A 57767-nucleotide genomic window follows, 5' to 3' on the forward strand; every position below is an offset into this window, starting at 1 on the left:
TCAAGTATAATTACTTAGAACAGACACTAATGCATTTCAATTTGCACTTTGCAAACAGGTTAGTTTGTCTTCAGAAATGTAATAGTGGAAATTTATACAGCACCCATGGTTAGAGACAAATAACATTAATGACAGTTGGGGTTGCATTGGGCCAGTGAGTGTAAAAGAACTCTAAGTAGCACCCCAATTTTCATACCATGCTATTCATTTGAATTGCTAAAGCTCAGTGAGCTCCTTATGAAATAGTTAACATGAAATAAGCTGACATGTAAAGATTTGCAATATGTAAAGAACTGCAAAGAGAAGAAACACTATGCACAAAAAACAAGTGATGAAAATTTAAAAAAACCTGAGTAACACAACAAAAAGGTATAAAAATTTGTATTTATAGTATGACGAGATAATGATACAACACAATACTCCGTGTGCTACAGAACGTAGCAAGCGCCATGTACGTGCGTACAAATGAATCTGTATAATACAGTAAAATGCATCCCACAGACTATGGACCATTCCTTTGGCTCTGGGATCCAGAGGCTCTGGCACAGAACCCACTTGCTAACACCTTTAGGTAACGATTTCACCAGTAAGCAGCAGAAGGCTCTCAGTCAGTGCTTCACCTGCACCAAAATTTCATCACTTAAACGTCCATACTGCACAGACCCTTCCAATGCCATAAATCCTGCGTAACCACAGTTTATGCCTCTCATGCAAAATGAAAGAAAGGAATTCTGAACTTGGGGCGCCTTCACTCTGCTTTGCCAACAGGCAAGCCTCTGGCTGGCCATGCCTCCCCAGGAATCCTTTCCTGGGCTCATTTACAATACTTCAGGCAGAGAGAACAGCCAAGGTGACCAAATAGTCTTTTCTATTTCATATATCCCCTGCATTTTAATTCTGGGTAGCTATGGAACACACTTGGATGTTTTCTTTACAGCTACCAATTAACAACAGTGCATTTAGACAGTCACTTAAGCAAATTGGCTCATTTTATTGCTGGTAAAATTAATTTCTGATGTGTTTGCCCCATTAGTATTTGTAGGGAGTACAGCTCTTCCTTAAAGGGTTCCTAAAGGGTTTCAATTATTCTTCCATCAATTTTGGAAAGTGTAACTTAATGGATTAAATACCAGCACTGTTACTGGCTCATACCACATACAATCAATGGCCTCTACCATTTAAAAACAAATTTAATAGATTTATGAAAGAGTAATTTGTTTTGCAGCGATTCCTTTATCAGCAGCATCATAAAATGAAATGTATAAAATTAATATTATTTAATTAAAAGCTGTGATGATGTGGTTCTTTTCAAAAATGTGTTTCTTTCCACACGGCTGATCTGCAAGGATGAAAAATTTCACCACTAATTACCAGTCTGCCAAAAAGTTGGTAAAATGGTGAAATAATCACTTGTCCAGGAGCAGAGACTGCTGTAAGTACCTCCAGGAAAAGCAGAAGTACCCGCTCAGAGCAGGTCTGCAGGCAGAGCCCACGCTCACGCAACTTCACGTCTTTCTGTTTCCCAGTTCTTTTGGCATTTAAATTCATCCACTGAAATGGGTTACGCAAAGTGTACAGTTAGATGCTCAGAATACTGGTATTTATCACTGTAATTTATTTGTAGGTCAATAGAAGTAATTTTTTTTCTATTTGCATTATTATATGTTGTTAGGCTGCATGTGGTACTGCTGAACCCATACTCATCCATGTCAAAAATGTAACACCACTTGAGGTCAGTCTTAATTCTGTAAGTTAGATCAAGTTAGATGTGTTAGATTTTAAGTCCTTTTTTCCAACTCCAAACCTTACACTAATAAATTAGGATTGAAACTCATCTATAAACACCACATATAAAACTGTCCTTCTCATGGCTTTTGGGGAAGCTTTTAATTTCTGTTTTAACTTGCTAAAACTCACTCTGAACCAAGTTTGTTCTTTGCAGAAGACAATACAGGATCCAGTCTCTGGTTAATAATGTGTTGCAGAGCTTCTACTGCCAAACCTGCTCTTTTCAGAAGATAAATAAATCAGCTGCAATGGGCCTGGCAGGGTACAAGCTGGGCAGAGAGAGGATGGGTGTGAAGGAGGATTCATCCTCTGAATTGCAGCAGAGAATGTGCAGAAAAAACTAACAATTTTAGGCTGGCTTTTTTGTGCCTCCCTCCAGTGATGGCAGAGTGCAGTCACGGAGCTGGAGGAAGCACTAATCCAGGAGCAATGAAGAGGCGTGTATCCTCCAACACCTGCGTACTGCAGGGGAAAGCCCTTCCTTTCTTCTCCCCCAGGAAACAGGCCAAACCTCTATGTCTCCATAAAAAGAACTTTGCGATCACTTCATCCCTTCAGAGCCTCTTCCACAGAGAAAAAGACCTAGCAGCCCTGTAATCTTGTCCTTACTGCTTCTTTTCCGATGTGGTAACTGCAGAGGAAATGGATCAGCTGAGCAGTAGCACCTCCTCACCTGCTAAAAAGCACGGTCATGACAACACGGCAGAGCTGCCAAGGTGGTGGCAGGATTAAATCTTGCAGCAAACAGTTTGCCTTTTGCAGTCCCACTGTGGGCACAGGTACACTTCTGCACATGCATGGAGCACACACACAAGTGTCCAGCTGAGAAAAATTAATAAAAATAACACTGTTTGCATCCCAAGGTACTGTGGCCACAGGCAGTGTTGCACTGGCTGTTCAGCAGCAGAACCACGGCCCTGAAGAAATGTCAGAGCCCTGACTGTCCCCACGGGACTGCAGCTCTGATGAGGGGGACAGACCAGTCCCCAAACCTGACCCTAGGAACTGCTGCGCCATTGCCTCTAACAGGGCTGCTGCTGTCCGGGGGCTGTGCCTGAAAATTCCACCTTAAGTTGGACTGTGCTTGAGGGAGAATGACACAGGCAGTATGGTGTCATTTTTCTTTACCAGCATAATAGCTCCCAGCTGTAATAACTGAAAAAGTAAAAACAAATAAACCCTTTTCATTTCCACTCAAGATTATTCGAGTAATTTTTATTGAAAATATAAGATCTACAAAGCCATGGATACCCAGCGTGGAAGAACTCATTAAGTTAGCACATTCATCTTTAAAAGGAAAATTTCAGGTTGACCTAAGGTACAATAATGTTCAATTTAAAGTCTCGTTTTTCCTTCTGTAAGTTTCAAATCTCTTTTCATTAGGAGGTTCTGTGCAAGAGCTGCTTGTCATGAAAGGAAACACTTTACAATCCATGAATGTGTTCATTATATAATAAATGAACAGCAACAATATACTAGCCTCTTTTTTTTTTTCCTGTTAACAGTCGTGTGTTAAAGTAAACTCTTATATTTTTTTTTTCCATGATTTGGAAATTAGTTACATATGCACCAAAGGAGCTAGTAATTTCTGCTGCTTGTCAGCTACACACAATGAGTATATTGCTGTGTGCTTTCCCCAACAATGAGGATTTTAGTAATATGCAAGGTGTATAGAACGTAATACCAAAACCTGCATCACAGAAAAGGTTAATTGTTTACTTATTCAGCTGCCAGAGTTGATAACCTTAGGCCCCTCCCCAGAGCCAAAGTAGGGGTGGCCATCCATTAGGTTATGTAAATTAAATGTATACGTTTCCTTGTTGGCAAGTTCCAAGCAGTAAGCGAGAGTGCAAACAAGGATCTGTAAGCTGCCACAAAATGTATTCATATTTCTACTCCGTGTTGTAAGAGCCAAAGGGAGGACACGTATGTCAGATGTTGAAAGAACAACTGAACCTTTGATCATTATGGTCAGTCTGTCATGAGGTCTTGTATCCAAATGCTAAAAATGGCACCACACTTGGACATCCCATAGCCTTACACAGTACATTTGTGTTTCCCAAGCCACTGAGCGCTGGTCTCACAGAGACCCTGACTTTAAAAGCTAACAAAAAATAGATTCGGGTGCTGAAGAATCCAAGGGAGGGCTCATACAAAGACAATTAACCCTCGCACCAAAACCTAATTTCATGATTTTACTTAAAGCCACACTGAATCAGTTGTGAGAGGGTGAAGATATAAATACACCTCTCTGCTTCATCCGTAAGAAGGTGGACAACTGACCATTTGAACAGAGGGTCTTGAAACAAAGCTTAGTTGTCCTTTAAACAATGAAAAGGAGAGGCATACATAAATGGTCACCAAGGCACAATATGACAAAGGTGAAGAGTCCCTGAGACTCTGGTCTGGGTCTGTACCATTCCCCTCCCTATACAAGTAAATGAGAACATTTAGGAAAATATAATACAAAATCTCTTACAGGAAATATAGACTACACTTGCTAAAATCACTTCCCTAAAAGTGTTTATAGCTTTTTTCTTTTTTTTTTTTTTTAGCTTTTTTCTTTTTTTTTTTCCTTCTTTTTTAAATTTTTTTAAAAGACCTTCTTTAAACAGATAATGCAAAGACTGGTCCATTTTTTTCTTACCCGGCAAGCCAAGCTCTAATGACTTCACTAAGCAGAAGTTGTATTAAAATACATCTTCATAGTATTGCTACAATTTGGGTAAATATGTTCTGAACAGCTTGATGAGTACTAAATAAACTTTGCTGTTTTACAGCATACATTTTAATTTTTTTGCACTTTTTTAAGAATAGAAAATGCAATTATAGTGTGCAAAAGAAAAAAAATTAATTATCTTCTAGCTGAATACTGTAATTTTAAGCCATGCCTTCCATAAAAATGTATTGACATGTGTAAATAGAAGAAAAGAAAAAAAAATACAAGCAAACAGAGATTTCATTTCCTTGCAAGGAAAGATTAACTATCACAAACTGGATCACTTGAGTTCTGTATTCTTTAGAGAAAGAAATGAAAACAACAACCCATAAAACCACTGAAATGCTTCAAATGTCATCCATTCCACGGTAACAGGTTAAAACTGCCATGTTGCTTTCTACTGCTCCCGTTAACATGGATAGAATGATTTGCTGCTGGTTGGATATTGAATACAAAAAGCAAAAGAAAGTTGAGATCATCCCACATGAAGTCATTATTAGAGCTGGCTTTTCCCCCGTTTTGAAGTACAGTAGTGACTTGTAAATATGACCTTTTCTAAAGATCATCTGAGATTTGAAGATTTATCTGCCTGCTTCACCCAAAAAACAACTGCTGAAAGAATTTACTCTATGGAGCCCACTATACAGCATTCAAAATGTTTTGGGTTTGGTTTTTTTTCATGAAAAAATACCACAAAAAGTAGTTTTAGGTTTTTGTACCTCTGAATCACTAACACATTGTAGATTCCATTTATTCTTCCATGTTTGAAAATGGTTTCTGCAAAATCAAAATAAACTGTCAAACTCCCTTATGCCATGCTTCCAACAGTTTGAATTTAATACTTCTTGAATGGAATGACATAATTTATTTCCTTTAATTTGCAGGATGGCTACATCAAGCTAGCTTTAAGTCACAACTGTACCTAACCACAGTTCTCTGCAGCAAACCCATGATTTACAATATCTAATATTGTGGTTACGGTGCAGGGAACCGTGGGTAAGAAACCTCCATGTCAGAGTATTGTGGTTGGGGTTTCCCGGAAGAGTGGCAGTTGACACCTCTGGAATATTCATATATAAGTGCTTCAGTCAGATGGTCCTGAGTTGAGCGGGTAACTCAGGCACTATGAGAGCCTGGCATTCAGTCTGCGGGAATGTGTGTAACCTCCGTCACTCGAACCGCTCTGCAAACTGTAGTGGTCTTCAGCATCACTGGCACTTCCAATACTGTCCATTTCACCTGGAGTAAACTCCATTCCTTCAATGTCTACTTCTAAAGAAAACATAAGAAGGCACATTTTCAGGAAGCTGTAGCAACTAGTCATGGGCCAGTGTCAATCAACATCCAGGTGAAAACCTGAATCACACTTCAGTTTCAGTAATAATAATAATAATAATAATAGTAATAGTAATAATAATAACAGTACTTAAAAAAAGAACTGGCACAGTTAATTCCTGAGGAAAGGATCATTTTGTCCATCTGAGAATTAAAATCCCTTCTGTCCTCAGCCACATAAATATACTGCATGACATCAATACCAAATCCTTTCCCAGAACTGTTCCAACCTGCACACAGACACTAATTTAGAAAAAAGCTGACCCTCAAAGGCTGTCATACTGCAGCACTGTCCGTGGTAATTCCAACCATGCAGGTGCTGGCTGGCCATGGTGTGACCACCAGGTAACTGCCCCAAGACCCACCACTCCACCACCCTGGGCCCTGAAACAGCCAGCCTGGGCGAGTGTTCTGCACAGAAAGACTTCCAAATGGGAAAGTAAGAAATGGCAACAGACAGCTTGATGAGCTCTGTCTCAAATGAAAACCAAGTGCAGAGAATCCTTGGTCATCATTGCACAGAAAATGTTTTAAAATTTCACAATAAATGATGTGGAATTAATTTATTCACACAAAAGAATTAAGCCAAATAAGATTTTTTTTTTCCATGTTATGCCAGCCTTACCAATAATTACACTAAAAATTCAAAACATGAAATGGTAATTGTTTAAAAAACTGGCAAAAAACACATGCAAGATAAATAGCTTTAAAAATTCACACAATATTAATAGCTTAAAAACTGATTAAGAAAGAGACTGTTTTTCAAAGAATGTGAAAAAGATGCGGCAATGTTTTACTCTTCCAATCACATTATGGAACAATTTTGTCTGGGTTTTGTTGAAAGCTTGATTTTAGTTCTAAATGACATTTTCCTGTTTCCCTACTTCCCTTTTCCTTCCTGCTCCTGCAGGCCCCTCTGGGAAGGCCTGGCTCAATTACCTTGTTCAGAGTCAGTGGATATTGTTGATCCCATGCTGTCAGTGCGGATTCGCTCCATGCCCTGCACGGATAGCTGCTCCAATCTGCGCTTGAGGTAGCGGTGCTCCCGCTGTAATTGTTCTTTAATATTCAGAGCTTTCCGGTCCTGTTCTTCCAATTTCTTAAAGGGAGAGAAACACAGTAAGCTGTCAGTTTGTACCCACGTCAAAGCATAAGTAACTTAAGGTCTTCTCATAAACAGTAATTTAAAAGCAATTTAAATATTTTAATTAATTAATATAAAGTTAAAATTAAATTTTAAAGTTCAATTTTTTAGTTAGCATTCTGTAGAGGTCAGTACAATTTTAGCAGGCTGAATTTGTTTCACAATAAATTATATGGTTACAGGGGAAAAAATAATAATATTAAAAAAAAAACCCTCAGAGACTCTCTTGCCACTAGCAGACATTCCTTGGCTAAGACTGAATTATTGTTGCCTTGGTTGTGGGGAATATTTAAATCATTTTATCAGGCAAAACCGGCATCATCTTTGATAACTCGAGCACAGCTCAGGTTTCAGTGAGAACATAACGCCTCTTTAGCTGAGTCTCTGATTTCACCTATCACCATAAAGGAACCATCGTGAGCCTCTGAATGTTCTCCCTCCTACCACAGGCCATGGAAAATTTTAGCATTTAAAAAGCTTCATTAACAATAAGCAGCATTAATTATATATAGGAGTTTACTAACAACTCTCTTTATTCTTGCATTTTTTTCTCCTTGAACTTCTGCAGAGCAAGTGTGATAATTCTGTGATACCACCTGAAAAGTCAGTGGTATTAATCCAAAATTTCTCAGCAAACAGCCTGTGAAAGGATCCTTCCACATATCTGCCTAAAATCTCCCCTCTGACAAAATAAAAGCAGGTATTAATTTTGCAAATAAAAAGAATACTTCCCACCCGGTAAAATGTGCTGCACTGTTGGTCCAAATGCAGTAACAGGAATATTATCTTTTAGTATTTGAACTGAGCCCTCTTCCAAATCACTGGTAGCCATTTAAAAGTAGTGACTATATAATTTGGGAAGAAAGTGTTAAGATTAAAAGCACGAGGGATACACAAAACAAGACATCTTTTATTATTAAAAAAAATTATCTATCTGATGCAGTAAATTACAGGTTGTAGCAGTAAAAGCACTTATAAGAGTGAGCAGATTTCTCTGTGAGCTGTGTTTACACAATCACTGAGATTTAGGAGATGTGCAGGGAGTGAGTACAGCTGCTGAAGATTTCTCCCTGCCGTCTGAATGAAACTAGGCTTGGTTTTCTGAGGAGAGCGGGCTGGGACAGTGCACAGCAAACCACAAGCAAAACCCTTTCAGAGATTTTGCTGTTCCAGTGCAAGCCTGAAATAAAAGTATTTGAAAAAATAATTGACACTCTTGAACGGGGCAGTTTCCTGGCTCAGTGAAATCCACCTTCTTCTGCCTCATTTTGAGCCCCCTCCCAGGCAATGCACTCTGTAGATACTCATCATAGGTGGATACACAATGTTATAATAAGAAAAGGGGTTGGTACATCCATGTACACAACAAACCAAATGTGCCCAATTGATCAGACTTCCTTTTCCTGTATTTTCCTGGCTGCAATCCCGAACTCAAACGACTATTTTAGGAAAGAACTCAGTGATTCATATCCAGGAGACTCAAAACTGTCCAATCTTTCAGAGCAAATTTCAATATATGGGGGGGGGGGGGGGGGGGGCGGGATGTGTGTGTGAAAAGTTCAGAACTAATGACTGTGTTTGAAATGCCAGCCGGGCACGGGCAAGCTCTGGCAGTGCAGGGGGGGGAGCTGACCTGACAAAGGGAAGCAATTAAGAGCTAACCCAGTTAGGGCAGGTTCAGTTAAAACCTTAAAAAGAAAGTTAAACTTCAGTCTCAGTTTTCAGAAAATGAGCACTTGGTGCTGTGCAAGACGGATCTGGAAAGAATCTGTTCCCAGCTTTTTTTATCAGCAGCTGAAATGGTAACTACAGGGCTAATCTCACACACTCGCCACTTGTAAAAACAGTTTTTCAATTTGTATGCATAAGCCCATGATAGGGGGGCAGCCCAAGACAAAAACCACATGCAGTGCCTTTCATGCATGTTAGCCTGAATTATAAACAAGAGGCCAAAATCTCAAATGGTAAAAACAGGGGTTGCCCAGCTGGAGCAAATGTGCTTAGAAGTGCTGAAAAAGTAGCTCCATAAACTTGTTCACAAGAATGGTTTTGCTTAAATTAATCTTTAATTCTTCATATGAATCACATCCATTTCTGTAACTGCAGTGAATCTTAAAGCTGTGCATCAGCAGGCTGTTCTCCAAAATATTCCAAGATTACTGGCAGTGTTCAATTTTGCCTGACACTTTTCTTGACCTGTTTCTCTGTAACACTGAAAAAATGCCAGATGAGTAATTATAGTCCTGGACACAGCAGCAGAAACCTGTTCTTTAACTTCTACATTTGAATACCTCTTTGTCTTATTTCTGCATATAACCCTGTTCCCTGAAAATGACGACAGTGAAAATGGGAGAGAAGGTGTGTTTGGAGAGAGGAGGCCTGAGGAATAATTTCTTTTGAATTACCTGTGCAAATGTAGAACCTGCACTGCTGCTGGATCATAGGTGAGATTTGAGGCTGTTTTTTGTTTTAAACTTGTAACAAGGGGAGCAGCAACTAACAGGGATTGCATTTAATTGTTTCATTTAAATGAGAATCTGGTCAACAAAATGTTGATGGGGATAAAGCTTGCTAATAGGTATGATCTTTTTGATTCCATTTTTTTTCATCATTAATGGATCTGGCTTTTTACATTTAAAACAATGCAGTACAGTGCTACTTTGCTCAGTCCTTAAAAAAAATATATATTAATCAAAGAACAGCTCTGACAGGTATTTTTTAAAATTATAGTGTAAATCATTAAATACACTAGTTATCAGAAAGCAGAAATCACAAAATCACTGTTTTATATATTTGAGATGCTAAGTTGCAAAGCACTAAACCTTGACACTGTGACTGAAATCCCTGCAAGTAATAAAGGCCAATAAATCCAGAAGATTGGACATATGGATACGGATTTTGTGTGAAAATTTGTTTTCTCTCTATGGACACACATTCTGGAAGATTCTCCCTTAAAAGAAATAAAAACATGGATGAATGTTTTTACCTTGATATGCATCTTAGCTCTTTTCAACAGACTTAGAGTGGTGTGTCTGGTGCTGTCCGGCCCGAGAGGCACAAGCTGTTTTAGCTGTTCCAAATATAGCCGGAGTTTAGCCCGCCTGCAATCATCAAAAACGAAGAGCGTTGTAGTAGGGTTGCACCCGAACAGAATATCCTATATGCAAACACCATCTGTTTGCAGGATCTCTGTGCAGAACTCGAGTCAACGGTGGCTTCCTTTCCCCTCCCTTTGGCAAAGTTTCAGACTGAAAGGTCACTTGAAATGCAGTAATGCTGCTTGGCACACTCAGACAGGAGGCTCATTCATACCTGTATTTCAAAGCAGTTTGCTCAGCCTGGTCAGTCCCATCTTAACCAAAGGGGAGTATGCTCAGAGATCTGAGACATCCAGGCAAGGATTCCTTACCCTATGGCTGGGTAAGGAAAAAACCCTGGGATTTTGCTCCAATGCAGTGATTTCTGCAGGCACAGACAGAGCTGTGGGCAGCTGCAGACCCTGATCCCCTGATCCCCTTCTCCCCATTCCTGTCCCTGCCTGCTGCAATAGGACCCACTCCTGCTATGCAAGGCAATGGCATCCATGCAGCCCTTCACAGCTCAGAGCTGTTTCCAGCCAAGATTTGTCAATGTATTTTAACAGAGAGGTCTTGATGCCCCTTCTCCTCCCTTCTACTGACCCACAGTCCCCCCAGGAGGAGACATTCTTCCTCTCACTGCACAGCATTTGTTATAAACACACAAGAAAAAACACTTCCAGCCATATTCCTCAACAACAGGGTCCTGGCTTTCTCTGGTACTCCCTTGCAAGTGTCCCTACTGCTGCTCTCAACATCTCTCCTGTACTACTGCCCTTAATCTATCAGTAAAAAGAGGATGAACAAAGTACTATTTCTACAAATGTTTTCCAAACCGTCTTTGAGAAAGCAGCTGGCAATACAATAGTCCACAAAACAGTTGCTTGACCTATCCAAAACAAGGCAGTGGCCAACCAAAGAACCACATGCAAGTGCGCTTCTACAGTTACATCCTAAAGAAAATCTCTCCTGGTTTTAATTCACAGCCCTTGAACAGGAATCCACATGGTTCTCCAATGAGATAGAAATGGATGTGGAAGTGCTTCCACAAGTAACTACTATTTTCCTTTCTGCCAGCCTGTTACAGGCTGAGCAAAGCGATGACCTGGAGCCAACGTCACCCTCACAGCCATAAGAATAACTGAAGCAGATCACAAGTATGAGGTGAATAATCATCTTTTTCAAATTTCCTCGATGCTGCACGAAGGAAACAAACACTGCAGGGAATTTAACACTTCTGGTCAAGAATGAACTTTCTTTGAACAATGAATTCAGAACCACGATCCAGCATCAGTGCCTGAAATGCGGCTGAAGAGGATTCAATATACACCAAATGACAAATTACACACGTATAATTGGAATGATCAGTGCAATGTGAAAATAACCTGAGAATTAATCGTAAAAAATCCCAAACCAAAATAGAATCTAATACAGAACAGTAATGACTACACACTCACATATTTAGTTCTGTCTGCCTATATATCAACAGTGTACTAGGTAAGAAATCACAAAGCATGTCTGTAAAATTGTTAATTTTTTCTTCAAGCCACTTAGGGAAAAAGGATTTTTGGTGAAAACATGATTCAAAAGAGAAAACTGATGACAGACTTTTTGTTTAGGCCTGGCGTTTGTTTTTAAATACAAGGCTCTAAACTTAAGCATCTTAATGCTTTTATTTAAACAACACCAACAAAGACTGGCCTAAGTATTCACAAAAATAGCCCCATCAGATCCCCTGAGGCTGCTACCTTAAACTGGAATATTGATCTTTAAAATAGTGAAATGTCCAAATTAGGGACCACTGGTATTTATACAGAAAATCTTAATGAGGTAAGTTTTTATTTCTGTGTCTGTATCTAACAACTGCTTGGCTGGGTTTGCATTTTAAATACAAAAACTTGCTTCAGGGACTAAATTCAAATAATCTTTTTGTTTTCTAAATGGCTGCTGAACATAAACACAATTGTCTGCATCACTCAGCCCAACCTGGATGCAACTGGATTTAGACAGAGGACAAGAAAGTGGGGACTGAAGATAAAGGAGGATATGGGAAGGAAGAGGAGAAGGATAGTACCAAATAGTAAACAGAGAGGTAAACACCTTGAAATGGAATGATCAGTATACTTGGAGCAATTAAAAGTTTGGTAAGGAATATACAGAACTGCTGATCAGAGATTTACTTAGTATTACTTCTGGAAAACATTAATGAAACCAGACTACATACTAAACTTATCTGTCTCTTGCTATTTGAGGAAAGTCTGCTTACCACAGGGAGTAGAAAGTAAGGCTTTAGTGTGCTTCCTTGCCCTCAGCTGGGGAGTCCACAGAAATACCGCCAAGGGTCAGGGGCATGGCCATGTGCCTTTTTAAAGCACTAACTCTTTTATGTTACCTGCAGGTAGAGCAGGACCTTACAGAAATGCCATGAAGAACACAGGACTGAATCTAAGAAGAGTATTTTTAGTGACCAGTGAGAAGAATTAGAAGAGCTGAGTATTAACAAATCTGCTTTAAGGCTTTTTCAGTATTACCAACTGATAGTAGTAAATGTAATAAACACACTTGCTGAAAGACCTCCTCTAACTTTATCTTTTTTTTTTTTAAAGGACTTTTTCTTTCATCTAATTACTCAGCACTTATGAATCCGTTTAAGATATTAAAGCATAAACGTTACATAGATCTTTACATAAATGCAGGCATGTTTATGTGACTAATTCATATATTATAATCAATGGCATAGATTGTGAATGTACAAAAAGAAAACCAGCCCACCAAAATCCCTGCGGTAGTGGAGTAAATATCCCCACATTTTTCATCTTGCACATCTTAGAAAAAACTGTAAGAATGTAAGAAAACATTTCAGGCATGTTACATTAACAGATCACACCAGCAGGAACAAGGGACTCAAACTTCACAGCAGATAAGTTGTCTCATACAGACTCTGCCAGCACTAATTTCTCTCTTTTTCTGCAGGGACCTGACAGCTTTTGCTTTTCATTGGCTGCCTGTGACCACAGGAGGAGGGAAAGGCACTCACAGAGGTAATCACAGCCAGAGCTGCTTTGTGTTTTGCAGCTCACGCTTTAAATTCCACCTAAAAAAAAAAATTTTAAAAAAGCAAGAAAAAAGAAAAAAAAAAAGCAGCCTGGTGTCAGAGCAACGGGGTAACAGTCTCTGTGCATGAAATGTGGTTGAAGTTGGGTAATTATGCTCTGCTCCAGCTTCCAACCCCACTGCTATGTCTTTGCCCACACCAAGTGTGGTGTCTGGCCAGGAGACCAGCACTGACAGAAGTGGGCACTTTCCTCACCCCATGTGGATGCACAGAAATATCCCCTTCATCACTGGTACTGAATTCATCTGGGAAGGTATGGATCTAAAAAATGCCATCCAAAATCCAAATCAAGCCTGCAGCTCTCTGTTTTGGGTGTAGCCCCACGTATGGAGAGGTGCATGGGTGCCTGGTTTGATTTATCACATTGCCCTTTGTGCCAGATGATAAAGGGGTTTCAAATGTTCAAGATTCCAGTGTTTCTCCATAAGCAAGTTCACAACAGGGACCTATGAGTCTGCATTACAGCTGTTCTAATGCTTGATAAGCCCAGACTGGCCAGCATTCCAGGGCAGTGGCCATGTCTAGCAGCTGTCCGGTGGTTCCTCACATTCACATAAAGGACAAAGCCACCTGCTGACAACTGACCCAAAGGCTACCAGCTGGAATTGCTTTGAACTGGTTTTGAACTCACATAAGCCATGATGGGCAAGAGTGGCAGAGATTTCAGAACCCATGGCAGAATGAACCCTGGAGCCCCACAACATGGAGGGACAAAGCAGCAAAAAGGTGTTATTAAGAATTTTCCTACAGAACAAGGCCATCCACCAGAAGTTCACAGGAAGGCCACTCACTGATTCTAGTCCTTGGAGACTCCAGTTTGCTCCAGTGTTTGGCTATGGAAAGGCAGGTTCACCACTTCTCAAAGAAAGGGTTGCCATACAAAGGTAAATTAAGATCTTTGACCCTAATCAATTTCAAAATTGCGTTAAATGAGTCTATTAAATAATGGTCAATAAGCTTTGCCGCATTTATGAAATCCCAGATGCGAATCCATTGTAGCACACCAAGAAATGGAATACTAAGATGCAGAGGGGGAAAAAAAGAAACAAGAAAGTCCATTGTTCACCCTGGATAATCTTCATTCCAAGGAAACTGCAACAACTCCAAGAAATTCCTACAACTACTTGACAGGCGGTTGCAGTGGGAACAAAATACTTCTCTGTAGAGATAAATAATACAAGAGGCAATGGCTGTGAATTTGGAGGTTCACAATGGACACTGGGAAACAAATTTTTTATTGGGGCAGTGGTGCACAACCAGAATAGGTTGCCCAGAAAGGCAGTCCCTGGAGGTTTTTAAAGATTTACCCAGACAGTGCCATAAACATTCACAGACATACATTCACATCTATGAACACTTCAGCATTTGACTCACAAGATTGCTCCCATTCATGTACCAGAAAAACATCTACAGCTGTGTGGCTTAAACCTGTGCCACTGTGATTGATAGAATGCTGGTAAGGTTTGTGGAATGACCCAATCCACTGCAGCCTTTCCACAGGGGCTCTCCAGGGCTTTCTCATGCCCAGAACAGCAGAGAGAAATGGCCTGCAGCCAGTCACACAGCAGATAGCTGTTCAAGCAGTAGTTGCACAGTTTTTTGACAGCAGCAAAGGTGTGTTTCCTAAACCATTCAAGTATAAATCTAGAGACTTTATTTAGAGGCCACTGAGCTGCACAAAGACAGCTGCAAAGGCAAGGTGCATATCCCAAACAAGCTGCTCAGTCCTCAGCATGGCATGCCTCAGCCATGTCACCTGAGGCTGTCACCTCAGCCTGGTGACATTAAATGGCCACAGACACTCATGATACAGGGTAACAGCATCGAGTTCCTGTGAAATGTGTTCCTGTCCATCCTGCCACCCCAGCTGGGCACTCCCTGCAGACAAGCTTCCAACAGCCGTCCACGTGTTTATGGTAGCTAGCACAGGGTGGGCATTTCCTGGAAGCTGCATCCAAAGACAAACAGTTCCCACTGCTGGCATTGTGTTCCTGACTGCCAGAGGTCACTTGCTGAAAGTGTCAGAGGGGCCATGCTCATCTATTTCTGAACAATTGTGAGCAAGAGCATAAAACTCACTAGAGAGAAGTCAAATTCATGACGAGTGTTCACCTTGCACATCCTCCAGGTCTCACTCCACAGCCCTCCCAGAGTACAAGAATGACTCCCACATGTACCCATTCTCTGCTGACCCAGAGCTGGCTGGAGAAAGGAAAGAGCAACTCCATCAGCAGTTTGTCATCCTGTGGGAAGTCCCAGAACAGTTCTGTCTGGTCCACACCTGCTCCCTGCTACTAACAGATTGCCCAGTCTGGCAAAGGAGCTGTCCTGGCCATACTGGGAGGCATTGTAGACACGCAGCATCTCCAGCTGATGAGCAGCAAGGATCTGGAAGGTTAGGAAATGGCCAAAAAGCCACTAAATGTCTGCATTCCCACACTGCATGCCCTGAACTTCCCTTTGTGCTGGCCCCAGCAGAAATTGCCTGGTTAGACATGATGTTGCTGCTTCCACATGCACAGCCCATCGTACCTCTCACCACAGTGCACCACTGAAGCACACGTGGGCATGAAACAATGCTGGCCTCACAAGGAGGCCCTAATTGTGTTTTCCGTAGGGTGCCTTAGTGCTAAAAACACTTGTGTGACTGAACACGTGTCTGTGTTTCAGATGCCCCAATTTTAGTCCACTAAACTAGCTCTGTGTATGGGAGGTTGACATATTCTCGAACTGCTAAATATATTTGTTCGGTGCTCTTCTGAAAAGGACACTATAAATCAAACTCAAGCAATGCAATCACTACAAGCCACACTAGTAAGAATAACTGATAGATATGAAATAGATGTAAAAATTAAAGATGTCATTTCTGTACATTAACTGTTTCAGTCCAAAAACCAGACAGCATCAGACCTTATCACAAGGCAAATTCAGTACAAATACAAACTAAGCCCCTACTTCAAAGAACAGAAATGTATTTGAAATGAATCTAGAAGAAGACACATTATTACAAACTGGACAGAGTTACCAAAGCATTTCAGATTCCTTCTCTAATGTTTCACATTTTTTTCCTACATTCAAACCTATCCTGGTGCTGTGCAATGAAGTTAATACACAAAGGTTTAAATATAGAGCAGTTACTAATTTTTTCATTGTTGCATAATGACTATGTAATCTGGCTTAATAATGTGCATAGGGTAAAGTCAGAGAAGAATCTCTGCACCAAAAATTCACTTCTGGAGTCAAATGTTATCCAGGTACACTATGAACCAAAATAGTCTGGCCACAACTTTGGGTCAGAGTCACCAGCAGTGAACTAATGGTTGTGTTTCGTCCTTAAAGCAAGGTGATTTTATCTTCTTGCCAGACATGAAATTCAGCATAAAATACAGAAGTGAGTTAACTGCAATTGTAAGACACTCGTGTTTTTACAGGAAGACTCTTCACAGATTTATTTATGAAATGCAAATACTTGCGTACAAGGAGCACTCGAGTTTTCGACAGAATCAGCAAACAGAAGCTCTGGATACTTTGTGACAAGCACTGTGTCAGGATGCACACAGACAGCATCATTACTCACAAACTTATCATTATTTCAAAGCTTTCTAAAAATGCAGAAATGCAGCAGTAAAAACTTTCCCATTGTGACTTCAGGGTTCACTTGCCACCAAGGTAAAATTAGGGCGAGAAACTCTGCCTGCCTTCTGATAACAGCTTCAATTCCTTCTTACTGGAGCTTGACACAACAAGGCAACATGTCTTAGGGGCTGCAGCTCTTTTTATTCTGTGCATAGTCACACTCTGAAGTGGTGACAGAATTTTGCTGCAAATTGTTTTAATGGTACTGAAAATTTAATATGTTCATGTTATTTTGCGCAGTCCTGGATATCATGGCCACACATGCAGTGTAGGTAATCATGTGGGATTACTCAACTCTGCTTAGCAGAAGCTGGTACCTAAGCATACTTGCCTCGCTCTTCTTTAAGCTAACACTTTTATTAAAGTGTCAGGAATTACAAATTTACAGCTCTACGAGACTTTTTATAAGCTACCAAAGACAACTTTGTACTAATTAAAATGCATTTGTTTACAATGGCATTTAAAGAGATTATTTATAAACTTCCATCTTAAGAAATCACAGAAATTCAATCAGATAAAAATGGTTCTAAGGAAGCCTATTTATTAATGGTCCAGACAGTATTTAGCATATCTCCAGCAAAATATTAAATATAATGCAGGATAACAACCCTCCACTGCAATAAAAAATCCTGTTTCTTTCAGATTTATTTCACTCATGAACACTTTTAATACTTTCTCCTGTACAAAGGATATCTCAAATACTTCTTTTTTTTCTAAAAGATGCTCTAGCTCACACTTGAGCTGCACAATCTAGTTCAACTACACAACAAATTTGCTTTGGTGAAAAGGAAACAAAACCTCTTAGTATTAAAGCAGTGTACCATAGCAAGGCACCCAGTGTGCCGATTGCTACGAGATGTGTGAAAAGCTTGCTCACAGCTGACTGCCTTGGAGTCAAACCCAGAAAATGCAGTCTTGCTCTTACAGCAAACCTCTTGGCTTTTTATTATCCGAGGAAAGATAAACCAAACACCAGTGTTCTGCAGTAAGCTGGGGGTCTTTTTCATGTTAAAAATAAAATCCTGAAGTTTGAGCACTAGTGAAGATTCATCCAAGACCTCATAGGGCCTCTGCAACTAAATTCAGCAGTAAAGCTCTGGTGGAAACTAACAGGCAGAAAGAGCGGTGAGTGCCTAATTGCAGTGATTGTTAGTGAATTAAATGCAACAGCCCTACAATCAGTGCAACTGCCCGCTTTATTTACTGAGGTATTAACTGGGAGTTTCATCCTCAATATGCATTTCAGTGTGCTGAATACTTGTGTGCATCTGTTCTGCTAAATTGAAAGCAGCCACATCGCTTTAGCAGCCAAGCGGTCTTGGGGTACCTCAGAAGTGTCCAAACATGGGATAACAACTGCTGCAAGTGCCTCTTACTATCACAGGCTTTCAGAGAGTCAGTGCTGCTCTGCACTTATCTGCAAGTTTTCATGTGAATAGTGCTCAGCAGTGTCTGGTGCTGTTCCCAATGCTAAGGAAATAGAAGAAAACCTCTGCTGTCTGTTAACACAGCTTATGATTATTTCCATGTTTTGCACATTTTATCACTCTGAAAAATATTTTAGTTCTCTTTTACACTATATCTAAACGCAGACTACAGCAGTTCCAGCGCATTTTACCTATTTTCCCTTAGTGCCACTTCAGCCCACTTGCTCAGTCCAGACTCCACACTTGACCTTTAACTTTTTACCTTCCAAAAGATGCCACTTGCTCAGTTTTAGAACATACACATGGAACCAGAACTTATTCCTACATCTTTCAGTACACATAAGTTAATGGAAGCATCTGCAGTGCCACAAATGCATGCATTTTTGGCCAGCTAAGCCTCTTGGCAGCAGTGCACAGAAAGCTAGCTGGGATGCAAACTGGGGACAGGCGAATACTGGCTGGTCTGTGAGAGGGAAGCCACTGACTCCAAAGAGAGGGAATGCCTGGCAGACCTTGCTGGCCTTGTTGCCTTCTTTGTCCCTCCCTCCTTTACCCCTTCCTCCAGTAGCTCCTTGCTGAATGCAGTGATAGTTGCCTGTCCTAAGTTACAAGCACTGGGCTACATCAACATCTCCTCACCTCTCAAAATACCCACAAGCAGACTTTGATGCACTTTATGCTCTGGCTCCCAGCAGAAGGTGAGCTGTGGTGGCCCATGTGCTGCCATAAGCCAGGGACAGCAGCTAAGACAGGCAAATGACAGCAGCACCTGAGGCTTGCTTTGGGATGCAATGACCCTGCAAAGCAACGTGGACAACGCCAGCACGAGAGACCTGACCGGAGCCTCAGCAGCTGGTGGCTGGCCAGACTGCCCACATGCTGTCCCTTCAGGAATGTACCCAGCAGCAGAAGCAGACAGACTGACGAGCGTCCCAGAGTCACATCTGATTCTGGCCAGCAGAAGAAATAAAAGCCCTGTGGCACAGTTAGTGCCTGTTGCTGTATTGCTCCTCAACCTTCTCCCACTCGAGCTCTCCTGCCTGCAAAGTGAGCACGAGCTGTCAGAGGCGTGCGAGGTGTGACAGAGATGTGTCACACGACGGTGCACGCTCACCCACGTACCTAAACCGCCTGCAGACCGAGCCAGCAACACGGGAGGCACAAGAGGAGCACTTGGGCAAGGCAAGGCGCAGGCAGGACCATGCCAGCAAGGACTCCAGGGCAGATGGAACAGCAGCAGCTCTGACTGGTATCTGTTTTACCCTCTAGGGAACCATAGCCTTGGGCTCTGCAGTACTAGGAGCTGCAGGACCATCATCTGACCACTCTCATCTCCTCTCCATGTTTTTTTCTAGACTCGTCCCTGCAGGCAGGCTTTTCCTCACATGCTTCAGCCATCCCACTGTCTTAAGGTGCTCTTATTTGAAGAGCAGCCATGAAAGGTTTAAAAGCCCTTCACTGTCTTGGGTCTTGGTGATAACTAACAGCAACACACAGAAATCTGAGATGTACTTCGTGGGAAATGTCAACAGAAATTTACAAGCTATACAGGGATTCTCAGAAGTATCACAAGCAAAAGTAATGGCACCTGGATATCATTTGTCTTTCCTGGATGGTGTCCATCACAAATTTACATGTATGAGATTCTACATCTTTTGACCATAGGCAATGAATCTCTGACCTTGCAAGAATCTGAGGCAACAGAAATCAAACATTATGCAAACAGCTGAAACTCATTGCAGTTTGGTTTTGCCCTTTTATGGATTTCTTTTCTTCTGCAAAAAGGAAAAAAAAGGAGATTCCAACCTATATTTCAGCATTTCAGCCTTTAGGTTGTGCTCATCTATAAAGAACAGTTTTCTGTATTTTAAACCTTCAAAGTCAATGTCAGACGGATACAAACAATTCTTAGGGCTATAGAAAAGGAATTTCTTTTTCAGGAGTCTTCTATTTTTAGCCCTGTTATCTACTGATTGTCTTTAACGTTTACCTCTCACTTTTAAGCAATAGCGAGGGAGGTGTCACCTGGTACCACGAGCTCAGCATCACACAGTACCTACCTAATCCAGGCAGATGAATAACAGTGCCTTGTGGGGAAAGACACAAGTGATGGAAATGCCATCGGACATACCGAAAACAGAGTCCACAAAAAACTAATCAGCCATGCTTTTAACCAACTTATTTAATACTTCATTCAGCCAGCCTTCTACCCATTTGTTTCACAGATTAAAATGCACACATCACAATTTAGTAGTCCTCCTAAATTAGACCTCTCAAACCCATCTGTCTTACTGGCACTCAAGTTTCTTAGATTACACTGCAGGGAGACTCAAGTTTGTCTGCTACCTCAGAATAGTGTCAGACCCAATTAGATAAGGAAAGTGCCGTCACGAGACCATGCCACTGCAGGATCAAGCAGTTGTAATTCGCACTTGAAGTTACATGGAGGCACACACGTACTCACACACGCTGCCCATGGAAACCCCAGGGGTGGATTAGGACGTGCAGACACGTACATGAGAGCAGCAACACTCTGGCCCTCGCTGGCAGTGGACCACCACAAAGCAACTTTGCACAGCACATCCAAAGCCACGGCATGTCTGCAGATCTGCACTAACTGTGTTGGCATTCGCCACCTTTCACAGTACTCTTGTAAGGAATTTGTCAAGGACTGCAGAGAGTGGGTCAAAGAGAATTACATTTACTTAAACAAGGAAAAGCTGCATAACAACAACACGTTTGCACTGGGTTTACACTCAAGAGGGGAACAGGATGATAGTGGTAATTTTTCACAAATGAACCATTCACCAACAGGTGGCTGGAGAGGATGCAGTCTGTCTGTCCCAGAAGGGGCTCCTGGGAGCTGTATGTCCCTCTCACGTGGGGCTTAAGGACCAAGGTGCAGCTCAGCTCTGTGCACACAAGCTACACGTTTATCAACTGACAACACCCCAGAGCAAGTCACTACTTACAAATCAGCTCATGGCTTGAAACCGGCTTTAATTATCAGACTGTTTCCCCACATCAAAATGCTAAGCAAGAACATCGTGTCTCAGGACAGCTGCCAACAGGAAGGATCTTAAAAAAAAAAAAAAAAAAAAAGTGGGGTGGGAGACTACAATGCTTAAATAAGCCTAGAGAAGTTGAGCTGCAGCACAGCACTAAGCCAAGAGCACAGTTCTGGGCCTAGTGAGCTTTTTCTGCCTAATTTTAAACCTCCCTATAGACCTAGTTATTTTGTACATATGTCAAATGAGGGGAAAAATGTGTTCAAGATTTTTTTTTATACCACCGTATGATGCCAAATTAAAGGAGAGGCAAGTCAAGTTGAATTATTTTAGCTAAATTAAAAACATGCATTGCTGTCACACACTGAGCATAAGGCCTTGGGAACAGCCCTTTCCTGCATCAACTTAAACGAGTGTGAAGCATTAATATCTGCAATACTGGATACCTGTGACTGTGGTTTTATTGTCTATTGTACCTCCATATCCAAATACCAAGTATCCAATTTAAGTAGCCTGACAAATGCTGCAGGGACTCCATGCTCCAATGTGCACAAGGCACCAAAAGAACAGCAACTTACACCACAGTTTTAAAACCTCATCAGAGTTAAGGCAACTCCGTCTCCAGTTCAGCATCTAAACAATCACTTGCTCGTTCACAGTCATAGGAAGTTTTAAGCTCTGATCAGGAAGCTATCAGAACGGGATATTTAGTGCTATGTGTTACTTTCATTTTTGCTTTTGCTATTACTTCCTCGGCACATGCACCTACCAAAGCTTCGTGGCCATCTTAGAGGGAGCAGCTCATGATGGCAGCTTGAGCATGCACAAATGAATTGGCTTTTTTGGGGAAGGAAGTGGTGGGTGCTGCTTTTACCAATGTAGATACTTGAGATGTGCTCCAGTGAGACAGCTGAAGTGCCCTGGGACATCCGGGTGCCTGTTCCAGACAACTGAAGGCTGGTTCAGACCCCAAGTGAGAACAGCAAAGGAAGAGAAGAAAAGAAATCACACTGCAGTAATTAAGAATACATGTCCCCAAATGTCTTGCTGTATGTCTCCAACTCCCTCATTTCAACTTTGTAATTAGAGGTGAATAGAAGACAGTGAGGTGTATGTATAAACAAATTTAGGGGAAGGATTAAATGCAATGACTGTAATTAAAGATGGTCACTTCCAAGGCTGCAGTGGGTACTCTTACTTTCAGGAGAATTAAAAGCTGAGTGACACTTATTTCCCCCCCAACAAAAAGTGAAAAGATCTGGAATCATGGGACAGTGGAGACTGCAGATATCTGACAGTCCTGCCTCCAAGTTTGGATACAGTTTGCCACAGCACAGATAGTGCCTTGTTTGTAATTTAATTTCCATCCGATTTCCCTTTCCCTTGAACAGTACAAAACTGGTTGTCTCTGAGCCAGATAAGGTGCAGCTGAGCAGAACCAGAAAATGATCCATCATTTGGGACGATAAGGTATGGAACAGCTTTTCAAAACTCTTCCTCCTTCCCTCCTTCTTTCTTCCCCACAAAACTCAGCTCAGATTTCTTAAGTGCAGTGTCCTGAGGTTATCTGGGGAAGGAAGTGCCAGAAGTTTGGACCCACTTGCCATGTGAGTATGTAAATTCAGGCAGTGGGAACCAAGACACTCAACAGTCTATTTAAAACACCTCTTAGCACCTACACCCAATAACTGCTTCTAGCAAACATACACAACAAGCTCCCAAATTTCCCTAGCAGAAATTATTTGCTCCACCCATGCTGTTCATTGCAGCAGTCAACACAACAGCACTTACCAATCGGGATTAAGTCAGCTTTCTTGGGGAATTACAGGGTTTGCTACCTTTATGTTTTGTAAATACCAGCTAATGTGCTATGTAAGACACAGAATGTCTGTGCAGCAGGTATTTGCAAACACTGATGGTATTCCCAACTTCAATAGGAGCTGCTGAGTCCTGGCAGCAATTACATGCCAGGAAGGCCCCTTATTTAGCACCTTGTATCTTCACTTAGTTACCCAAATTGAACCAGCAAGGAAAGAAAAGCAGATAAATCTGTTCGGCATCAATCCCAAGGTGGCAGCTGGGAGAAGAGGATTCACCACTACTTCTCCAGCCTTTTACAGGCATTTTACCACATTCAGATGTAGTCTTTGACTGTTACACAAATCTGCTTTCTTGCTATAAGGTAGAATGTAATAAAGGCTTTCTTAATGTAGGGCATGTAGCCTGTAACTTGAGTTATTAGTTTTTCAAGTTAGAAGCATTGCAACATGACCTCATGTACATACATCCAAGCCCAACACCTCTTCTGTGTCGGCTGTGCCAATCTCCACGCGCTACAAAATTAGTCACAGTAATTTGTGTAGAAAAAAGCTTGCGTAACATAAACTAGCATTAAACAGTATTATTGGCCAATTGACATCCTTTGACAAGTCCTGTCACTCTGCTCTAGTCTAGGAGAATGTGTACATGGCTCAGCATATGTATTTCCATCTCAAAAGACAGCATTGTATGAAGTCCCAAAACAACTCTCTCCTTCCAAACATAGGGAGGGGTGGGTAGAAGGAATATCTTATCCATTCCTGTGGATTGCACAGTTCTTTAGGATAAGAGGAGTCAGTTTTTAACTGGATACCATACACGAGTGCAGGGTGGGGGGGGGGGGGGGAAGGGCAGTAGGGAGGGGGAGTTGGTTTTGGTTTTGTTTTTCCAAAAAAGGCCCAAATAAACATCTGTGATGGAACAGCATCATGCTTTTTCACGTTTATGATCTGCTGTCTAAATGCTCCTGCTCAGAACAGTTTCTGGAACCTTTTCTGCATCCTCTGCAGCTGCCCGGATGTGATGCAGGGTTCAGCCTGCAGGCAGGCACAGCTCCTACTAAAATTCCGTGGGTGTGAGGCAGAGTCTGCCACATGCTCAACCACCGTGTGTACCAAGGGGAAAAAACACAGATTACCAACTACTTGACCTGCAAAGGAATTTTGTGCAGTAAATCTAAGCACAAGTGTCTGCTGATAGAGACCATGAAGGAAAAGGAGCATGAGCTGCACCAGGGAAGTACACACCATTCCATTCAGAAAGAGACATTTTGAATTTGGGACCAGGTCATGGTATATCCAATACCCAAGTGAGGTAGTCACTCCAGGGGCAGGAGTGCTAAAAATAGAGCTACAGATGCCAATACAGCATGGAGGCAGGGAGAGGAAGGGACAGGACAAGCACCTCACAGAACATAGCCACCTCCTCCAGCTGAGGTTGATTCCTTTTTGTCTACTCCAAGCAGGGACACTGGGACATGAACGCTTGTGATGTACCTGGGAGGAATTAAGCCAGCCTTCTGCAGATTTGGTGTGAATCCTGAGTGCAGAGCCAACCTTGCCTTAAAGAGCCAGAGTTGCACTCCTGGCTTTCAGGCACATTTGCCCCTTCTTCAAACCACAGCAGGTACCACTTCTGTATATTGGTCTGTGGGCTTCCACAGACTTGACTGGCTGAGATTCAGCCAAGGATTCCCATTGCATTATGTAAGACTCATTTCAGAGGCCAACTTCTTAAAGTCCATTAGCTGCCTAAATACCTTTAAAAAAAACAAAAATCAAATTCCAGCTCACTTGTCCAGATGTAGCTAAGTAAGCTTAAAAGAAAATCTTTTTTTTTTTGAATACCTAATTCCACTTATTTTTTTCTCCTCCAATCAGGACAGCAGTCACCATCAGGCCCTCTCATGCACCTCCCATGCAGGGAATCAGCACCTAACTGTCCTGAAAGTACCAGAAAGTCTGGCCCATCCCAAGTCCAGCCCACTCTCTCTACCATGCTGGATGAGGACTAGCCAGGTCAATTAGCAGATGCTGAAAACATAAACCACCTTCTACATAGTCCATTAGAGGCTGACACACAATAGACTTATGTTTGAAGAGAGGGATGAACAAATTCAAGTGGAAAAAAATGCATGCACTTGGTTTCTCACCCATCTGCTCCCTGCTGGCTGCTTGGCTGGCCAGGAAGCACAAGGCTTTCTGCAGCCCAGACCCAGGACTCCACTTATGCTCCATAGTGCAAAGCTGGCTTCAGCAGGAAAAAGGACATGACAATTGTAGAGTCCAGACTGTACTTTAGTCCCATCTTTCACTGCAAGATAGAAGCTTTGTCCGAAGTACGAGTAGGTGTACATCTCTGATACCTGTAATATAACCTCCTGAGCAGATTAATTTTCAAGCTTCGTCTGCTTAATATACCCCTCCTTTCCAAAGCAGCAGTGTAGGTAGGAAGACACATTTGTTGGGAGTGCATCATCAGGTGAGCTGCTCTGTGCACTGAAAAGATAACAGTTCAGTGCATAAATATTTACAGCAGCTATTGCAGCAGGTACTGCAGGGTAAGTCACAGGTCCAGACATTTGCTGACTGCCCAGAGATGGGGGCACAGTGAGGAAAAACAGCATTTCAGTGCGAAGTTTTAAACCTTCCAATTTCTTTTAATTCCACAGATCTGTCAGACTCAGAAACATGGGTCACTTCAGCAAAAGCACAGGATTACACCTTCAGCTCTGCACGACCAGTTCTTTACAGATTTTCCTAAACAAGCTGCACAAAAAAAAATTCTTACAGGGATTTAAGAGGCAAACACCTGGCAAAAGGGGCTTTAAGCTGAGATTCAGCTTTGCACTGGCTGAGGCAACACATCACCTGCCCACTACAACTGGCATCCTCATAGAAGCAGTCATAGCTGGGGAGGGGGAGCAGATGCCCAAACCACGGTGGCTATCAGCTCACAAAAGGCAAATCACACTCCTAAAACATTACCTTGCTTAAGCAGTGCAAAGGTGTGTTTATTGCAATTCACTGGGATTGTTATAAACCACTTCACACCAACCAGATGGTGTAAAAACAGTTCTTTTCTTGATGAGAAAACCAGAAGAAAGATCCAGTACAGAGGTTAGATTCCGCTAGCAAGATGATGTGGTTTCCACCACTAACGTAGCAGCCGCATTATCTGAATGGTTTATGTATAATCTGGACAGATCCTAGAAATGGCAGCAATTTTTATAGACCCATTATAACAATGAGATCTGTCCCAGGTCAGTAAGACCCATCCAACACAGCACTTTCCAGGCAAGAGCAGCCAAAACTGGATGCCTAGGAAAAACATTAAACTGACAGAGAAGTGAACTGTAACTGCTCTGTACTGTAAATTAACACTGTAAATTAACACTGTCACCCAAAGAAGCCATCCCACCCTCTCCCTGTGCTGGTATCAGGGTGTGCCTGTGACAGGGAGCTGGCTCAGGAAGGTGACCTGGCCCAAGGAGGAAGCTTCTCCCCTCCTGCTGTGCTGGCAGGAAGCAGGACCCAGAAGCACCAGCATGCAACCCGGGCTGGGTTAAATTCCTGATGGAAGCACAGCAGCGAGACACTGGGTGATCCTTCCCTGGAAGGACTTCACCTCCAGCACCAGTTCAGGGGTTTCCTCAGTCAGTGGTGGCACCACAGCCGTTCAATGTGATGGATCAATGCAGTTACAACTTTATGCTGCATAACAGTGCTAAGCACAATGGTAATCTGTGATTTTGAAAAGGCAGCCCATAATAAAAACAAACATTAAGCATTATTTTGGTATGCTATTATTTCAATGACCTTTCAGTTCTGTTTCAAAACTTCCAAGTTTATCACCAATTTGCAATTACATGCTTTTCATTAACCTGCAGTTTACTAATATGAAGAGCCACAGAGAGGATTTCAAGACATCCATCTAAGCATTCTCTCAGCTTATATTAACTTTAAACATAAAGCAACTGTGGTGGGTGCAACTGACGTACCAATGAATGTAACTGTGCTCTTGCATCTGCAATTTCTCCATGAGAAAACCACCTATCAGAATTTAACTTCAGAGTCATCTGCTCTATTTACTGTATCAGCTAATGCTGTACATCATAATGCTCCCATCAAAATATATACTCCTCATCAAAACCTATGTTTCTGTAGAGATATCCATTCATACACATGATGATGCAATAAAGAAACTTCTTTCTGGCAAGATTTTAGATTTAAGGACGGCACAAAACTCACGTCAGTATTACCTTCTGTGCGCATGGGAACACTTTTAGTCTCCCCCAAGCAGGGCTCTACACAACACATACATTAAGCTCTTCTGGGAAAAAGAAAGGTTTGGGGTTTTTTTCCATCTTTAAGGTTTTGCAAATCACTGTGTCTCATGTATTCCCCATTCCGGTCTTGCACTTCTAAAAGTTCAGAGCTGTCTTACTCAGTTGATTCAGGCAACCTCCACAGCAGTCTCAGCTCAAACAGCAATGCCTGGTTTTTACCTCCATCTGCCTCAGCTCACCAACTTTTGTCAAATCTGAGCCTGCAGACCTGGGACCTAGATCAAGCCATACCAGAGTCACACAGCACTTCTTCAGCTCGTATGGGTGCCAGTTTGGGGACAGCAGCACGTGGCTTGCTGACTTCAAGTACACCTATTCATTTCCTCACAAATTCTTAGAAGCTGTTCTTTAAAATCATCAAGTTTCACAAGCTGTTTCCAAAGACTTTGCCAGGGAAAGGGCAAGACCTTGAACCCCTCCTGCAGCAGAATTCCTCATGGCCAGGCAGGACTGAATGACACTGAAGAAGTCCTGATGGGCTGATCCCAGTATCCCTTGTCAGGACTCCACGTGCTTTCACAGGAGGTGTCCCTTCCTCACACAGCCCTGCACAAGCTGGGGGACAAATCCACGGGTGAACAGCCGAGGGCAGGTTCTCCCTGCCTCCACAGAGCAGCGTGGAGATCTCAGCACAGTCTTCAGGGAGATGCACCTTGGCTTTTACCTTCTAATGCAGAACTAGTATAAACTGATGCAAATAAATGAGATAATGCTGTATCTTTTAAAGAAGCTTATGTCTCTCGTAAATTCTTGGGTGTTTTTTATACTATGAAAGTTGAATTCCTCTATACAGTTGTCAGGTTGATTAAAAAATTTCCTTGCAAAAAGTCATGATTACTAATTTACTTACTATTTATATTGCTCTGTGAAAGCCTACAGACCTAATGGTCTGGCTGGAAACAACAAAAAATACCTACATAAATATACATGTGCACGTTTGTCATTAGGAACTAGTTACATCCAAGTGCCACACTCTGACTAACCTGTCTGTAATTATTAAAATATCTTCTAGGACCTCATCTGTCCCTAGGATGAGAAGATTTCTTGCCTTCTTACTTTTTATTTAAGGGGTTTCCTGATTCATGGCTCCTAGATGCACACCTTGATCACACAGGACCAAAACAAAACTGCTATTAGAGGGATAAGTCCTTCCAGAGTGTCCCTATAATGAACACACACTGAAGCTCTGAGCAGGGTATTATAGAGAGACTTAAAGCACAGAAAAAGCAATTTCATGTATGAATTGCTGAGAAACACTTTACCATAACATTAATCTGAATTCTATCATATAATGAGATTTTTTTTCTTGGAATTATGTTTCTGCTTTCATTTGTGTTCCTCTGAGCTCCCCCTCAAGAGCACACAGAAAAGAGACCCAGCAGTAAAAAATGCAAAATAAACTGGTGGTGCCAAATGGTCAAGCCAGCACACACAGAGGTCAACCACTGCCATTTCCACTGACATCAAAACCAGAGATAAAACCTTTGACGTGCAACACCAGCGCAGAACCCAAAACAGCACCATGTACAGTGCATGGCTACCATGGGTTTCCATTCAGTGACATCTCTGGCCACCCTCACGCAGGACACAACAGCCCTGTAAATAAGGAAGCCATTTCCCTGCCCTCCAGCACAGGGTGCAGCCCTCAGACACCACGTGAGGGACTGGGCATGGAGGAGGACACACGCAGCCTCTCCTCCCCTCCTCCTCGACGGGCTCCTGTGAGATAATCGAGTGTGTCTTGCCAGAGCAGCATCATGGCAGTGCTGAGTCAAAGGCGCTGGTCCTGGAAAGGAGACACCTCCAAATTCAACATCCAGTGCTTCCCAACTGGCAGGGCAGGGCTGCACGGAGGGGGAGGACAGGCTCTGCTGCAGGGACCAGCTGCTACAGGGACACACCATGGCTGTGAATCTCCCATTAAACCGTGCAAGACATTTGATAGATTTTAATGTACTTTTAGTAAAACACTGTGAAAAACACTATGATCGGTATTATCTGCTCATACACCCACAGTGCTGGAGGAGGGGGTTGTTAAAAGAAGAAATAAAAATTGCAGGAGTCCTTCACACCAATACATCAGGCAGCTAGAACTGCACACACCTCATCTGCTTTTGTGAACACCCATTTGCACATACAAGGATCTTGCACTAATTTGCAAGTTCTCACCAGGAATAATAAAAATCTGGCTTCAAGTAGTTTAACTGCAGGAGGCACAGCAAGCAGCAGCAGTTAGAAACATTAGTTGTATAATCACAAGACATACTGTGCAGTTTACCTATTTTGACCTTGAGATGGCAGAGAAAGAAAAGGTAGCAAGGCAAGTACTGTATGGTCCAGCTACTACAAAGATACAACACAGAACTGGAAGTGAGAACAGTGATTGAACAATTAATAGAGTCTCCTTCTGGCCCTGCATCTGCTGCAAATGCTGCTGTGCCTCATTTACTGTGCTGCTTAAACATGTTAAGGCAGAGCAGAAGGAAGAAGAGGAAAATAACTGAAGGAAAAATAAAAGGAATATGCAGATGAGAGTAAATTTGTATTGATGAAGCAGGAGGGAAGGAAGAAATATAGAGGAATGAGAAAGAATCGTAGTTGGGGCCAATTATTTTTTTTTTCTTTTAAAGAAGTGTGACCGAAGGACAGAATTTTACATGCAGTTATTTTCCTGAAGACCCTGTCAGAAGAACTTCTGCCGGTCAATGTCACTGCCTTAGCCAGTGCACTGCATTCTACAGCCCAGGCCTGTGCTTGTGAGCTTGAGCCTTCTCCAGTTCCTCTCATCTCTAGGATGACCACGTGGCTATTAGGCAGAGCTATAGTTTACTCATATTACAATTAAACTACAGGAAAGCATGTAAGCATGCAAGGGAAGTGATGGTCTAGCTGCTACATAACTGCAGCCACAGAACAACACACAAAAAAACCCCCACGAGTTCGATCTTCTTTTGCCATCAACCATGTTTCACGTATTTAGAAGCATGCAAATAAGTTTAAATCATATCCACACACACCCCCCTCGCTTTCTCTGGATGCGTGAAACCCGAAAGACCACAAGCTACACAAAAAAGGAACAAAAAACCACCCGAATGGGAGTTTATCCTGAATGGTGGGTGAAAGGCAGCGGCCCCGCAGTGAGGGTGCCACAGCAGGGAAGCCAAAGGCAGAGCCAAGACGGGCCCGTTTGCTCTCTGAGCTCCCTCGGAGCAGCGTTCCCGGAGCCTTCCTACAGCCCAGGGGCCCAGCTGCAAACACACTCTGACACGGTACAACACACGCTGAACACTGCCTCCAGAACGGGGCAAACGAGAGCTCTGCGCCACGCGGGGCTGCAGGGTCTAATGCCTGTCCTGGGTAGGTCCGGCTTTTCCTGGCGCTGGATTCACCGGACCAGGCTGCGGCTCAGGAGCTGCCCGTTCCTAGCTCACACACAGCTCTCCGGACAGGACACGCACCAGCAAGGAAGCGGAGGGAGGGGAAAAACGGATCTGTAGGTACTTACATGCAAGATGAAAATTAACTGCACTTTAGGCATACTTTAAAAGAAACATAGAATAACCCTGTGTGACACATTGTTCCCAAAAAGCATTCACCTTAGTCACAAAAATACTTTGTACTTATAACATTTAACACCTCTAGCAAACAGTTGCTGCAATCAGATTCTTTGTTAGTAACAATTCGGTTAACCAGTTACAGCATTAATCAGTACAAAGATAATTATTAGGGATGTTTCAAAAGGAGCATACCAAACAATAGGGGGGAAAAAAGTGCCAAACAGTACTATAACTATTAGATTTTAGTTGATAAAAAAACCAAAATCAACTTAATAAATTACTCAGTGCAGAATCAAAAAAATTTCAACAAAATGTTCTTCAATAAACATGGTAACTAAAATGTCAGCCATACATCTTTTAATTAGCTTTTTTTTCAAAACTTACCTATGTTTTTCTAGTTCGTTGTGTGATGACCTATTAAAAAGAGAAAAGAAATATTAGAGAAAAGGAGAAATAAACCAAGATTTAGAATATTTAAAAGCCAATACCTGCATATGTTGCAAAAGAGGTCTCTGAAATATGTATTTAACATGGATTATGAAACAGCTTTTCTATTAAATCGATTCACTTTTACATCCCTTAGATTCTTCAGGGTATCAACTTAATTTCTATGAGTAAACTGTAGGTTTGGGGGGAATTATAATATATTTGCATTTATTAGTGTTCAATACATTCAGAGACAGAAATGAACATAAAAAACTGAGCAGGTTAGTAATAAAAACAGCCCACGAGATTTTTATATGTGAAGAAAAATTACGAGGTGGCAGAAAATGTTAAAAGATCTAAATGGCAACAGGTAAGAGCAAAAAGCACCCAAAAGGCCAGCTTTCAAGCCCATGGAGAAGCAGAAAGAACAATCAGCAGCTAATCACTGCAGTTGTTGTTGTTGACATCTTAATGGCAACAAAAGAGGAATCCTCTTAATTCTTCTGAGTCTACAAACAGAAAATAAAACCCAAAAAAATCACAATCCCTGTACCAACCACAGCAGTATGTTATCCTCTTCCAATCTGCTCAGATTAGAGATTTTTTTTTATGCCCCAACCAATGCCTCGGGATTTTTGCCATTAGAAGGCAGCCTTAAATTCTTGGAAGACTTTTATTTTAAACTGATTCAGCTAAAAATATTCATTTTATTTATTTACACATCTCAGGTTAAAAACATTCCTAAAATGAAGTTACTGTCACTTTCAGAACCAGCAATTTTCTGTACTTTCAGTTCTGTCCCCCTGAAAACATGCCCAGCACGTAAGGATCAAAAGATGCAGAGGTGGTGGCAGCTTTTAGGGCTGGCAGATTATGTCAGAGCAGCTCTGCTGGAGCCTGCTGCAACCCCAGCCCGCAGCTGGGCACGGGGTGCAGAGTGAGGGGCCTTTGTGGAGGGCAAGTGCACAGTCCCTCCAGAGAGCAAAGACATCCCAGGGGAATTACAGAGTTGTCCTGCACAAATACTGCCCGGTGCTGTGCTGTCCTGCCTCTCCCTGCACACACCTGAGCTGCTGGATGCTGTACCTGGGTGTGACTGATGGCAGAGCATCACTCCGGCCATTGAGAGGGAAAAAGAAAGCAAAGCTCACCCAAAAAATATCCAGTGAACAAACCCACAAGCAAGTGATCTCAGGCCAGTGCAGACCCTGATCCTGCAAGGAATTAAGTGAACTGCCCTTCTGCAGGTAAAACTGAAATGTGTACAAGGTTCAGCACTGATGCTAATCCACTCTCACCAGAAAGCATCTCAGTGTTGGTACCAAGACATCAATTATGTCAACCATTACCTGGTATCTTTTTCTCACAAGCCTATGAAAAGCCTATGAATTCTTTATGTATTTTTTTTTAAACTTCTTGCATCAAGTGAGCCATGATCAAGTAATGTGTGTATTTCTACAATGCCATTTAAGTGCTCCTGACCAATGCAACAACACTAAAAGTGTTAGACACATATTCTGTGCTACATTAATAGGGCAAGGTGGGCTTGGTCATTTGGCTATCTGAAGAGGATATTGTTTTTATCTTCTACTCTCTACGCAGAGATCAGACATTTTCTCCACAATCATTTCTCCACACCAGTGTTCACAAAAACTGACAAAAGACTATGCTAAATACACCAGTGTTTATGAAAACACATGGAAAACAGAAGTCAGGAGGGAACCATTGTCCCCAAACACCCTCAACAGGCCTGTGAAAGGCACAAAGACACTGTTCGTAGGGAACTTTGGAAGGGAAAGGAAATACAGGCTGGCCCGGATTCATCCGTATGGCATTAATTCCTTGACATTTCTGGCAATTAGCACAAAGGTGAACACAATCACTCCAACTGGCCCATTCTGAGCTGCCAGCTCACAGCAGCTCCAGTGAGCACACATGGGGACAACACGGGCCAAGAAATCCAGCCTGCATGGAGTATTTTGCTGGGCTGAGAAAGGATGCAGTGAGCAGCTGGCAGTCCTTCTTCATGCAGCACACCTACAGGGCACCTCTGGTGCATGAAGGGTGACCCCGGCGCTCTCCTGAGGTATGTCCTGCCAGAGCAGCTCTGGAGCGGCGCAGCCGTGGGTGTGCCAGCTGCCAAACGGAGTGGCAGTGGCCATGTGCCTCTTGGCAGAGCTCTTGGGGACACAAAAGCCTCAGTGACGCCTGCAGTGTGCAAACGTAGGCACCAGCCACACATTTCGGGAGGTGTCAGGGGGTTGACTAACGCCTCAACTATCAGGCCCTAGGCAGAAACCAAAACCTGGAGTCCTGACATTTACCTGAGAATTGCTCCATCTACAGAGCAAGTTAAATACCCCTATTACAAAGCATGACAGGGGTTTCTTTGGTTGGGATTGTTTTCAGAAGAGATGAACTTCTCTCAAAATACTGGTTTTTATTTCCTTCACTGTCTACAGCACAGTGTATTGGAAGAATATCCATCTCCTGCTGTTTATGTGAACTAAAGTGAGTGAAAGAAAATGTACAAACCGGTCTGCACACAACCCAGCACCCTGTTTCAAAATGGAGTCCTTTACTACTACTTTAGTAAAGATAAGATGTAGGCCACAACTAAGAAATACATGTACATATGTATTTATATGAAAGAGACAGATATATGACTGTGATTTTCAGGCAAATGGTCTGTGGAGTCTTTCAAAAACGGCTGCAAGAGAAGGAAGACTTCTGGTGTTTAACTTAGGTTCACTCTATTGAGTTTGTATCTTCATGCAAAGCTTTGGGATGTTGGGGGTAGCAGTGATGAAAAAAAAGGTGTCAATAAAAAGGTTCAGATAACAACAACCAAAAAATCAGCAAAATCATAGATTCAGACAGAAGAGATAATGAACACTAGTGCTTAGACTACACTGTTGATCTGAGACAGCTCCAATATCCCTTTTACAAATGCCAGGCAGTTCACTGACTATAAATTTTATTTGTGAAGAAATTGTCAAAAGAAGATTTGAAAGAACAATGAACCAAGTAAATGCAGACACTGGTCTGCAAGATGCTGTGCATACTTCCCTCAGCACATCCCCAGAACCATCTCCCTCCACCACCTTCCCTTCCCCAAACAGGAATTCTAGGTATTGGATTTCAGCTTTTGGTTGATGCAACATTCAACAGACACACCTAAACAATTCAGACAGGTGCTAATTGAGATGGCAGGACTAACACAGAAAAGGCAAGGGCCCCTCCATGTCCACTGCTGCCAGTTTATGGGTGAGCCAGCAGGAGCTGCTCACACGCTGCTCTCATCTAGACTGAGATTTCACTGTATGTGCGATGCACGGCCTGTTTCAGTATTGACACCTTCCCTACTCCTCCATCCCTTTACCCCACCAGATGGGACATCTGCTCAGCAGGAAGCCAGCAGCTCCTGACAAAAGCAGGGATGTATGGAAATGCTGCTGAAGTTTATTGCCCTGTGTTAATGGGAGGAGGTCTAGACCGTGACTCACCAATACACTACCAGGTGCCAACGCATTTTAAAGCACTGTATAGGGACCAAAGCAGGGTACTTAACCAAGCGCTTGAAACTGCGGCAGCACCTTACCCGTGCCAGGGCTTCCTGGTGCAAGCAGGGCTGTCAGGGTGTTATACAACCCATGTGCAGGATACAACTCCACCTAAGGTCATGCAGCCATGTGAACTACACTGCCAGCACTTCACCTTTTGTCCAGGCCAAAAGAGTAAGAACAAACAGAACAAGAAGGTTTATAAGGTGCTACACCTTAAGTGTCTGCATCCAGTTCCTACTCCCAGAAGTGCAGGTGTGTAAAAGCACAAAGCTTACACCTGCAGTCTTGTGTGAATGCGACTGCTGTGCAGCTTTTCATTGAAAGGATCCAGATTCGCTTCCAGGAAATTCCCTGTCCACATACCTAACCTGCCTGGGATGCACCTGAAAATACTACAGTTTGCCCCGCAAAGCACAGAGAAAACTGAACATAAGCACATGTCCTCCCTAGCATTCATTGCTCCTGGGTTGTTGGTTTTTTTCCGTTTGTTCCGAACTGGACACATTACTTACAGCCTGTCAAAGAAACAGCCTGTACCGAATTAATCCACTAAAAATTAATTTTGCATTCTCCTCATAGCAAAATTTAACTGGTTCTGCAGATTCAGCTGGGATCTGGGAACCAGGCATACTGGCACAGCCTTGATGCAGAGTTCTGGCTCCGGGATCGCATTCAAGTTGGTGCTGCCACATGTTTGCAGTGGCCAGGTCTGAACGTGCTTCTAATACGGTGGCAATTTGTTTTCCTCAACTGCACAAGCAGGGCAGCTCCCAAACATCGCAGACCTACCGCGGTTCCTCAGGGGCGATAGGCCCATTGGTGAAATCTGTTATATTGGGACTAAAATGCATTACTTTAAAACCAAATGTGGCGGTAACAATTGCTGTCCTAGCTTTCAGAAGGCAAACCCAGAAAGATCTATCGAATTCAGAAATCCAGGTGAAAAATCAGAGGAGCTACATCTGCACAGTCTGCTTTGCAGTGTTTTATTCTTGGCCTCTCACAAAAAAAAAAAAAAAAAAAAAAAAAGGAAAAATAAAACAAAAATCAGGCCCTGATCCCTAAGCTGCTTAGTGTGGGCACAGAAAAATATCTGCAGAGAGCAAGGGGCTCACTCTGTGGGCCACAGGTTCACCCTCACCATGAGCCAACATCAACAGAAGAATTCGGACATTAAGCTCTGTTTTTATTTGAAAATCCAAATGCCGCTCTCATCTTTTTCTACATGTAACCCTTTGCCAGAACACAGCACAAAGTACATGTCTATTTATATAACATATGAGCAAAAATATTAATTAATTGACACAGAAGATATATTTATAAACCGGCATTTATTTTGCTCCCTCTCCTTCAATAAACCAGCTCCTAAATTAACAGGCCAAACACACTGCACCACCGACATTCAATTCCTTTCTCTGAAAGTAAATTTAACTGTGACCTCAGTAGACTGGCATCTAACACTAAGATTTTGGTTTTCATTTTACCTTATTTCTGACCCTTTCATGGCGAAGCAGCTGCCTGAGCTCCCCGGTGCATGGGCAGACACACACCTCAAACCCACCCACAGCTCAAGGTACCCAACACCTGGTGAGTGTCACTGCAGCCAGGGCAGAAGAAAGCCCCGTTATCCGCAGGATTGCATGTTCCTCTGTCAGAGTGCTTTGCCTTGTGAGCAAACGTCACCAAATTTCAGATTTGTGTCGCATTCCTCCTCGGCACATTGCACACGTGTCACCTATTTGTTTCCTTGGAGCAAAAACCAAGCTTGACTTTTGAATATTTGCTATTAACATTTCAAAGGTACAACAGCAGTAAATCCAGCTGTTTGTTTTATGCCTTTTTTTAATTCTAAGTACACCTTAGCAAGAATTATTACACTGCATGGCACTGCTTTAGGAACTACATACAGCCACTGCTCTGCGGAGACATTTATTATACTGTAGTCAAGTACCTGATAAGTATTATTGTAACAAGAAGATGTGACCTAGGTTTACCTCCCTGCAAAAGATAATATTGTGGCTTTCTCTAATCTCCTGTTCTCTTCACAAAACAAGAATCCAGTTTCATTTGCCAGAGGATTTTGGTCAAAATTACTGGGGGGAAACAAGTCTGAATCTCGGCTGAGGACACGGTACAAACAGCAAACCAGAAAGAAAACAAAGCAGTTTGGTTTGTGTGACATGGGAAAGGGCACATCACAGGAAACTGAGAAGAAAACACATAACATCAAGACATTTTAATGTGCAAGTGAAAAAGAAATGGCTAAACTGTGTCTGACTGCTACCAGTAACACCGAGAATATTGTTTATCAACAAACTGCTAACAACCACTTTCAATTTTGATTCAAAGCTAACAGTGGACAAAGCAATAATGTTAAATTCTTACAGTGGACAGAAAGCTTATAGATTTTGGTTAATCAAATGTAATTCTGCTGGTATTTTTCCCTGCATGAATCAAAACCTGCCAGAATTACTTCTCACTCAATTGCAGTCAAGAGGCCAGCAACCTTTTAGCCCAGACCCAAGCATCCTGTCCAAAGGGCCCACAGCCTCCTGCCCCTTCTCCTGCTGGTCTGGGCCTCGCCAGCCATCCACAAGGGATGGAGGTCTCATCCTACAATTTCTTACATGAATATCACCAGCACTTTGGCAGAGGAAGGAGGGGTCCATCAGTGCCCAGGGCAGCTGAAATCCATCCCTGCCTGTCACCCAGCCCACGGTGCCTGGCCAGCACACCTGTGCCACACGGGGTACTCTCTTCCCCCCACAGGCAGGCACACGGGAGGGAAAACACAGAACAAAGAAGAGTACAGCACACAGGCTCCCTCACATCTGACAGTTTTTCTCCTCCTCCCCTCTTTTCTGATTTTCCAAGAATAAGGAGATGTTTTTCATGCTTCTATATACGTATACTTCATAAAGCATGAAAAAAACCCATATGTGCATATATACATCTCTCACTTTTTAATCTGATCAGATGCTGCAAGCAGCAGGATACAAAAATAGATAATGAAAACAACAATGCCCCTGCAGATTTGAAATGTGCAGTTAGCTGTTCCTTTCCTACGCCTCCAACCTTAAGTATGTATTTTTAATCCAGAAAAACAATGAAATAATAAGGCGTGAATTTCAGACATGTATGCAATCCCTTGTATGCAATCACATGTCTCCCAGCATCTGATGCTCCAAACCCAATGAGTCTGGAAAATGGTTAAAGTGGAACAATATGGACAAACACTCTGCCCAGTGGTTCACATCACCCATGACCACTCCAGATCCTCTGAACTTTGGTCAATCGTCTCCCTCTTAATCTTTGAGTTGCTTAAGAAGAATTAAGTGTGTTACCAAAAAATTCACTCTAGTCTGGGGCTTGGCCCCTATAGCCTCTAAACTCCAAATAATACACCAGCTGGTGTACATTGTGTATTTTGCATGTTTAAATGTGGGGGTAATTTCTCCCCAGAAAATCTAAGTGCGCACGCAAACATGAGCAGTGATTGCTGGACATAGGTACAGAGCCCGTACAGACAATGCAGAGGTGCCCACAGGGCACTGCTGCTGCCCCTCTGTCCCTGAAGGAACAGGGAGCTGCATTAAAGCAATGTGCCTCTGCTTCCCACACCGGTCAGCAAGCCCAGTGTTCATGCTGAACCAAGCCAGCCACTGTCCCAGCAGTGTTCGTGCTGGTAACCATTCCCTGACAAGCATCATCCTGTCCTGTAACACAGATGACCCATCCCTCATCTCATCAATGCAGCTAGAAGAAAAGAAAGTGTAGGTAAACGTACACATTGCACACTGCAGGATGGCATTTTTGAAGGTTGCCACTGCTATGGAGTGAGAACCAGAGCAAAATGCTAAACAGATAAATATAAATCTGCAGGCAGAAAAAAAGCAAGAAGGTAACTGCAAGTGGATGTGTGTGCCTCAACTTTAATAACACTACCAAATTTGTAACCATAAATCTTTTAATTCTGCTGCATTTGATAGATTAAAAATCCTCTCCTAAAAACTCCTGAAAGCATCTTACAATTCAGACAAATAACTATTTTGCAGCGGATGATAAGAGCCCTAAGAACGGAAACGATGGAATAATAGCTCTGTAAGTAACACAGATTTCTTGAAGAGACAGACAAGAAATCTGTACAATTCAAGGAGCAATTTACAGCTGGAAATCCTATGAAATCTGTTTTGAATTTTTTTTAAAAGCAGTGAGCATACTTTATATGAAAATAATTAAAAATCTTAAGGAGCAAAGTGTCTCAGGACACAAGACACTCCTCCCACTCCTGATGACTTTCTCTTTTAAAATGAACTGTCTTTTCATGCTCCATGATGAGACAAAGAACTCAACTAAAACTAAAAAAAAAGTAGGAGTACTGCAATTAACAGCCCCCAAAATGGTTGCCTTGCTCGGGGCAGGGGCACGGGGGCACAGTTTGCTCCCCCTCAGTTATCTTCGAGGCACACTGCTCGGCCGCAGCAGGCACCACCAGGGCACTCAGCAGCTCGTGTTTTTGCTCAAGGAGGGAGTTCGCGTCAGCTTTTGATTTCGGTTTGCACCTCCGGTGCCCCACAAGCAGCTCCTGGCCATCTGCCTGGCACCTCCCCAGCACCATTCGACCCGGCCGCAGGATGCCCGCCGGAGCAGCGAGAGCGGGCCTGCCGAGACTCTCTGCTCCTTTGGAAAACAAGTCACGTGCAAATCAAGTTCATTTTAGGCTATTCTACAGGAGCCACCATCCAGCATGACCATGCAGAGCAGAGCCTGCGCTGGGGAGAGCATCGCTGCCCCGGGACGAAGCAGGCCCAGCAGGGCACGGTCCTCGGTCCTCTCCGGAGCAGCCCTGGAAGAGCAAAGCAGACCAGAGCAGGCAGAGCCTAGGGCTAGGCTTGCTCCCGGGCAGGGGCCGGCAGTGTCCCTGTAAGACAGCCAGCCTCCTGCACGTACACAGCCGCTGCCCGAGCAGCAAACAAAGCTGCAGAGCCTGCGCACAGCAGCGCTCGGCTCGTGCCATCGCAGCGCAGGTAGCGGCTGCGGGGGAACAACAAAACCGCGGCGGCGGAGAGGCGGATGGGCGATAACCGGGATAAACAACAACCGAGCCGCGCACCCCGGCGGATCTGCGTGCGGCGGCCAGGCGGAAGGGCTGGCGAGCCGGCGGTGCAGCACAGCCCGCGGGGAGGTCAAGCTCACTCCGGCACCTTCTCACCCCGTACCTCCCGGAGAGGCTGGAGGGCGTGCGGAGTGTCCCCCCCGCCGCCCGCACACGCTCCCCGCCCCAGAGCCCAGCGCCGCCGCAACCGGAGGCTGCATCTGCTCGGGCTGCCATGGGGGAGGCGGCCGGCTCGCTGCCTGTGGTTTATAAATAAATGCCGGGGGGGACATTAGGTGCCATGCAAAGAGAAATCTGGGTGGCGATTATGGTGTTAAGGTCTGCAGCAAAAGCCGCTGTCGGCGAGCGCGGAGCAGAAGGAGCGATGAGGGCGGATGGTTCAGAAGTGCAGTGAGTACTAAGGAGATGGTGTACGCGTGGCAGTGTTTATATGAGAGATCAAAACAGAGCCAAGCCCATCCAGGGGAAAAATGGCGACTACCGGGATGGGGAAAACTGAGACACTGGACTAATTATTATTTTTCATAAATGTATGCACTGCACATAAGCTAGACACATTGGAAAAGCTGACGATTCATTCTGAAAAAGCGGTGCGTCTATTACCTGTTATTCTGGGATTTTCTGGCCATGGTGCCTGCCTTTGTTTTCTTTCTGGAATAGTCACTATCGAAGGGTAACACTGATGCATAGCCATGTTCTGCTTCTAGGGACAAAGTCAGCATTAGTGGCAATATATTTTTTCCATGCAATTTTTTCCTCCTTTGCAGGAACGCTAGGGTAAAGAACAGAATTTTTTCCGGTTGATTTGTTTGGATTTTATTCTGGCATCTCTTAAAGAAGCGAGACAAAAAAAACGTAACTCGGTAAACCAAAGGAAAAAAAGAACAACACCGAAGTGTCGAATTTAGGAGGATTATTGAAGTGCACATTAAAAACGAGGCGGATCATGCAAACCCTTGTCACGCTGCGCTGGGGGAGGGGAGCTGCCATACAATCACCGACTGCCACACACGGAGCGGCGGGAGGGATCCTGAGCGCTGCCACACGCACCGTCCCCATCCAGGGCGGCACAAACAACCCCCTTCTGCTTTGCTTGGGGGGTCATATATAAAAAAAAGCCAAGATGCGAGCAGCGATGCTCCCCCAGCGCGCTGCCGCTGGCGCAGCCCGGGTCCCCCCAGGGCAGGTGCGGGCTCGGGGCCGCTGCCCCGGCCCGGCCGCCGCACAACAAAGGCCGAGAGCGGCTGGGAGCGCCTGCGGGTGCCTGACCGACTGCCCGCCTGCGCCCTGTACCTCGGTCTCTTCGCTCCAAGTACTCGGCCGCTTCCAGGAGGATTAACAGGGAGTTCAATTCCATGGCTGCCCGTTCCGAGCCCCCCGCGCCGAGTTCACGCGCGGGGACTCCCGAGCCCCCGGTTTTAAGGCACCTCGCTCAACCTACATTTGACACACAGCGGACGGGCAGCCCGCGCAGCCAATCGCGAGCCGCGAAAAGGCGCGGGGCGGGACGCGGAGGGGCGGCCGGGCCAATCGGCGGCCAGAGTCCCCCCCGTCGGGGCAGGGGATGTTGACAGATCCCCGCCGCCCGCGCCCATTGGCTGCCCGTGTAGTAACAATTTAGAAGCCGAAGCTTAGCAACAGCACGTGGTGGCCCGGCCCCCGCGCCCGCTCATTGGCCACTTCCTTGCATGTTAAGTAGGCAGCGGCCGCCCATTGGTGCGCGGGGAGGCATGCAAATGAGGATGGGGAAGAGACCAATGGGGCTGGAGGCGCGTGCCGCGCGGCGGGAGGCGGGGAGCGAGGCGCGAGCAGCCAATGGGCGGGAGGGGGCGTGGCGTTGCCGTGAGGAAGAGGCAGGCGGGGGGCGGGGCTTCCGGCGGTTCTGCCCCTCGCACGCGCCGGGTGGGACGCGGCGGGCGAGCCCGGGGGGAGCGTGAGGGGAGACGGGAACGAGGGGCGGCGGAGCAGCCCGTAAGGGAAAGTATGGCAAGGAATGAATGGGAGCGAAAAAGATGATACAAACGGGATGCCGGAGGGGCTGTGAAAGTGTGCCTGGCACGTGTATTCGTGACCCCTTGCGGTGCTCAGGCGAGAGAGGAAGACGGCAGCCCTGTAAAAACACGCACAGGGATGTAAGGGAATTACTAAACTCTACACAATGGCCTAACCTGCTGAAAAAGAGAAACAGTGGAAAGCTGTCAGAAATGCAGCCAGAGTGCCTGCCAGCCTTCCAGCCCTTGCCAGCATATTCAGCTGCCTTTCATCATCTGGATCCACAGAAGCCGGGTACCGGAATAGCCTGGCTCCCGGCGCACAGGCTGAGCAGGAAGAGCTCAGCACCTTTCCTGTCCACACCATCCTATTTGTGCTGCTAGCTCTGCATCCTTATCTCAGATAGCTGCTGCACAGCTGTTGCCTAAAACTGGTTGGTTTTAACACGAGCAAGTGTAGTTTTAAAATAGGCATATTTTAAGCTGTGCTGGGATCACACATTGGTACATCTTCAGGCCAAAAGTGCTGAAGCCTGTAATCAGTCCTTCTGCAGGATTGCACTTGGGCACACAATTGGTCTCATTGGTTTTAATTGAACTGTTTAGGTAAGAGCTATCCAGCATACAGGATGGATGCAGAATGTTGTCCTGTGTGTTTATTCCTTGGCAAAAGATGTCAGCCTGAGTTTCCTTTTAAGAGGATAATAGCAATTCAGATTAAAACAAGGATTATGCTTTACTGTTTTTACAGCATTGTGGTAAAACCACATACACATTACACCTGATCTTATATTAGTCTGTATCTTGTTGCCCCAGATGTACAAGTGTAATGTGGCTCTTGAAAATGGCTGAAACACAGATCACATTTTACTGCCATTTGGTCCAGGCACCAGGGATAAGAGAAAATACAAGGCAGTCAAGAAAGCAGCATTGTGATTATAATTTAAGAGAATTCTGTATTTGTTTGGAAAAAGTCTGACTCTATGAATTACAAGGCAGAAGGGAATTTGGTGCATAGATTGCAAAGGTAAAAAAAAAAATTGCTGTAACATTTTCCACTTGCTGCTTGAACTGTTGAAATCCTGCTGCATGTGGGTGAGACAGCACAGTTTTTACTGTAAAACCAGTGAAACTTATGGCAGTTTTGCTGTTAACTGGAAGTAGGTTTAGACACTATTTGACATTGCCTTCTGTTGTGAAACAACATGAAACTGTATATGCACAGGTCTGCTTTGTCCACACAGGAAAGAAAAGTTCCCTTTGTCTGACCACATGCATGGGGCACTTGGGGAAGATGCAAAGATGCACAGATAAGGCATCGTTCTCTACTGCATCCACAGCAGTACCTCAGATCTTCGGAACACCTATATTTATTTGTGTACAGGTCTAAAGGTATCTTCAACTGTTTTGTACACGTGCTGTGGAAATCAGTCATACATCCAGAAAGGAAGATTAATGTGCTAGGTATGTAAATGTTTGTGTGAAAGCCCAGGATTCACACCCATGGATTTACTGAGGCTCTGAATGCCGAAAGCTCTGCCCCACCACACTGTGAGCACACAACTTTACCTGGAAAAAACTCTGGAAACATAGGGGTATGAACAAACACTGCACAAGACAGTCCTTTAGGAGAGTACACAGCCTGAGCTGAGCACCCTGCCGAGGACTGCCTTCACCAGACAATCCTTGGAGCTTGGACTGATCTGACTGCTGAGCCAAAGCCACCCTCAGCCACCCCTGCACTCCCTGGGGCCCAAGCTCAGCCCCTCTAACCACTCCCAAAGGTAAAAACCATTGCTCTCTCTGCTTTCAAATGTGGACAGAAGTATTTTGAAGACAGTTGTTTTAAGGTGATGGAGGACAATTTCACATGGATATTGGCACTTTCCAGGGCCTTGTGCCTCTACGCTTCCCTGCATGGAAGGGCTGCTTTGGGTAGTGAGGAACCACTGAAGCCGGCTGGACTATGTGCAAGAGTAAGTGCAGTGCAAAGTGAGAGCCAGTGTGGTCACAAAAGGCAGCTGATCTCTGATCGTGGTGGCTCTCGGCCTCAGGAGTCATAAACTGTGTTAGTTTGCTGGAACTGTAAGTATATATGGAACCCCACATACTCACAGACCCCCTGCTGATGAAATCCAGGGTAAATCCACACACATTTGGGAAGGACAGGGCTGGCTCATGCCTAACAACCACTGGCACACTTTAACCGTAGTTGCATTGAGGGAGCAACACTGTGCAACAGCATGCTAGAGAGCGCTGAGAAGTTTTATCAATATTATTTCTCCTAGGGGTGAACTCAAATGAGTCCTTCTCAGGAGGCACCATAAAGGCTTTTAAAATACCTAGAAGGAATCGTTCTGTATCTGGTTTTATTTGTGCCAGGGAACCAGGGCTAGTTTTGGTGGTGTCAGTGTGGGTGCAGAGGTGTAAAACAGGTGTGAAAGAAGATCAACCAAACTGCTTTAAGAAGCGAAGGAGGGGCTCTAAGATAGATGTGTGCTCGAAGGCTTTGCAGATTTGCGTCTCTAAATAGCTTTCTTCCATTTCTATGAGCAAGCAGCAGGGACAGCTGAGTGCTAAAGAAACAGCTGGCCTTCAGTGATAAGGGGTAGCTGTCACTTCATGGTGAAGTTTGAAAAAGTTTATATTTAGAAGTAGAAGGCGAGCCATCAGCAGCCACACCCTAAAACGTGAACAGTTTGCAGTTTCTTTGCTGCCCGCACTTGGTGATTGGAATGGTAGTATTTGCAATTTTAAGTGTTACAGTGCCTTTCTTTTCCAAAATCCATCCTGTGGCATGACTTGGCATGTGAGATCAGTGACATCAAAACTGCTGAGTGTCCCAAGCTGTGGTGAGGGCAGAGATCTGAAGCTGATGATCAATAATTCAAGCAACTTCATTCACTATTTCCCACATATGGCCTTAAAGAAATAATTAGGCCTACTCTGCTTTTCAGATTTGGCTCATTGTATCTACTGCATGTTTCTCTCTTTTTTAAAATTCCATATTACACCATATTCCTATGTCCAGAGATAAGCCCTTCATTGTGCCTTGGACTCCATCCCTCTGTTTTCTTGGGTGTTGCAAGGTTTAAGTAGTTAGCAAAGACTAACTCGTCTGCCCACATAGGAGGGGATCTTCACTCAGGGCTGGCACTGACAAGTTTCACCTCCCTGACTCAGTATCTCTAATTCCATTTAATTTCTCATCTTACCTGTGATTCAGATCATGAACTTGGTTTCCTAGATGCAGAAATCAAAACACCTGAAAGTTTAACAGAAGGAGGTTTCAAAAGTAACTATTTTGTCAGTGCCCAGGCCCAGTTTGAGACACTCCGATTCTATTTACTCTGCCAAGTAAAGCAGTTCTCCACCCCTGATCTCAAATGGCAGGTGTCACTGCATCTGCTTGGCCCTGTATCTGGACTGATACTGGTGCACATGTGGCTTTTAGTCATCACTTTATTTTATGTGTGGTTTGCTTTTAGTTTGGGGTGGTTTCTCTAAGTTCAAAGTGCCTGAAGATGGGTAGCAGCCCATCAGAGAGCGACTTTCAGACCTTAAAGCTGTGGTTACATGACATGAAGGTATGTGGGGTGTTGAGGTTAATGAGTTGCTGCTGCAGTGTTGAGGGACTATGTCCTGTGAGGAGTCGTGTCTGCGCAATCTCACCCCAGGAGCTTTCTGGGTTGGTCCTTGACCCGTTAAACCCCTTGAGCTGCACCCCAGCATTGACTTGGAGAAGAGCTTGGTCCAAGGACCACAAAAACAAATAGTATGGCTACTGTGGATTCCTATGGACCTGAGTGGCTTCCATGCATTTGGTGGGCTCTCTATGCCCAGCTCGCTGCCTGGCCTTGACCAGTTGTTTGCAGCAGTGTTTGAATCACTGGCTTCCCCAAAGCAATTGAATTTTTCCTGATTTTGTTTGGGATTTAGCACAGGCTTATGTAATGCTATGGTACACACATGCTTGAAAGCCAAATCTAAAAAGAAAAAGTACTTCAAACTGAATGCCAGTCCCTTGTAACGTTCTTTTCTTGTTAATTGCTGTTATTATGAAAGACAACATTTGTATCTTAGCGTCTTTGAGAGTTTGGCTGCAGGGACCTCACATGCCCCTCTCCGCCAGCACTCCCCGACCAGCGAGACGTGCAGTGCCCTGATGCCAGGCCCTGCAGCCATTGCTGTGATCAGGCATGAAATTATTCTTAACTGATTGAAGTGAAGCATAGATTGAAAAGCTTGAGACACTGATTTACTCCATCATCCTGCTCTGCCTAAACCGTGCCTGGCAATTTTAAACAGCGTCATCCCAAAAATCCCCACTGACGCTGCCACACTGAAAGTGCTTTACAGAAGGCAGTGGTATCGCTGATTTCATTTTAAAAGACAAAAAAGAAATGAGACATGGGAAAAACAGCTGACCAGTACCACTCAGCAAAGGCAGGTTGGGAGGATGGCTGGGCATCCCAGTGCCCAGTCTGGCATGTTTGGCATTATGATACACTGCAGAGTAAGGATTTGTTATGTTATTTCAGATCTGAATCTCAGATGTGTCTTGGCCTTATTACATTCCCTTGGTGTAGGAAAAAGGCCTTGTATTGCATTAATCTTCCACAAGGGGCCTTGTGTACACTTGTATTGCATTAAGCTTCCACAAAATATATAGACTAGTGCAGTGCAAAGAGGCTTTGAAGAAATCATGGCTCAGACCCACTTTGTTAGAGTGCTTTTGAGGAGCATGGGCATCTGCCTGAGGTCACTGCTTGAATGACCTGGTAAATTAAACATTTCTCCTTTAGCTGATAGAATCAGGCTTTCTTGCTGGGTAACTTTGACACAAACACATCGTATAGAAGTAAAAGAATATTGTACCTCTCTGTGATCATCTTCTAAGCTGCCTTGATGCTTAGCACCCTGCTGCAGTCCAGGACAGACAGAGAAACAGAGCAAGGTTGTGCATATGTGCTACCAAATGGAGCTGAAACCAGCTTACCTTTAGCAAACAGAATGTCCACTTAAGGAGAGAGGCAACTGTGAGCTTTATAATAAAATCAGGCAGTGGTAACACAATCTTAATTACATCTATCCTCTGAATGTAAAAAATAACATTTTCTTACCCAAAGTACCTGCGTCCTGTGTATCGGTCAGTCATGTCTTATGAGTTTATAGGAAGAAGCTCCAATTAATTTGTATTTGTCATTGGTGTGAAAATCCATCCAGATACAGAAGAATGAGTTCATGCATCCTATGGAGACCAACAAAGTAGTTAGCAGCCATTAATTTATACAAAATTCATTACAGAGGAGGAACCAAGAAAGAAAAAGTTAGATTTACAAATTTAAGCATGGAGATTTCTCACCTGGGTGTTTGGACATGCAAAATGTACTGAGTTTTAATCTGGGTGAATCGGCTGATGAAATGAGAAGGAAATTAGATCTGTGCCTGTGATGTCTTTCCATAAACCCATTCTCCAGGAACCAAGTGCGTGCATACCTATATGGGAGAACAGGTTTTATCAGAGGACAGATATCTGTAACGTATTAATAGGCCTGCAGCAATTATGTATGCAAATTGTTGAGTTCTGTTCCCAGTAGGGAAAAAATAATACCTAATGTGGCTGATGCAAATCTGCTGCCAGCCATAGGATTCTATCATTTGTATCAGCTGTGATGGAACCAAGTGAATCTGTGATGGGAAGATTGCAGGCACATTCCATATTGTACAGTAATGATAATACTCTGCATTTCTATAGCGTGTCCAACTCACGCATTTTAGACTGCTTAGTCAAGATTTTCCAGTTTAGGCACTTAATAGATATTAATAATTAGGCAAATAAAATGCTGTTCAGCTGAATGATGGAGGAATCCATATTGATCCTGAGCCTCATGCTGCTGGTAGAGTTGGGCCAGTATTGTCATGGTAGACATAAGAGAGCTTGTCCATCGATACACACGTTTGAGAGGAGATCAAAACAGCCCAGGTGGTAAATAACCTGGACACTTGCCTGCAGGACCTAAAATTAGAGATCAGCACAAAGACTTGGCAGGTGAATACTCAGCAGATGCTGTCTTATCTCTCTATTTGCTTTGGAAGATTGGGGCTGACCCAAAACATGTTGAAATCAATTTGTATCTTCTCCTTTATTTCAATAGGCTATGCACCAGCCTCTAATCAGTTGTGGGCCTAATTAAATGATTTTTCTCATTGCCAGCTAATTACTCCTATGGAGAAATGAAACTGAATGTTAGATGAGCACTTTGTAGGAACTGTGTCTGTAACGTATGGTTTAGAATAAAAAATTATGGGCTTGATTTCACGCTGTTTTACAGTCGCCTATTCCACCTAAAACAAGGACAATTTCCCTCTCTTTTATTGGTATAACTACGGAAATCGAGTGAAGAGTCAAGTGGAATGACTGTAACAAGCTCCCTTCCTTATGCAACAAAAAAAAGCTACTGCAAGCAGGAAATTATCAGCTTTCAGCATCCAAGAGAGGAAGAAGCACTGCATTTAAATTGCAACAAGGAGGCCGAATATCACCAAAATATTCTGTTGGGGAGGACAGTGACACACAGGGCTCGGATACCTGGGGAGCCTTTGGCACCTCCAGCTTGGCTCCAGCCTCAGGCAGGGGAGCACCCAGAGACTTCCTGGGCCATGGTTGCCAGTGCCTGGTTGGAGTTTTGCCACAATGTGGGGAAAAATGCAAGGTACAGGACACAGACAAATTCATTGCCATCACTTTGTGGTGACAGGCCATTTGCTGGTTTTGACACATGGCAAAGCAGGAAACATGAAAATGTGAAATCTGCAATTAATTGGATAATGGGAAATCAATCATGGTAATGAGTATCTAAATGTTGTCAGACTCCAGCTGTAGCTGTGTGGATAGGACCGACCTAGAGATTACTTGCTTCAGGAATCACAGGTGGAAGGTTGCATAGGTCTGGCCAACTGATCCTATGTGCAGCTTCCCTGTAATAATTCCCAACTAAACCTTCAAGCTGAGCGTTGGGTTTGGGGCATTGCATGAGGCACTGAGTCTCAGGAAAGGGAAGATCTTTGCTCAGCAATCCCAAAAAACTTCTTTGGCTTCATGGAGGGAAAAAGGAATGGCCTCCACAAAAGGCACAACTTGCTGAAAGCAACCTTGCATGCAAAGAAAGAAGCCACTTAAACTGCACTGTGTGTTTGTGGACCAAAATCTAAGATGCTGTAGCATGTAGTGTATGATCCAGCCTTATGGGACCCATACAGCACTGTGTCTGCAAAATGTGATATATGCAAAAGGCAAACATTCATATGAGCCAGCAGTGCCCTGGCAGCCAGGAGGGACATCTCTGTCCTGGAGAGCATCAGGCACAGCATTGCCAGCCAGGCAAGGGAGGGATTGTCCTGCTCTGCCCTGCACTGGGGCATCTTCACCTCAAGTCCAGGGACCAGTTTTAGGTGCCACAATGTAAGCAGGATATAAAGCTACAAGAGAGTGCCCAAGCGAGGGCACCAAAGATGGTGAAGGCCCTTGAGGGAAGCCGTGTGAGGAGCAGCTGAGGGCACCTGGTCTGTTCAGCCTGGAGGAGGGGAGACCTTGTTGTAGTTATAACTTCCTCATGAGGGGAGGAGGAGGGGCAGACACTGATCCCTTCTCTGTGGTGACAGTGACAGGACCCGAGGGAATGGCCTGAAGTTGTGTCAGGGAAGGTTTAGGTTGGATATTAGACAAAGGTTCTTCCCCCAGAGGGAGGTTGGGCACTGGAACAGGCTCCCCAGGAAGTGGTCACAGCACCAAGCCTGATAGAGTTCAACAAGCATTTGGACAATGCTCTCAGGCCCATGGTGTGATTCTTGGGGTGTCCTGTGCAGGTCCAGGAGATGGACTTGGATGATCCTTGTGGGCCCCTTCTAACTCAGGATATTCTATGATTCATCCTCAGGTAGATGTTTACCCTTCAAGTGTCATGTAAGGTGCCACATCCTTTGTGTTGATTTTAGCATTGGGAGAAAAATTCAGTAACAAGGTACTAGTAAGATGGAAGAAACTGGAGGGCAGGATGTAGAATTCAACTTACTTGGTTTATTTGTTTTCTTTCCAGCTTTCCACAGGTCTGTTTTTTTGCCTCATACTTGGCTCTGTCTCTGATCCCTTCTGTCCTGTTTTTGTTCTCCTTCCTTTGTTGCCGATGGTTTCACGCTGTTTCCATTCCTCTCCTTTTGTGTGACACAGATTCTCTGCCTGAGCCCCGTCCAAGGTGTTGGACTCCCTGCAGTTACAGCACAGAGTCTCAATACCAGGGACACGACTTCCTGCTTCACTGACAGTGTCTGCATTGTGTAAGTGAATGTGTGTCTTATGTCAGCCCACAGAGAAGTTGTTTCAGGGCATTACTTAATGGATTCTCCTTTTTCTACCTTCTCAGGACACTGGCAGCTCTTCACTTCTTCTTCATTGTTGCTGGTCTCTTGGTATCTACAGGAGACTACTCTAGATGATCTACACACAGCGAGAGAGCTTTGCTTAATGTGAAGACCTTACAGTCAACACAGAGAAAACAGACAAAGGTATGAGAAAGTTGTCATGAATAAACCTTCCCTATGCAGAGGGAAATAGAAACACAGAAAAATCCCTAGATCTCATTACTAGAGAAATGAGGTATCTGTAGTAACTTGGATATCTTGCATCCAGTTCAGGACTTTCATCCTGCTGTTCACTGAGACCAGGGTAACACGAGGATGGCTTTTTACTTTTTTCTCTCTTTAAGATGTGCCAAGGATGGTGGAAGGTAGGAGCTGTACCAGACAACTGACACAGCAGTATTGGGACAGGGCATTTCAGCACTCACTCCCTCACGTGGGAAAGTCTAACTCATACCAAGTCACTCTGTCACCTCTCTGTTTTTGAATTAAATGCTGAGGGTTGTTTAAAAGTGTTAAGTATATTGGCAGTTATCCCAGGGGGTGAGAAGATCACTAGTAGTATATTCTTCTATATTGAAAGATAGGTATAATATTCAGAATTGCACTGGTGAGACTTAAAGCTTTAACTTCTAATAGCCATCTGTCTGAAGTTTACAGATGCCCCTGATCTACAGCTACAAGGTATTGAAATTAACATCCAAATTCCTGTGAACTCAGAAAGTCCCTAAAGAGAGGTAACAATAGTACTGCTCAGTTCTGAAACACTGACACAAGCCACTCTATGGCTATGCATGAGCAAAGGCTGACACAACCACACAAAAGGTAACTATAAGTCTTTTTTGACATCAGGCAGAAAATCCTAATCTTAGGTCTCATTCTTCTGTTTACATCCTTGCCTTTGTTTCCCAAATTCAGATACATGCTTTACACTAGATAGGCAGTATGATGGCTTAATGAAAAAGAGGTCAGTACTATCACCTCAGTGTGACCTCTGTTTTCATTGTTTCTACCTTTGACATCTAATCAATCACATTAAACTATCCAAAATGCACACATCTGGGCTCTTTGTAGAGTATGTTTGTTTTATTTTTTAAAGCTTTGCTTACCTGTGGAGTCTACTATTTATTGTATGATGCTTTTTGCCACTTAGGCACTATGCTTAATCAGATTTGTAAATTAATTCTCTCCTGGGGTTTCTCTTTGTGTGTTCAGAAAGCATAAAAAGTGTTCATGACACGCTTCAAAACACACACTGGTTACATTAGTCATCCTCTCAGCATAATAGTTTTATGGAGAACACTTTCAGTTAAAAAAAAACCGGAAACAACACATTTCCTTTAATCCACCTTATTTCCCCCACTTTTGATCCTTAGAGTTATGCTACATGTTAGTAAACAGCTACACAACATGCAAAGGCTGTAATTGCCTTTTTTTTTTTTTTTTTGCTAGAGGAAAAGAGCTACTGTTTATATCTTACAATATCTATTATTGCTTTTTATGACATATTTCACTGAAAACATTTTCATATGGGAACTTTGCCTTGTTCTGGAAGATGGAAAGCTGGTTGTGAAAATGAGCACTGCTGAATCACAACATGCCTTCCTCCTGCTCTCCCTGAGCTACTCCCCCAGCCCAGCAGTCCCAGCCCACATCAGGGCTGAGGCTGGATGGGAAAGCGCAGCTTGGATGGGGAGCACCAAACTCCCCATCAGTGCTGCCCGTACCTTCATGGACAGACCATCCCTCACACACTGTGCCCCTTCCTTGTCAAGCTTTTGAAAGCACATCCTAGTGAACAAAACCCTTCTGTGGTGAATGTTGCAAAGTGGGAAAGAATTTACACAGCAAAAAATGTCACTAATGTTGGTGAGGAGGAAAGGGTGCTTGGCCAGCACTGCAGTGCCCCTTGGCAAGGAAGGAGGATGTCCATGGCAATTGCACTGCAGCCTGAGAGCTACAGTGACAACAAACTGCAGTGGATTGCCTTGGAAGGGAGGGGTACTTCCCAGAAGTCATTTTCACAGACAAGAAGTCCACATCCACAGACAAATGTGGCTGCAGTCCTCACTTTATGCCAGTGGACCCAACAGAAAATCTCTCCTCATACAGCACACTCACCCTTGTACTCTCTAGGAGCCTTATCTACAATCCCCACCCCAACCCACACACTCCCCCAATCTCTCAGCCCTTTGTGTTTCACAGGAAACAAGTAGATAAACCACAGCTTTCAATTTCCTAATTATGCAAAAAAGTAGAAACTCCTAAACTTTCAGAAGCTCAAAAATGCTGAAGTGGTTGGAAAAAACAGGCAAAGAGAAGACCTGAAACCAAATGGGGATTTCACACTGGGATGTCATAGACATTACAAATATGTGGGGTGGGCTCACAGCACAGTCACGTGTTTTTGCTGAACGAGAACAGCAGTGGATGGTAGAGAGAGCCCCATCTTTGAGGAAGGACCCAGCAGGAGCAAAATCTTTTGTCTGGTGGAGCAATCCATGATTCTGGGAAAAGAAAATATTGTGCTGATTGCTGCAGAGAGGAACTTGCTCAGCTCAGTGGGGAGGAACCTGGCTCTAGCACTGCTCTCCAGTGGGACCCTGGGGATTTCTAGACATGTTTTTGGCCAGACCACTTCTTCTCTCCCAGCCTCCCTCTTTCCCTGGATCTGTGCCTGCCTCAGAGCTATGGGATAACCAAGACTTCGTCCATTCTGCACCAGTGTGGGCACATGCAACTGCAATGAGTGCATGCAATGGAGCCCCAGCAAGAAGCCAGAGAGCAGCTATGCCTGTACTGTTGCTCCCCCATTTCCGAGTGCCACAGTCACTGCCTGTCCCATTGCCTTCACCGTGGCTGTCACATGTTTGTGTTCCTGGGACACCTGGAGAGGCTGAGCTCATCCCATCAGTGCAGCTGCTTGTTCCCCTTCTCCCTGGTTTCACATGTTCAGTCTCAAATCTTCTCCTCCTTGCTAGTTGGTTTGGAGCACGATTTAACCCTTTCCAAATTTTCATGCATTTGGTAACAATTTTGGGAAATGGGAAGGACATCCAAAGAACTGAACCTGCAGGGTAGGTGGGCTGGTGGTGAGTGCAGAGCCCACTGTCAGACCCCACTGCTGCTAGCAGGCAATGCTGCAGCTCATGGTACCAGTACATACAGAGCCTCTTTTCCCTCAATTCCCATATCCTAACAGCATGTACAGGTCTCTAGCTTCTCACTTGCTATTTCCTTGTTCAAATGTCTGGGTTTTTTTGTTTCTCCTTGGGAAACAGCAGAGTGATGTGGAGGAAGGATTCCCTGATTCTGGTGAGTTCTGGAAATGAGTGCCACAATTGTCAGCCAGATGCCAAGAAACGCAAATCGTTCACAGGGAACAACTCACATTTGTCTCCTTAGCAGCTCTTCAGTTCTCCGGCACACTGTCAAGGGCACAGGGAGAGGGCAGGTTCATCAGGCACTGCTGGCCAGGCTTACAGGCAGCTTGCAGGCTTGGAGGTCTGACTGGATCAGGGCATGGGCAGGGCTTTCTGCATCCTGTGCTGCTGCTTTGACATCAAACTACTCAGGTCCAGTAGGCTAATATGGTTACCAGTTCATATATAGGAAAAGATGTGTTAAAACACCAGTTTGAAGGGCAGGACTGTTGTGAGGACCTGAGTACCTTTCTCCTGAGAAGGACCCTTGGCCTTGTAGAGCCATGGTGTCTGCAGGGCAGTAGCACTACCTTGTCCTAGGTGAGGACCTGCTGCCTACCCTATCCCAAATCTGCCCCAGCCTCCCTTTTCTGTTTCCACACTGGGAGCAGAACATGAGACTGGTGTCTCTGTGGCTCTCCAGCCCCTGCTTTAACCAAAAGGATGTTTGTTTCCTGCAAAGGAAAGCAGTCAGTTGTCACACTAGAGGAAAATAAAACACAGGGCCAGACTGGTGTATTTTACACATCTGCATAGAGATTTCATCAGAGCTTAACCTGGCTCATCAGACCAAACCCTAATTTTGTACATCACTAGTGGACAAGCTCAGGGGATGAATGCAGGGACAGGGAGATGCTCAGTTTGTTCCCAGTGTGGTGTGTCACATGAGGCAGTCCCACTTGGAGTGAGCACTGGTTACCCTGAATTGAAAACGAACACTGACCATGTGGAGCTCGGGAAATTGAAAACTATGATATTAATGCTGCAGATATTACACATCCCTAGTGATCTGCTACTGAATGGTGCCACATGGCTTCACTGCGTGATGCTTGTCCGGCACATTTGTTGCTTTGGTGAAGGTTCCTCCAGAACACCCCATAGGCTGAGTCATTGCAGGTGGTCCTGTATGACTGTGAGAATCGGCAATTCATGGTAGCATTGGGTGGATCAGGAACATGGACTTTTTAGGTGGGGAAGGACTCACTGTCCGTGCATAATGGTGGCCTTGGGAGTGGATTAGAGAACCACGCAGCAAAGCATCTTGACTCCACAGGGCTCCTGAATCTTCCTGTTATTTCTTGCAGTTCCTTTATCTGTATCCAATGCAGAATGGGTAATCATTCCCATTTCAGCCTAACGTCCCGTTTTCCTTTCTTTACACTATTACACATAGCAATCATTTTTGGCCACATACATTTTAATTTTTGTTAATTGAGGTATTTCTCACAACAAAAATCTTTCTAAGTCTGGTTACTGTTTTCCCTTATTGTGAATATTCATTCAGCACTTACCTTTGCCAAAGATGATGTAGTGCAAGCAGGTGTCACAGCCGTACTTTCAGCCGTATGGAAAACACATTTCATTTCTGACAGCGATCCTGCTGTTTCAGTAGAAGGCTACCCCATGCAGAGATAGGCTGGTTAGATCAAACTGTACTAATTGCAGAGTGATTTGGAAATCTGTTCCACTTGCAAACAGAACGAATCCAAGACTTTGTAACATTGAATTAACAAAGGTCACATTTCATAAATATTACCAAGCAATTTTCATAGATAACGCAGCAGGCTAGTTAATGATTAGAGCAGTAAACTTCTGACGTAAAGCCATGATGAATAAGGGACATATTTTTACAGCTTCCGTTATTATTGCCTCAGGGATCTTAAGTAAAGGCAGCAGAAATTATTAAGGTCCAACATATCTTTAAAATCTAACCAATCAGGCTATATCTGGTCTTCCCAAAGGCTTTTGTGTTACAAACTAGAAAATTCAAGAGATTTTAGGGCATCAGTCAGATTCTCAATGGGAAAAAAAAAGCATGCTGGTTTCAATCCAGTTCTACTGGACTCTGCAATGTAAAAACCAGCTTCAGTAAGTGGTGGAAATTGGCATAGCTCAGGTTAAGAAGGGATGGAACTCTCCCTCTTGCCCCAGCTGCTGGATCTGCTGGATCAGGGCAGAAAATTTTAGTAAAGATCTAGTTCTGCGTCAAAGACTGATCCCAGGGACTGGCTCCTCTCCTGAGACTGGGTCCAACACTGTTTCTTAGATGGGAAGGAATTACCTGAGCAGTAATCTTGATGAAGTCTGTGGGATTAGCTCTGTAGGGAAACAGTGTTGTACATTTTATAAGTAAAGGAAGGCAGTGGAATGAATCCTGGGATTAAACAGAAATCTTGGGCCCAGGTATAAACAGAGGACTTAAAACCAGTGAATGTAATTTTCCAGGACTTAATTAGGCATGATTTTTTCTGATAGCCACATACTCATAGACAACCTGTGTTTCTCAGGAGGGTTTTATCTTCTGTGAGCCATTTGTGTGTGAATTTGCAGGGTTAGAAAATCTTGGTATACAACTGTGACACAACTGTCATCCAGCAGTGCTTAAGGGTGGAGGGCTTGGGAATCAGAAAAATTCCAGCAGGAATTTTATTTTTCCTTCATCCAGAAGAAACCAACAGGGATGGAAAGTGGTTAATGCCAGTCTGTAATGCATTTTTGAGAGAAATGATGTGTGGAACATGCAGCTCTTTGTGAAACATGCAGTGATGTCCAGGTGCTTGGATGCAGAGGTGGAACCTGTTACATTTCCATTTGGGAACGCCATTTGATGAGATGAAATGTGAATTGTCCATACAGTGACACCATTTGGACATGACAGGTTTTAATTTTCAATTTTTGGATGCTCATGCTCTGAGGCCATTCACAACTTAAACCTAAAAACGTAATTCCTTGAAAACTTAGTGCAATTAAAGTGACAGAAAAAAAACCCAAACAAAACAAAACCCCAACATTCATGCAAGTAGCATCTCAGCTGAACATAAAATAACCCTAATTGTGAAAGCTAGCCCAAAGCAGCATCAGGACCAGAGTTGGAAGAAACCTAGAAGGCTTTTCCCACAGCCAGACACAGGGGACCCCGACAGGCAGAGGGCCACTGCTCCCTGGAGAGCTCACCCTGCCTGCAGCCAGCACTTTCTCCAGCCCTGCCTCCATCCCAGCTGGAACGGGCTGAAAAATAACTGGAAGTTTCTTGTCAGAGCAGATGCACAGCACAGCCAGTTCTCCATTGACAAACGAGCAAAAGAAAACAAAATATCACACTGTCATTTAAAAATAGCTTCAGCAGAAATACCACGGGCAGCGCTTTCACCGAGCAGAGATCAGCGGCTGATTAGGGAGGGTTATCGGCGTACCTGGTGCCGCATAAAACCCGATCCCGCTGCACGGCACTCTCACTCAGCTGGACAGGTTGTGGGTTTGTGATGAATGCCTGAGAAACTCTAGAAGTTTTCTGATAATGCAGGAGTTTGAAACAAGGGGTTTCTGCTCCTCGCCTGCAATCAGCTTTAGGAAAGCTTCATGTGGTCTGATGGTGCCAAGTGGCATTTTTGGATTTCTGTGGGACAGGGCCATTCCCTGTTCATGCCAAATGCAAGAGCTGTGCAAGGGTGATCCCCCCTGTAAATGATAGTGAAAGTGTTTGTAAAGGATAGACACCACTGCAAAGTTCAGCCCAGATCTGGGGACTTCCATAGGTGACATCTGTGCCTTTTAGTCATGCTCTGAAGTGGTGTAGTTTGAACGCAGACTTGACCATATGATTTTGGGAAGTCAACCCACTGAGTATTCTTGCAGGGTCATCAGTATCATTTTTAAAGCACAGCATGTGCGACAGGCAACAGTTTTCCAATGGCAGAGCTCAAATTTCATGATCCAGGATTTAGGGTCATTGCAACTTCTAACATTCCTTCTGGTCTTCCACCTCTTGATTCTGCTTATACAAAGAATTCAGGTATTAAAATGAATGTATTTTTTTTATCTGTTTATTGTAAAGTACTTAGAGCATAATTTAATT

At 43.8% G+C, this 57767-nt stretch overlaps 1 protein-coding gene and 1 long non-coding RNA gene across 4 annotated transcripts; both read right to left on the reverse strand.

Annotated features, from left to right (window-relative positions):
• Positions 1-2969: 2969 nt before the first annotated feature.
• MXD4 (MAX dimerization protein 4) lies at positions 2970-41518 on the reverse strand. 3 transcript variants are annotated; one of them, XM_048303394.1, is made up of 6 exons: positions 41374-41518; positions 40684-40852; positions 31357-31386; positions 9973-10087; positions 6782-6941; positions 2970-5779 (listed from the first exon to the last, which is right to left on the reverse strand). In XM_048303394.1, the coding sequence occupies exons 1-6, from the start codon at positions 41435-41437 to the stop codon at positions 5631-5633; spliced, it is 687 nt and encodes a 228-aa protein (XP_048159351.1). In that variant the 5' UTR covers positions 41438-41518; the 3' UTR covers positions 2970-5630. The 3 variants fall into 3 exon arrangements, with proteins under 3 accessions (XP_048159351.1, XP_048159354.1, XP_048159353.1); XM_048303397.1 differs by having other exon boundaries at positions 40684-40780; positions 41374-41517; XM_048303396.1 differs by having other exon boundaries at positions 40684-40783; positions 41374-41515.
• A 5313-nt stretch (positions 41519-46831) lies between these two features.
• LOC125326480 lies at positions 46832-55432 on the reverse strand. Its single transcript, XR_007203832.1, has 4 exons — positions 55204-55432; positions 50147-50338; positions 47437-47570; positions 46832-47322 (listed from the first exon to the last, which is right to left on the reverse strand). It is a non-coding gene; the product is annotated as an uncharacterized LOC125326480 (long non-coding RNA).
• Between the last annotated feature and the right edge of the window lie 2335 nt (positions 55433-57767).

The sequence above is a fragment of the Corvus hawaiiensis genome, chromosome 5 (assembly GCF_020740725.1).
Source record: "Corvus hawaiiensis isolate bCorHaw1 chromosome 5, bCorHaw1.pri.cur, whole genome shotgun sequence".
NCBI lineage: Eukaryota > Metazoa > Chordata > Aves > Passeriformes > Corvidae > Corvus > Corvus hawaiiensis.

Excerpts from the sequence above, each read along its gene's own strand:
- MXD4 (XM_048303394.1), bottom strand. The coding sequence starts at position 41,437 with ATGGAATTGAACTCCCTGTTAATCCTCCTGGAAGCGGCCGAGTACTTG. Across the intron at positions 31,387-40,683 it reads AGAAAATCCCAGAATAACAG|GTCATCACACAACGAACTAG; the intron begins GTAATAGACGCA and ends TCTTTTTAATAG. Across the intron at positions 6,942-9,972 it reads GAGCTAAGATGCATATCAAG|AAATTGGAAGAACAGGACCG; the intron begins GTAAAAACATTC and ends TCTCCCTTTAAG.